This window comes from Aquarana catesbeiana, linkage group LG03 (genome assembly GCF_042186555.1).
Source record: "Aquarana catesbeiana isolate 2022-GZ linkage group LG03, ASM4218655v1, whole genome shotgun sequence".
Taxonomy (NCBI): Eukaryota; Metazoa; Chordata; class Amphibia; order Anura; family Ranidae; genus Aquarana; species Aquarana catesbeiana.
In genome coordinates, this window is record NC_133326.1 from 519,308,585 (window position 1) to 519,375,854 (window position 67,270).

Here is a 67,270-nt window from a genome sequence, read left to right on the forward strand (position 1 = left end):
CTTTATATATTCTTTAGAAAGTTCACATCATGTTACAGGTTATCTCTTCCTGTTCAGCACTGGGAGTGGATTACGGGCATACAGCCAAGACAGCTGATTGGAGGAAAGACACACACCCCCACTCCACATTGGCAAAGGAAGGAAGGAATGTGCCGAGCAGTACTCTGCTAATCTATTTATACCTACCTCCCACGATACAAACTTCAGGCTGCTTTTATCTCCTGTGTCGGAGAACTTGTCAGAAGTTTCAGGCTGATAACAGAGCTCTGGGACAGAAGAAACACACGGGACTCAGTGCTTTGGAGAGAGATAAGAAAACACTACAGATATATGTGTCCAGCTCAAGTTTCATGAATTGGGTTTACATCCACTTTAAGTTTGTAAGCTAACTTTGTGAAGATCTCCACACATTTAGGCTGGGTTCACACTATAGCGATGTCAGACATCGCATGTGATTCGCACCACATTGCTGTGCAGATCACATGCGATACTGTGTGATGCAAATTCAGCTATACAGTTTGTATGGCTGAATTTGCATCGTATTCAGACCAAAATGGTGCAGGACCCTTTTTTGGTCCGCACTGGAATTGGATCGCATGGGTGTTCACATCCAATTCTGGCACCATTTCACAGTTTGCACTGCGATCTGCGAACTGATCTGAGGGTGTCATTAACTTTGTATTGACACCTGCAGCGGTTCGCAGAGGGCAGTGTGAACCGCCGGCGATTCAGGTGCTATGCGGAAACCCGCACTGGATTTGTAGGGTTTCCCACATCGCACAAGTGTGAACCCAGCCTTGCTTCCTTCACAGAGCTTGCCTTCTGAAAAAAAGAGGTGCTGAGAGGCGGAGTTACAGGAAGCAGAGTCAGTACAGGAATCCCTGCAGGAATGTAGGGAATTCAGGAAGTTATGGAAAGAGGTGGCAGGCAGACAGGCAAAACTCACAACATGAAAGGAGTTTTTTCAAGTTAACTTACATTGGACTGTCAAAAATATCTATTGTTTGTATTGTTATTACATTGTTAGTGTTTTAAAATGAAAGTGTATGCTGTGACCATAGATTTCCCCTTCTTACATACTGTGTTGCCCGTGGTGCCAGATATGAGATCCCAGCTCTTTACCTGTGTGCCCAGAACAACCTTGAACTTCACTCTGAGAGATGCAGTCACAGAGGCTAAGCACTCGTAGCTGTTTATGTACAGCTACAAATTAAAAAGGAATTGCTGCGCCATTTCCTAACCTCAGATGTAAACCCCATACACCTCCTGTGTCTGAGTGGGCATGGAAAATGGATTCTATATGAAAAAACGCTGTCATTTAAGAATGCTTTCAGAAATAGAAGCGTTTAATAGTTTATTTTTATCAATTAAAAAAATAGAAAGTAAATGAACGGAAGAGAAATACAAATCAGCGTAAAGAAAAACAAGGAACCTTGGAAGCGATGGGTTGGCCCCCACAGAGCCCTGATCTCAACATCATCGAGTCTGGCTGGGATTATATGAAGAGACAGAAAGATATGAGACAGCCTACATCCAAAGATCAGTGGTTAGTTCTCCAAGATATTTGCAACAACCTACCTGCTGGGTGCCTTCAAAAAATGTGTGCAAGTGTACCTAGAAGTACTGATGCTGTGTTGAAGGCAAAGGGTGGTCACACCAAATATTGATTTGATTTAGATTTTTCTTATGTTTGCTCACTTTGCATTTTGTAAATTGATACAATTAAACAATTAAAATACAGTATCTCACAAAAGTGAGTACACCCCTCACATTTTTGTAAATATTTTATTATATCTTTTCATGTGACAACAATGAAGAAATGACACTTTGCTACAATGTAAAGTAGTGAGTGTACAGCTTGTTTAACAGTGTAAATTGGCTGTCCCCTCAAAATAACTCAACACACACAACGCCATTATTGTCTAAACCGCTGGCAACAAAAGTGAGTACACCCCTAAGTCAAAATGTCCAAAATGGGGCTGAAGTGTCAATATTTTGTGTGGCCACCATTATTTTCCAGCACAGGTTGCCACTGGAGTCCTCTTCCACTCCTCCATGATGACATCACGGAGCTGGTGGATGTTAGAGACCTTGCACTCCTCCACCTTCTGTTTGAGGATGCCCCACAGATGCTCAATAAGGTTTAGGTCTGGAGACATGCCTGGTCAGTCCATCACCTTTACCCCCAGTTTCTTTAGCAAGGCAGTGGTCGTCTTGGAGGTGTGTTTGGGGTTGTTATCATGTTGGAATACTGCCCTGCGGCCCAGTCTCTGAAGGGAGGGGATCATGCTCTGCTACAGTATGTCACAGTACATGTTGGCATTCATGGTTACCTCAATGAACTGTAGCTCCCCAGTGCCGGTGTTCTGACATATACTGTCCTCCTATCGGATAGTGTCCGCTCTGTACTGTGCAGGCGCAGCGCTTGCGCAGTACGGAGCAGAAGGAGATGCCGAAAATGCCCGAAGTTGATCAGCTGACCATCAGCTGTACACGGCGCTCGGGCACTTGTTAGCGATGGCTGTGTAAGAGGGCCCCTCGCGGGCTCGCTTCGCTCGCCACGCTTCGGGCACGGCCTCGCTGCGCTCGGCAACTATTATTCTCACTCTATGTCCACTTGGATAGTAGGGAATGAACCTGGACATAGGGTGAGAATAAAAGCGCAGACGCCGTGTACAGCTGATGATCAGCTGTTAAACTTCGGAGACTTTCGGCGTCTCGTTTGTCCTTCGTACTGCGCCTGCGCAGTACAGGGCGGACACTATATGATAGGGGACTGTATTTGACAAGACACCGGCATCACTCATGCAGCCACAGACCATGACGCTCCCACCACCATTCTTGACTGTAGACAAGACACACTTGTCTTTGTACTCCTCACCTGGTTGCCGCCACACACGCTTGACACCATCTGAACCAAATAAGTTTATCTTGGTCTCATCATACCACAGGACGTGGTTCCAGTAATCCATGTCCTTAGTCTGCTTGTCTTCAGCAAACTGTGGGCTTTCTTGTGCATGATCTTTAGAAGAGGCGTTCTTCTGGGATGACAGCCATGCAAACCAATTTGATGCAGTGTGCGGCGTATGGTCTGAGCACTGACAGGCTGACCCCCCACCTCTTCAACCTCTGCAGCAATGCTGGCAGCACTCATACGTCTATTTCCCAAAGACAACCTCTGGATATAACGCTGAGCATGTGCACTCAACTTCTTTGGTCGACCATGGTGAGGCCTGTTCTGAGTGGAACCTCTCCTGTTAAACCGCTGTATGGTCTTGGCCACCATGCTCAGTTTTAGGGTCTTGGCAATCTTCTTATAGCCTAGGCCAGTGATGGTGAACCTTGGCACCCCAGATGTTTTGGAACTACATTTCCCATGATGGTCATCTACTCTGCAGTGTAGTTGAGCATCATGGGAAATGTAGTTGCAAAAACATCTGGGGTGTCAAGGTTCGCCATCACTGGCCTAGGCCATCTTTACGTAGAGCAACAATTCTTTTTTTCATATCCTCAGAGAGTTCTTTGCCTTGAGGTGCCATGTTGAACTTCCAGTGACCAGTATGAGAGAGTGAGAGCGATAACACCAAATTTAACACACCTGCTCCCCATTCACACCTGAGACCTTGTAACACTAATGAGTCACATGACACCAGGGAGGGAAAATGGCTAACTGGGCCCAATCTGGACATTTTCACTTAGGGGTGTACTCACTTTTGTTGTCAGCAGTTTAGACATTAATGGGTGTGTTGAGTTATTTTGAGGGGACAGCAAATTTACACTGTTATACAAGTTGTACACTCACTACTTTACATTGTAGCAAACTGTAATTTCTTCAGTGTTGTCACATGAAAAGATATAATAAAATATTTACAAAAATTTGAGGGGTGTACTCACTTTTGTGAGATACTGTATATATTTTTGAAAGCACTTTTACTTTCTTCTTCTTATTATTATTATTATACAGGATTTATATAGCACTGACAGTTTACACAGCGCTTTACAACATGAGGGCAGAAAGAACAATTACAATACAATTTAATACAGTAGGAATCAGAGAGCCCTGCTCCTTAGAGCTTACAAGCTAAGAGGGAGCTTTACAGCATTTCTTCACACCTGCCTGAAACATTTGCACAGTACTGTATAGGTGACTTTCTTTTTTTTTTTTTTTTTTTTTTTTTAATGTTATGCTTTCTACAGTTTAATCTACAGATCCGTGCATTATACATTGTGTCATTATGACTCTGAAGTATGACTGCACATGTTCTCTTTTTTTACTGGTAAAACAGATTAAACATAAATAAAGGAAAAAAACAAGCAAAATTCTTCTTCTTGTACTAAAACCCCTGACCTACAAAACCTTTTCTCCACACTAAAATCTCTAACTTCTACAACCCTTTCACAGTGCTTGCCCAAGAGGATGATGATTGGAAGAGTTTTGATATGGGTAGGTCGGCCCTAAGAGCCCCCCGTGTACTGGGTGCCTGTTGCAATTGCAACATCTGTTGCATCTGTGCCTATGGTTTAGTTGCAATGTACCCTTACTAGGTATAAAATAATGTAGGCCTGCTGATTTTTATGAAAGTCAGCTCATCTCACCCAACCAATGAATCAATGAATAGACCATCAAGCCATCAAAGTCAGGGGCCACCTTTCAAAATAGATTCTATGATCTTTAAGACTATCTTATGGTATATACTGCAAACATAGCCCTTTTCTTATGTTTAACAAATGGAAACCAACATAAAAGTAAACCAGACATCAATTTTAGTCACAGTCTGTCTTATAATGCTACAACACAGGCTATTACTCAATAGTAGGTCATAGGCCTTTCAAAATGATAAAGAACTGAGACACAGACAAAAACTTCAAACCTGAAGTTTTTCAAATTTAATGAGTTCATTCACTTTCTTGGCACAATCCCAGCAGTGACAGATAGACAAAAGGTTATTGGCAGCCCTGCCCATTGTCTTATCTGATTTTCAGTCATTGAACTATCAGTCATGAAAAAAGTGCTGACTCTGCTTGCATTGTGCAAGCCAGTGTATTATTTTATTCTCAATTTTTTATCAGGTTTAGCTAAAAGTTTCCAGATAGTTATGATGTATTTCAATCAATCATACAGTATCTTTATATAGTAATAAGACAACAGATTGCAGCACCCAAAAGGTATAGCAATTTGCTATTTTGTTATTACTGGTTATTGTGGACAATTAGGCCTGCCTTGTTGACATGCACCACAATGTTGCCTGATTGTGCCCAATTGTTTCCACCACAATTGTGAGTTACATAATGTGGCAAACAGCCCCAGGATTTAGGACAGCAATTATTTTCTGCTCTCCTGAGGTAGTTTGTGTAGTAAATGGATCCAGAGGAAGTTGTGCCCTTGACGGGAGTCCAGGTTCTTGTGGATTCAGGGCTCTAGAGGCCAGGGAAAGAGTGGGCGATTCTCTGGCCAACAAACTGCACTGGTCCACTCCTGGGTGTCCTGTCCCAGATGAAGCCGCAGGTGGATTGCAATAAGGGAAGAAGAGCTGTGGGCTAAAACTTAGTAGGTGAGCTTTAACAGACTGGGCAGCTTGTGTTTAGCTGGAGGGGCTCTCTGTACTGGTGGAACATTTCTGTTATCATTGTGGCGTTGTGCTGAACATATCTCCAGTGCGGGAAGAAACTATCTGACTTTGCTGGATAACTAAAAATGCTTATGGCGTCACATCCCTGAAACCAACATCCAGTATTGTGCAGCAATTTTACTTTACTACGTAGATAGCAGACAAATTCCAAATTTATACAGCGCTGCTGGCAACTGAAACACAACTTATAATCAATGGCCTTGACAACCCAACCCTGATACAGGAATAAACATGCAGCAGTATAGCTAAAAGGTCAGAATCCCATTTCGGAAACACTAGAGACAATGATTCCTGCAAATGAGTAAAGGATGAGCTGTACAGTGTTATCATTTAGAGAAGGGGGTCTCCAAACTACGGCCCAGAGGGCAAATCCAGTGTCAGGGAAGGAGGACTGTGCTCAGGCATATATTTATGCACAAACGTAGAATTCCTGTTAGCCAGACCCATGCTTGTGCACTTGCATGCACGACACACACGTCAGCGCACACGCCCGCCACTAAGACATGCGCCAAGCAGGACACTGATGCACTAGGGCCATGCCTTATGGTCTAGAGCGTTTCCTGCATATCTGCTACCTGTTCCTGTACCTGATCACCAAGGTTGCCAACCTCTCGCAACTTTTTTTACTGACAGCACATGGAAAATGTACTAACAGAACACATTTTTTACTGACAACATGAAAAAAATTACATAACTAATATTAAAAACAGAAACAATATTTAAACAGTATAAACACAATCTGTAAACTCTGACAATAATTGGCCTGGTTTACATATAATAATTCAACACAGGATGACAAATTATCAGCTACCCTGCTGGGATACAGTTGAAAAACAAGTTCTGTAATGCATGCCAAAGAGAGCAATGGGCATAAAAATATTGCATCTAATAGTGGGAGTGGCCTTAAAGAGGATGATCAGACAGAACCTCTTCTGACCATCTACCTCTAAATAAACATAGTAGCTGCTTGGGTGAGTACACATTGCCATGGCCTTGATGCTTAGCTTCATTGTGCAGCAATTTTACTTCGGCATGTTAAATTTCACAGACAGCATCGCCTGTCAAACTTACCCTTTGAGCTCAATGCTTGGCTTGCAGTTGTGACACAGTATTTCAATGCAAAATTCCCATTGGACTGGAAAAAAAATACATTCAGGAGGTAGCAGTATCACCTCCTGCACAAACTGTGGGAGGGTCTTAAAGCGCCATTAAATACCAGAAGTGTGCATTAAGTACAGAGTGCAGGGTTCAGGTGTGCCCTAGATACAGAGTGCAGGGGTCAAGTGTGTGCTACAGAGTGCAGGGTTTGGGGTGCACTGCACTATTGCTGACACTGGTATGGACTGTAACTACCCTTCTGCTGCTGTTTTGCTTCTGATCTGCCTGCTAGTTACTGATCTGGCTTGCCTGGTTCTGCTCTGTGCCCTGAACTCATGGCTATCATCTGTTCACCTGCTTCCTGCCAAGTACCTGCTGTCTGTCTGCCAGTGACCTGCCAGCCTTCCATGTCTACTGCCCTGCATCCATGATCCAGCCTGCATATTGGTGCACACAGACAACTCATCCGCATCTATCCTCACAAGAAATGTCATTGGGACCGGGCTCTTATGCCTCCTCTTAACTTACCAAGGGTACTGAGCCAGAGGTGTAAGAGACCCTACCTCTCCACATTAGGCTTCTTTACCACATACATGACATCCAGCCTGCTAAAAGATTTCACCAAGTCCACAGCAACTTGTTTTGTATGTGATAGGGGGCTGTCATGTGAAGGTGGCTCTCAGGTTATATGGGGGCTTTGATGTGACAGGGAGACTCTGATGTGAAAGAGGGAGGATCTGATGGGGAAGGGGACTCTGATTTTCTGATGTGAAGGAAGTCTCTCGTGTTAAGAGGGTACTCTGCTGTAAAAGGGGAGCTTTAAAATTAAGGGGTGAAGGGGGGGGGGGTTCTGATGTGAAGTTATTTCTTGGAGTAGTGTCGTTAAATTTTATTAATTCATTTATAAAACTCATAACTATTTTTTTGCCCCATCAATGTTTGTAAAATATACGATCTGGTGCTCAAACTGAAGTGACTCCTGATTTAGAGAATTGCACATGCAGTGAGAAAAACAGAATTGACACATTGGACACTCTTGGCACTGGCCAATCTCCTGAAGCCAGGCCAGTACTTTATGAACTCCAATTTTACGTAAGGTTTAGCAGCTAAAATGAATCCCAGATAAAAATAGAAAACACGCAGCTACATATTATACTAAAAAAGTATGTACACCAATGTGCAAAAGTTTTATGCAAGTGTGAAAAAATGCTGTATATTAAGAAAGCTTTCAGAAATAGAAGTGTTTAATAGTTTTTTTTATCAATTAACAAAATGGAAAGTAAATGAACAGAAGAGAAATCCAAATCAAATCAGTATTTGGTGTGATCGCCCTTTGCCTTGAAAACAGCATCAATTCTTCTAGGTATACTTGCACATAGTTTTTGAAGGAACTCAGCAGGTAGCTTGTTCCAAACATCTTGAAGAACTAACCACAGATCTTCTGTGGGTGTAGGCTGTCCCAAATCCTTCAGTCTCTTCATGTAATCCCAGAGACAGGCTTGATAATGTTTGGGGGTCAAACCATCACTTCCAGGACTCCTTGTTCTTCTTTATGCTGAAGATAGTTCCAAATTACATTGGCTGTATATTTGGTGTCGTCCTGCTGTAGAATAAATTTGGGGACAATTACACGCATCCCTGATGGTATGATAAATAAGTATCTGCCTGTATTTCTCAATATCGAAAACATCATTGATCCTGACCAAATCTCCAACTCCATTTGCAGAAATGCAGCCCCAAACTTGCAAGGAACCTCCACCATGCTTCACTGTTGTCTCCAGACACTCATTAGTGTACCGCTCTCCAACCCTTTGGTGAACAAACTGCCTCCTGCTACAACCAAATATTTCAAATTTTGACTCATCAGTCCAACGCACCTGTTGCCAGTTCCTGTTTTCTTACATAGTCTCTTAGCCTTGTTTCTGTGTTTCAGTTCTGTGCTTTTGGCACTTCTGGACATCTTCCGATGTCAAAGGAAAGCAAGCATGATGTGTCTTTCATCTGTTGCATTAAGTTTCCTTGGCTGACCATTGGGTCTACAATCCCCGACAATACCTGTTTCTTTGTGCTTCTACAAAAGAGCTTGAACAGCACATCTTGAAACCCCCTTCTGCTTTGAAATCTTTGCCTGGGAGAGACTTTGCTGTTGCAGTATATCTACCTTGTGTCTTTTTGCTTTGCTCAGTCTTGCCATGGTGACACTGTGACCTGTGACACAAAACTGTCTTCCACAACCTCACCTTAGTAGCAGATTTTGGCTGTTCCTCACCCAGTTTTAGGCCTCCTACACAGCTGCTTCTTATTTGGTTAAAGTGGTAGTAAATTCTGTTCTACCACTTGTACCTACAGGCAAGCCTATAGTAAGGCTTACCTCTAGGTACTGTGAATATCTCCTAAATTTGCACAGTTTAGGAGATATTCAGAGTGCATGCAGCCCATTACATTACCAGCACATGCACTCTGAAGGTCCGGTATACAGTGGCGTGCCATAAACGGGGGCTCCCGCGTGCATGCAGCCACTCATATAGCTGGAGGACGCGAACCCAGAAGGAAGACCAGGGGAAGATGTCAGCCCTCTTAGCAGTGACAGTGTGGCGCTGGAGGGATTTGTTCTAAGGTAAGTCTCTCATAATGTGCTTTTTTGACCTTAATGCATCCTATGCATTAAGGTGAAAAAGCTTCTGACAGTGACTAGCCCCCCAGCCCCCCCCCCCTTTACTCACCTGAGCCCTTCGTTCCCTCAGTGGAGACGCGCTCTTCCTCTCTGCCCAGGGTTCTCAGCTTTTGAGTGGATAGATAGATAGCAGCGCAGCCATTGGCTCCCACTGCTGTCAATCAATCCAATGATGCGGGCTCTGGGGGTCGGGGCCGAGTCTGGCATTCTGTGTCTATAGACACAAATGCTGGACTCGGGAGCGTGCCCACAAGGTAACCCCCCAGTAGAGCGCATCTCCCGGGGAGTTTACCGATGCAGGGAGGAGACTCGAGAGCCGCCGGGGGACCCCAGAAGACAATGATCGGCCACTCTGTGCAAAACTAACTGCACAATGGAGGTAAGTATGATATGTTTGTTATTTTTTATGTATTTTTTAAACTAGGGTTTACAAACCCTTTAATGACTGTGTTTCAACCTACATATGGAATTGATAATCATTAGCTCCTTTGTGGTATAGTTGCTTAACCACTTAACAACCGCGCTATAGCTGAATGACGGCTACAGCGCGGCTCAATAACTCTGGGAGGGCGTACTATAACGTCCTCCCAGAATCACGCCCCGCGGGAGTATCCATGACCGCCGGGTCCGGCATTACGGATCACGGTAAATGGCCGCTGACAGCGGCCATTTACCACGTGATCGTTCTGACAAATGATGGAGCGATCACTTGTAAACAAACCGGCGTCATGTCTGGTTCCTCTCTCCCCTCTCTGTACCGATCGGTACAGTGTGATTGGAGAGGGGAGAGATCGGGTGCAGCAGCGCTGTGGGCTGGATCTGTAGTGCCCATAAAACTGCTCTGTGCTCATTGCTGCCTCATCAATCCATCCATGCTCAGCCATCCATACTCAGCAATACTCATCCATCCATCCATGCTCAGCCACCCCTCTGTCATACTCATTCATCCATCCATGCTCAGCCATGCCATCCATACTCAGCCATGCCATCCATACTTAGCCATCCATGCTCAGTCATGCCATCCATACTCAGCCATGCCATCCATACTCAGCCATCAATACTCAGCCATGCCATCCATACTCAACCATCTATACTCAGCCATGCCATCCATTTTCAACCATCCCATCCACCCCCTTCCATACTCAGCCATACCCAGCCATACTCAGCCATACTCAGCAATACCAAGCCATACTCAGCAATACCCAGCAATACTTAGCCATACTCAGCAATACCCAGCCATACTCAGCAATACCCAGCCATGCTCAGCCTTACTCAGCTATACCCAGCCATACCTAGAAATACCCAGCTATACCCAGCCATACTCAGCCCTATGTAGCAATACCCAGCCATACCCAGCAATACCCAGCCATACTCAGCAATACCCAGCCATACTCAGCCATACCCAGCAATAGTCAGCCATACCCAGCAAAACTCAGCCATACTACTCAGCCATACTCAGCCATACCCAGCCATACTCAGCCAAGCCTCATCCATGCAACATCCATGCCACTACAGTGCCCATCAGTGCCACTACAGTGCCCATCAGTGTCTCACAAAAGTGTAATAGGTAGTCAAATTAGATTTGACATTTATGCCTCTAGATCACCTCATGGTGCTCCCTGCATGTTGGACCTCTGTATTTGGCCAGGCTGCGGAAAAGTCTCCCACATGTGGTATCGCCGTACTCAGGAGGAGTAGGAGAATCTATTTTGGAGTGTAATTTTTGGTATGTACATGCTATGTGTTAGAAATATTGTATAAATGGACAACTTTGTGTAAAAAAAAATGCATTTTCATTTTCTTTCCACATTTTCCAAAAACTTGTAGAAAAAAATTATATGTTCAAAAGACTCAATATGCCTCATAGATTATACGTTGTGGTGTTTTCTTTCCAAAATGGGGTAATTTTTGGGGCTTTTCCACTGTCCTGGGCCTTCAAAAGTGCAAGAGGTAGTCAAGAAATTATATGTGTAATTTATGCTCCTAGAACGCCTGGAGGTGCTTCCTGAATGTTGGGCCTCTGTATGTGGCCAGGCTGTATAAAAGTGTCACTCATGTGGTATCGCCATACTCAAGAGAAGTAGTACAATGTGTTTTGGGGTGTAATTTGTGGTATGCATATGCTGTGTGTGAGGAATAACCTGCTAATATGACAATTTTGTGAAAAAAAATAAATCTTGATTTTGCAAAGAATTGTGGGAAAAAATTACAACTTAAAAAAATTCACCATGCCTCTTACTAAATACCTTGGAATGTCTACTTTCCAGAAAGGGGAAATTTGAGGGGTATGTGTACTTTCCTGGCTTGTTAGGATCTCAAGAAATGAGATAGACCGTCAGTACTACAGGTGTGATCAATTGTCAGAGATTGGCACCATAGCTTGTGGACTCTATAACTTTCACACAGACCAAATAATATACACCGATGTGGGTTATTTTTACCAAAGATATGTAGCAGTATAAATTTTGGCCAAAATTTATGACGAAAAATTACTAATTTGCAAAATGTTATAACAGAAACAAAGAAAAATTCATTTTTTTACAGAATTTTCGGTCTTTTTTCTTTTATAGCGCAAAAAAAAAAAAAGCGGTGATTAAATACCACCAAAAGAAAGCTCTATTTGGGTGAAAAAAAGGACAAAAATGTCATATTGGTACAATGTTACATGACTGAGTAATTGTCATTCAAAATGTGAGAGCACCGAAAGTTGAAAATTGGTCTGCTTAGGAAGGGGGTTTAAGTGCCCAGTGGGCAAGTGGTTAATCATGCACCCGACTCTAATCCTACAAAATGGTTTTGAAGCCAAAGGGTAGTCACACCAAATAATGATTTGATTTATATTTTTCTTTCTTCCGTTCGCTTACTTTGCATTTTGTAAATTGATAAAAATAAACAAATAAAATATATATTTTTGAAAGCATTCTTACTTTACAGCATTTCTTCACACCTGCCTAAAAGTTTGCACAGTATTGTACTTTTAAATACAACCAGCGTAGACAACTAAAACAATCTAAATATGAGTCCCCTGTATATCCCTATACAGTAGCGTTTAGACTGGACGAGAAAAAAAGCAGTATTATAAATAGGAATGGGCTTGGGTGTGTTCGGGTTCCCACCTGCCCGATCCCGCCAGGAAGCCGACACTGCACACGGCTAATCACAGGCAGTGAGACATTTCTAGGGCCACAGCTGCTCAGATTGAGAGATGTCTCACTGCCTGTGATTAGCCGTGTGCAGTGTCAGCTTCCAAGCGGGATCAGGCAGGTGGGATCCCGAACACGCCTGAGTCCATCCCTAATTCGGACCCAATCATACATTCTAGCGGGGCTCTTGTATGTGCTAATAGGGAGCATGCTAACAGGAGCAGTGATCAAAAGAGTGAGTGTGCTGCTTCACCTTTATTGTCCAATCAGCACACTTTAATGCCTCGTACACACGATCTGATATTCCGACAACAAAATTTCCTGGTCGGAAATTCCGAACGTCAAGAACGCGGTGACGTACAACACGTACAATGGCACTAGAAACAGGAAGTTCAATACCAAGTACACCACCCTTTGGGCTCCTTCCACTAATCTCGTGTTAGTAGAAGTTTGGTGACAGACGATTTGCGCTTTTCAGCCTCCTGCTTTTCCGATCGTTACTGCTCTTTGGTTTGTGCTTGTGGGTTCGTATTTCTATTACGTATTTGATTTTCAGTGCGTTCTTGTCCGCTCGTTTCTGATTTTCAGCTCCGGCCTTTCTGTTTTTCAGTGCTTTCTGTTAGTTCGTTCTGACCAGCCAACCATTTTCAAGCCATGAGGACCCTCACCCCGGACCAGAGGGTTTATAACTACCGTCTGGCCAGAGCCAGAAGAGTGGTGTAGAACATTTTCAGGATAATGGCCAGCCGGTTCCGCCTATTCCTTACGCCAAACAACATGGCGGAATATAAACTTAACCAGATAATCCTTGCATGCTTCATTCTACACAACTATTTAAGGAGAAATTCAATGAACTATGTGGTCTCAGTTGGGCCTGAGGCCGGACTTCAACAAGAAACCCTGACGGCGCTTGAAGCTGGCCGTCCTGGCTTGCCCCCCCAAAGCGCCCACAAAGTAAGACAGAAGTATGTTGAGTACTTAGCGGGTAGGGGGGCCATTGATATGCCAGAAACTGTTTAAGAAACATTTATCAACAATTTTTGAACTTAAACTGAAAGAAGATTTCCTTTGATTTACTGCCTGGGTTTCTTTTAGCTGTCTCCTAGGTTCTCCAATGGGCTTTTCTTTTTGGACATTTTCTTCAATAGTGCAAATGTAATTTATTGAATACAGGAGGTGACAATCTCTTCTTCAGCTAACTATTATTATGTTGTGGGTCTGCTACACACACCTTGTTTTTGTTGTTAATGTATGTAATGCATTACTGACAAAAATATTCATCATTTTCAGCACCATGAATGAATTTTGTGGAGTCATGAAAATGGCGTGATTGTGGCAAATTAGAAAGCACTGTGGGAGTTATTTAATAAAGGAAAATCCACTTTGCACTCCAACACTTAAAAGTGCACATGAAACTGCACTGAAACTGCACTTGTAGTGCAAAGTGGATTTGCCTTTAGTAAATAACCCCCATTGCCACTGCAAACACCAACTTACTACAAAAATTGCTACTGAGCATTGAAATAAGAAGCCACACATTGTTGAATAGAAAATATTTTACTCAAAGCACATTCACATGTGCATTAGCAAAGGGTTTTTGAACAAAACAAACATCTTTGGTGTATATTTTTTGTTTTTTCACATTGTAAAGATCCTTTTTTTGGTTAAACAGGCATGTTTCAAAGCATAACATACACAACTCAGGAACTTACAAAGTTCAACTTTGATAAAGTGAAGCCAATATCAGACATGAGTATGTCCAAAATGTGTTGATATTGCCTTCATCAAATGGGATGATGTCACCCCTGTAAAAGCCAAATTTTGAAGATGCACACAAATTGGGATTCAAACTGGGGATTTCCCACCTGATCCCATGCCTAATGTCAACATGTGCTAGCTCCCATCATGGGGGATCAATGGACGTGTTTTGGGGGTGCAACCCCTTCCTCTCACCTAACTGAGTTGGGAGGAAGGGGTTGCACCCACAAAACGCGTACATTGATATCTCCTGATGGCAGATAGCACATGTTGACACACTGTGTGCATTTTCAAAATTTGGCTTTTCAAATACTTTACAATTTTTTTTAAATTCAAAAATACACAATAAAACGGTACAATTTTGTTGTTTTTTATATTCTGCCTAAAACATCAATGATGTTCTTCATTTTTTTTTTTTGAACATCATTGATGTTTTCCTTTATATTTTCTAAATCACGATTGCACTCCATTCTGTCCCTGATGAGGATCTGTGCACTTTCACTGGTGAAATGAGATTCTTCTTCCACAACATCCACATCACCTTAAAGAAAAAAAACACACCATGTATTATAATTATGCAGGCATAGATCTCTTACCTGAAGCTGTGGTCTCAGACACTCACCTGTTGTGGTGACAATTTCGCCCAATTCATAAACCTCTCCCTCCTCATCCTCTGCTTGTGGTGGTTAGGAGGTGGAGGGTCCCTGGTGTCCTCAGATGTCCAGAGTCTTTTCTTCCCTATGTGAATAAAAAATAGGTATACTTAGCACACAGATATTGGAGGGCAGAAATAGGAATATGAAACATTGCTTGGAAGGGTCGTACAATTGTCTGTTTATTTCCTTTCTAAAGCTGGAATACTTCCCTTTTTTGTTAAAGTATCACACATGGAGACACTCCTATAGTATCCACTGGAGCACCTGTGTGGGACACCCTAAAAAGTTTGTTCTGGTGTCCCACACTAGTGCTCCTGTGTCCAGATGTGTAAACAGCTGCTGAGTGTCCTCTCCTTACACAGAATCAAGTTTACATTTCATTGTAGTTACAAACTCATCTACTGTAGACAACAAACTTATTTTAATACAAATAGACATGAACAAATGTAGTTAACCTATATCTGCCAAAAACATCTTAAAGTGGGCGAACGAATGATGTTTCCTACGACCGATTACTGTGCCCATGAACATGAAAGTAGCCATTTTAAAATGTACAACAGTAAACAAAAGCACGTGGGGCAGCACGAACGTTAAGAAAAAGAATAGGAACACACGACAAAATACTTACTTTTTTGCAGCACTCTCTTGATTCTTCTGTACTGATCCTGCTCCCTCAATTTGAGGTATTACCATCGTTTCCTCAGTTGATCCTTGGATCGCCGTACCCTAAAATTCCTGTGCAGACTCTTAACAACTGTAGGCATGATATTGGCCTTTCTCACATTTGGGTTTGGGCAAGGTCCATGCTTCCCATCATAGTCGGCCCTCTTCAAGATGTCCACCATCTCCACCATCTCTTCAAAGGACATATTTGAGGCCTTCAATCTCCTCCGGCATCGTGAGGTTCAGTGCTCCGGCCTTTCGTCGTTGCTGCTCTCCCCTACATGCACCTGTTGTCTCTCCGCCATGTGCTCTCCCACTGCGCCAAAAGAGAAGGGGCGGGAATAAACTACAAAGAACGTCAGGGGCGGGTGGAGTTTCTCGCATGCGTGGTGTATATAAAGCCTAACACTCGTGCGTTGTACATACGATCTGTGAGCAGAGGACGAAGTAACGGAAGTGACGATCATTATAACGAAGGTACAATTTTAAGTTGGTGCATCAGTGGCCTATACTGCTTATAGATTGAGGCCTATATTGGGTCAAGATTAGGAGAGTTTCGCCTGACATTAGGGTTTGTCTTGTGTTGTGTCTTGCAGAGAAAATGGATCTATTCCACGATGAGGACTTTATCCCCATATTCATTGATATGTACAGGGAGCTGCCCTGTCTGTTGCAGGTAAACCACCCCTTTTATAACAATAAACCAAAGAGGAAGGCAGCGCTGGATCAATTACTGGAATTTGTGAAGCCGGTGATCCCCACAGCAGAAATCCCCTATTTGAAGGTCCTAATTGGTGGCATGAGGAGCACTTATACTAGGGAGCGCAACGTCGAGGATTCCCTGAGATCAGGAGCTGCAGCAGATGACATTTTTGTACCCAGGCTGTGGTACTATGACAGACTGCATTTTCTGGCAGGCCAGACTGAACCCAGGCCAACACTCTCCAGTCTTCTTTCAAGGCTTCCTTCCCCTCCAGCTGAGGCTTACGACGACCAACCTGGGCCTTCCAGGCAGCAACACATGGAGGAGCCCAGCTTGAGTCAGGTATAGCATTCTTCAAAATATTTCTGTTTGTCAAATTAATGATGTTAGTTTTGATAACTAATTTCTGATTTCACAAAGTGTTTTTACATATCAATAGGCAGTAGTGGCCACAAATGATTGGGACAAGAATGAAAAATGCTGAGTCAGAATGATAGTCTTTTTTATTTATTAACATTCAATTTGCAACATTCATGAGCTGAAAATTGTGTGTGATTGATGAACCAAAAACTAAAACGATGTCCTTTTTCATACACAGGAAAGTCTCAGCCAGGATGAGGCTGTGGAAAGTTGCAGCCAGGAGGTGGCAGGGGTAAGTGGTAGCCAGGGGTTGGCCGGGCCCAGTAGCCTGCCTGAATCCCAGGTCCCCCCGGCCTTCCACAAAAAAGTGCCAGGAAGAGGAGTAACCTGAAGGAGGCAGCAACTGGCCTATTTCTGAAGGCTACTGCGGCCCTCAGAACCCCCCCCCCCCCCAGTGTTCAAGAGGACTACAGGACAGCCTACAAAATGCTGGAAATGGAGGAGGGCCAATGCCTCTTATGTGAGGAAGTTATGTTACAAGCCCTAAATAAGGGTTTGAGGGGCGAACTCACAAGCCAAAGCCACGTTTGTGAGTTCAACCATGGTCCTCCTCCTCCAGGTCTTCCTCCTCCTCCTCCACTGCCAGCCACAACTCCAACACCAAAGCCACAGCCTGGAAGGAAGCATCTAAGGAAGACAAGAGAGTGATGGCCTGGGTTCAGTCTGGCCTGGCAAAAGACGCAGGCTGTTGTATTACCACAGCCTGGGGACAGATATGTCATCTTCTGCTGTTCCTGATCTCTTGTAGTCCCGGACCGGATTGTGCTCACTATTATATGGACTCCTCAGGCCACCAATTTTGACTGGAAAATAATTGATGTGTGCCCTGGGGTACAAAGGCTTCGCAAATATCAGCAGTTTCTCCAGCGTTGCCTTCCTCTTTATTTTGTTATGACACAGAATAAATGGCTTTTGCTTTTTCACAAATACTTGGCTATGTGTTTTAGTTCAAAAAGGACAGTTTGTTTGTGAGTAGGCAGGTACATTTAAAAAATACAAGGTCAAATTATCAAGGGACACCAACCAACCTCCTTGAGGTAAAAAAATACAAGATAATAGTGGTGTTGTGGTAACTTGACACACACAACGAGAAATAATATTATGGAGAGCACTAGAAAAAAAATGCAGATCTTGATAAAAAAAAGAAAAAAAACAAAAACAGTATTATGGAGATGTGACGAAAAACAAAATTAATATTATTCATGAGATCACAAGAAATAATAAAGAAATCAGTTTGTGAGAACTCTTTGTGAAAATGAGCAGCAAAACAACTTCATTCTTCTAGCATTGTAAAGAAGAAGAGAATGCGCTGCATTAAACTATTTTAAAAATTGCAGCGTGACAAATGTGCTATCTCCATTACGAACGGTACTTTTACCAGACCGAACGCTTCCATCTCATAACTTATTCTGAGCATGCGTGGCACTTTGTGCGTTGGAATTATGTACACACGATTGAAATTTACGCAAATGGATCTTGTTGTCGGAAAATTTGAGAACCAGATCTCAAATTTTGTGCGACGGAAATTCCGATGGAAAATTTCTGATGGAGCCTACACACGGTCGGAATTTCCGACAAAAGCCTCCCATCGAACATTTTCCGTCGGAAAATCCGACTGTGTGTACGGGGCATTAGTGTGTTTTGGCCAGCATTCTTCACAAAGAAGAAATCCCCATGGATGGATGGGACTTGAATTGCAAACAATAAACATTTATTGATACAAGGTAAAATTCATGACACAATAGTACAATTTCAGTGATAAAAAAACATATGATTCCAATAACATGCTTAGAAGATACATATGTGAAAACATGATGTCTTAACTCCAGCTGACGCGTTTCAGGAAAACCTTTCATCGGGCGTGCAAAGGGGGCGATACATATAGAAATAGTATTCTAAGGATAAAGAACATAACATCAGAAAGTCCTTGCTCAAAGTATAAAACATGGTATGGTAAATTATATGGCGGTTAGTCCACAAAGTGTGAAGAACACCTACCACATAAGTAGATTGTGATGCAGGGAATCATAGAGCTCAAACTCTGTCAGTATCTGGTAGGGGGAGGACAGCAACACGGTGCCCAGAAGGAGGGGAAAGAGGGTCAAAAGTGCCATTAAAGTCCCATCCATTCATGGGGGTTTCTTATTTTTGTTGAATGTACCTGGTATGTGGGCAACATACACTCATTTCTTACACGGTGGATGCACCATTGCTATGACCAGCATTCTTGATCATGCTATAATGCTGCTTCAGTGGTGGTATAGGATTCAGCTGTGCTGTCTGGTAAGGGTCTCATTAAAACAGGCTGTACAGAATTACAAGTAGTTTGGAAGTCAAAACGGTTTCCATATATGTAGTTCAACTTGATATTTAACTGTTTACCTGTAGTTTAGCTTTATGAATTCTAGCTTATTTGGGAGTGCACACATATGTAATTTTGTTAGTAAAGGCCTGTCTATATAGGAAGAACAGCAAAGCTTAATCACCATGCCATGCAACTGCGTAGGAGGTATAAGTAATATACACTGGGGAGATATGGTTCCTCCATGTACATATGTCATCACAAACTATGCACAGAAAATAATGGTTTTGAAAGCATTAATGCATGGAGATAAGATATATTCAGCTGATTATATTTATTTCCCCACAGGTCAGTTACACCGATTTATCAGTGATTTATCAGATATAGATTACACAGTCATGAGATCTTGGATGATAATTTGGATGGGTGTGTAGGTCTGGTCTCATCTCTCTAGACTTATAAAAAGGAACCACCAAATGACCTGCACACACTGCTCTTCTCAATTCAAGACTCTTCGTAGTCCCTCTGTCTGGCAACAGCACCATGGCCTTCAATGGAAAATATGAGGTTGAGTCTCAGGAGAATTATGATGCCTTCATGAAGCTCATAGGTAAGCATAATCTTAATGGACATTTCTCAGAAAATGACATTTGTTATAAATAGGTGTTAAAGCAGCAAAGCCCAACATGGACATTTAAAACTATATTTAACCACTTGCCAATCGCAATACGTATATATTGGTTGTGGTTTTCAAGTGGTTTACTGATAGCTTTATCTATAACCCCCAGTATTCTTTTTCAGCCATCGGCTGGCTTTCTCATGAAAGTGGTGAGTGGTGAGAGCAGCACACGAGCTGATGGAAGGCTTTAAGGAAGCAGCGGGAGGGGACCCCCCAGCCGCTCGCCGGTGTTTCTTGGGCTTACAGTTTTTACTGACGTGCCTAAGAAACGATCCAACAGTGAGGCCGGCTCGTAACTGAGGCGATAAAAGACTAGATCCTCTTTGATCACCTATATGGCCTTAGAAGACCAGTGTGACATCATGACATCCAGGGTGGCAGAAAAAATTTTTATCTTTGTTTTTAGCAATGTTTTTTTTTTTATATTTTGTTTTTAAGTCGCATACGCAGGGATTTTTTTCAGTGGGAACTTGGTGGAACTCAGTTCCACCACCTCTGGCTCAGACCCTTTGGTGCCTGCTCACCACAATCACTTGTAAACACAGAAGTCTGGTTTCTGTGTTTACAAGTGACAGCTCTGCACTCTGTATGTAATGCAATCCTGGTATTTAATGCCCCTTTAAGACCTTCCTACTGTTTTCGTGAAATTTGACTGAACACACCCACTATTTGATGGGATTTGGAGGGTGTGTGTAGGGGGAGGGGTTTTGTGGGGTCGTGGTTAAGTTCCAGCACCTATTGTTTGAAAAAAAAGCCCTGTGCATATGCATATGTAAATGGTGTTCGGACCGCACATATGAGTTATCGCCACGGATGTTAGTGTGAGAGCAATAATTCTAGCGCTAGACCTCCTCTGTAACTCTAAACAGGTAGCCTGTAAAAATGTTTAAAGTGTTGCCTATGGAGATTTTTAAGTACCATCGTTTGTTACCATTCCATGTGTGCGCAATTTTAAAGCGTGACATGTTAGGTATCTATTTACTCAACATAACATCATCTTTCATATTTTACAGAAAAATCGGGTATATATAGTGTTTTGTTTTTTAATTTTCCCAAAAAATTGTGTTTGGAAAACCACTGAGCAAGTACCGTGTGACATAAAAAATTGCAAAGCTTGTCATTTTATTTCCTAGGGTGTCTGCTGAAAAAAAAAAAAAAATATATATATATATATATATATATATATATATATATATATATATATATATATATATAATGTTTTGGGGTTATAATTAATTTTCTAGCAAGAAACACTTATTTAAACTTCTAAACAAAAAGTTTCAGAAAAGGCTTGTTCTTTTATACATTTTATCATTGGCTTCCAACCACCCTATATGTTTCTACACTGTATTTTTAAAGTGCTAAAGTTCTTGTTTGTATTAACTAGGGTTACAAGTGTTAGAATGTGGTCATTACATAGCTCCCAACTGTCCCTGATTTGGAACAAATTTCCTCTGTCCCTCTTTCTTCCTCATGTGTCTCTCATTTCGGTTCTGATCTATAGAGTTGTATATAAAAAGTACTTTTTATCTTTCAAATAGTGTTTATCAGTGCTAAACTTTTATTTATTTTCTAAATTGTTGTATTTGTAAATTTCAAAAGCCAGTATAAAGGAACAGTAGTGGTTAAAAAAAAAAAAAACATTTTTGGGTTTAACCAACCTTTATTTTCGTATAATTCTCCTTTAAAGGGGTGTGGCAGGAGGTGTGTCCTATACCTACATACTTTTGCTAATAGGTGTCCCTCATTCCTATCTCAAAAAGTAGGGAGGTATGTCATTATAACATCTCGAGTGTCAGTCATTGTTCTGCCATGCTAAGGGTCTATGAGCCTTTTGGAAATGAATTATGAAAAATGGGCAAAGGAGCTCTGGCCTCTATAAAGGGTCATTAAAGCCCAGCTCCATCCAATATGTTTTTGTTTTGTATAGAATAGGGAAGAGTTGACACTCCTATCAGATTGTTATGGTGATCCCACTGGGGAGCTATATTGTCACTTCCCCTCCTCATGTTACCCATACAAGAAATCTGGAAGATGTTGTCACTAGGATTGGAAGGCATACATATTAATGTGATTTTTTTTTGTATGTGTCTCAGTTAGAGAAATTTTCCAACACTTCCTGTCCTGAGAGGATGTTTGGGTAAATCTCCCCAACAGGGACACAGATGGCAAAAAAACTTGACACCAGCTCTAATGCTACCTTTTTATTGTTGTCTGTGTCCCCAGTTAAAGAGATTCACCCTCTCTATTTGTCCTGTTTACCATTATCATTAAAAGTAAAAGAAAATCCCAAATTTTTGGTTTTCCCCAGAAAAGTAATAGAGGGGAAATCTTCCAATGGGGACACTAGTTCTGGTGACTTGGAGGTCCCCAAGGAATACCCTTAATTTGCAAGGATTTCCTCTCACTTCCTGCTTGGCTATGGGACAGGAAGTGACGGAAAATCTCTGTAATAGGACATAGAGGTCGGAAAACAAATCTGACAGAGGTTATAACCCTCCCTTGCTCTTTCCAAAATGAAAAAAAAAAATTTGCCTCTAGTTCTACTATAACGCTTATTTTTCAGTGAGTGCAATGATGTGGGTCACATGCCCTCTTACCTGTAACACTGAAGCTGAATACACACTATGGGGTTGATTTACTAAAGGCAAATAGGCTGTGCATGTTGCAAAGTGTAGTTGTACTCTGCAAGTGCAGTTGCTCCAGAGCTTAGTAAATGAGGAAAAGGTTCACTTTGCAAAGAATACCCAATCACGTGCAAGGAAAATAAAAAAAAGAGCTTTTTGCTTGCACATGATTGGAAATGAGCACATTTGCTTGCACATGAGCTTCTGCTCATTTACTAAGCTCTGGAGCAACTGCACTTGCATAATGCAACTGCACTTTGCAAAGTGCACAGTCTAGTTGCCTTTACTAAATCAACCCCTTTATGTTTCTTTTTCATTCAAAAGTTCAGCGGGCTGAACAAAAAGAAAAAAAACTGACAGATCGCTGTACTAACACAAGCGATGTTAGTGTGGTGATCTAAGGCAATAACCTTAAAGAGGAACTGCAGTCTGCTCACATAATTTTGTAATAGAAACATCTTTGTCATTCTGAAGCTTCCCTCCAACCACTTTGCATATTATTCTATATATACTGTGATTCTCTACTCGCCAAACATGCTGCAGAAACCTCCCAGAACTAAGTCTGGCTACATCCATTTTAACTGTGGTCAGCCTGTTCACTTCCTGGATTTACACAGACACACAGAGGCACACCTCCAGCTCTGCAGCTCTCATCCTCCCTCGCTTCCTTGCAAACTCTCAAGAGAGTGAGAGAGAGCTGTGCATGATGTCATAAGCCTAGGCTAATGACCAGACAAGAAACAGGAAGTGGGCTGTATAAGGTATTTACTGGCAGAAAAAAATGTTTTACTATCCAAATTTAAAACAATAAGGGCAGAAGATTTAATAGATGGAAAGTTGAAAAAATGACTGAAGGTCCACTTTAAAAAGAACTAGTCAGGAATGGGCATTTGGAAGAATCAAAATCTCCACTTTCCACATAGAATTAATGATGCGTAAACTTACATGGATAATGCTAAACTAAAAAAATGATTAGCGTCCTGCGAAACAAACAACCGCTCTTCGACAAAATATGGTCTCCCTGGCTTACCTTTTTGCAAGTTCCAGACACGAGGTACTGATTACAGAAATGGTAGGCGGTAGACACCCGGATGGACCTTCTATTTTCTCTTCTTCCTTCTTGTCTCCTCTCTGTCTTCTTTTCTTCCTTATTCCTCTTTGTTATGTCGGTCCTGTGACCGATACCTGTTCCCCCTCCCCTCTCTGCACCTATGATTTAGAAAGAATCAGCAGTGGGAAGTAGCGTTTCCCACTAATGTCCTCATTGGGTAGGGATAATGGAGAAAGTACCGTATTTATCGGCGTATAACACGCGCCCCAAGTTTAGGAGGGAATTTTAAGGAAAAAAATTTTTAGGAGGGAAGTTTAAGGAAAAAAACTTACATATAAATGCCCATCAATGCAACCTTATCAGTGTCCATCTGCAGCCTTGTCCAGTGTCATTGCAGCCTTGTCAGTGTCATTTGCAGCATTGTCCAGTGTCATTGCAGCCTTGTCAGTGTCATTTGCAGCCTTGTCCAGTGTCATTTGCAGCCTTGTCCAGTGTCATTTGCAGCCTTGTCAGTGTCATTGCAGCCTTGTCCAGTGTCATTGCAGCCTTGTCAGTGTCATTGCAGCCTTGTCCAGTTTAAATATGGCACCGCCGAGATACACAGAGCCGGATGTCCTGTGTATCTCGGCTCCTCTTGGCTCCTCTCGCAGTCCCGCCCAGTCCCGCCCTATGATGAACATAATACAGGTCCAATGGCAGGAATGGGCGTGACTGTGAGCGGGGTCGAGAGGAGCCGAGCGCCGCCGATATACACATAGCTGAGAGGAGCCGAGTGTATATCGACGGCGCTCGCTCCGCTCCCCTTACAATCAGCGGGAATCGGCGGGGATCGGCGGTGATCAGTGTATAACATGCACCCACGATTTTCCCCTGATTTTAAGGGGAAAAAAGTGCATGTTATACGCCGATAAATACTGTAATTGATGTTTATAATGCAATCCCATGCACTTTTTTCTGACATATATGCCATATTGGCTTCATAATATTGTTGTTTAAAGCCTTAGGGCCTAGAAATGTGCCTTAGACAGAACTGTGGATCTGACCCTGAAAAGGCTCTCAGGTCTACAGGTCTCTATTATACATCCACATTTTAAATGTTTGTTCCTTTGTTATTGGTATGCAACTATAGAAGATAGCAACATTAGATTATCTTTCTAGGTGCTCCTAGAACAGTTATTACCCCCTTACAACCTCCCTTCCTATATACGTCTTAATAGTTATATTGTTGAACAATCGGAGAGTGACATGGACTGTTTGCCACTCTCCTTTCTAATGTTAATTTTTTCCAATAAAAATAATTGAAACAGAATAAAGCCATCCAGTGGCGCGCTGTCACTGCTGAAGGTGCTTCCATCCTCACTCGGTTTTCCTTCTGGGTTCGGCTGTGTGCATGGCCAGAGCCGCAATGACATCACTCCCTTGCGTGTGTGTGGGAGATGGCGTTTACGGCACAGAACCGTGCCATTCCTTCAGAGCGCATGCGCCAGTGACATCACCGACTGCATGTAGAGTAAATATCTCCTACAGTACCTATAGGTAAGACTTTTTAAAAGTTGCTATTTTTCATCTGCAAAAAACAGTTTCCCTGCTATTCCAAAGGCTCCTGTGTATCATTCTGAACAAGTCCCAAATCCAGTTACTATGTGATACACAAGCCTCATAAAGTAAACAAAATCTTAATTTACCTTCCCTGACTGGGCAAAATCCCCCTTCATTTGTGTCTCACATGCGTCCCATCACAGACACTGCAGATCAGAATGGGAGGGTTTCAGCAACAGAAGCATTGCTGTCTATCCAGAAATCAGTGGGCAGGACTATAGGTGTGACCATGTGCTGATTGACAAGCTACAGACTTGTGAATCAGAAGTGACAGATCTTATAGCCATGCCCCTACAACTATTTATACTTCTGTGGTGAAAGCATCCACAAGCAACTCTGCTCACAGGGCCAGTTCACACCATAGAAACGCAGTCCAGATGCATTCCAGGTGTGTTTCTGCATGCGTGTTTTTGATGTGTTCCAGTGCGTTTTTGATGCATTTTTGGTGTGTTTTTGGTGTGTTTTTGATGCAGTCAAGTGCTTTTTTCCCCCTCTTTTTTAAATGACAAGTGTGTTGCAGTGCGTTTTTGGTGCATTTAGGTGCGTTCCAGTGCGTTTTTGATGCGTTTTACAGCGTTCCAGTACAGTCCAGTGCAGAAAATAAGCAGCATGTTCTACTTTTTTTCTGGAACTGGAACGCACTGGAACTACCATCAATGGTGTGAACTATGCCACTGAAAACCATATAACCTACTTTCCATGCATTTTTGATGCAGAAAAAAAACATACTGGACTGCATGTGGTGTGAACTGGACCTTAAAGTGTTGCTAAACCCAGGACCCTGCATTCACTATATCTGGTCTCCCACAGTACACAAAACATACACATGGAATAGTTTTAATAAATATAAACTGCTAAATACCTTTTTTCATCAGCAGTATATAGCAGTCTTGTGACTTCTATCAGTGTCTGTTTAAGCTTGTAGGAGGAGTTTTCATTCTCCCCTGAACTTGTGTCTGGACATTGCTGATTGGCCTTGTGCTGATCACATGCACTCTTCCAAGAAGAAAAAAAACTCTCTAGCAATACAAACCAAACTGAGCATGTGCAGCCTGACTCCTAATGCTCTGTTCTATCAAGAAATTAGTTGGAGTCAGTTAAAGAAGGGGAGGATCTGTGCATACAGGTTCACACAGCCTTTTTACACAATGCAGAGGATTAACCCCTTAGGTTCCACAGTGAGTATAACAAGCATGCTTTACTAAATATACAGACGGATTTTACTGTTGTGGGTTTAGTAACACTTTAATTCAGTAGCAGTGCGGCTCTGTTGCTACCCCATCGCAGAAAGCTGCATTGTGTTGATTTTACTGGTGGGATCAACAGGTATTTTTGGAATTTTGCAGGGGTCTAAGAGAAAACAAAAAGTGTAGATGCATTTAAAATTAAGTGCTGCAGTATGTATTTTTAATGAAGGCCATAGTTCTACTTTAAATGGTCAGTCCTTATGCTCTGTTTCCACCTACCTTTGAGGGTTCCTACCCACTTTCAACTAAACATATACCAAAACCAAACTTACACAGTGTACAATGGGCTGGCTATTAGGTGTGAAGAGCACAGGGTTGACATCTGGAGTGCATTGCTCCCCCTTCAATTAGCTACTTCATTTACACTTTAGGTTTGGAGATCTCACTACCAGAAAATATCAGCAATATAAGAAACACTAAGGGGCTTTAACACTCATGCCTTCACTTTTCTATGTTTCTACAATTTTCCTTTTCTATTTTATTCCCTTAAGTTATATATTTTTTTCATTATTACAGGTATCCCTGATGAGAAAATTGAAAAAGGGAGGGACTTCAAGTACACTACCGAAATAGTCCAGAATGGCAATGAGATCACATGGTCACAGCTCTACCCCGGGCATACTGCAACCAACAAGTTTGTCATTGGCCAAGAGTCTGAGATTGAAACACTGAATGGAAAGAAGTTCAAGGTATTGATGTAGTCATCTAAACATGCAGTCTTTTAATAGCCTAGGCATTTAAGTAGAATGTGTAGTGGTTTTGTATGTAATTTCTTTTTAGATTGTAATCAAGACTAAAAAAAAAAAAAAGTAAAACTGTTTCCATTTAAGTCAGGTAAAGATGGAATATAGCATGTTAATATTATGCTGTTTGAGGCTATGTTCACACTGATCTGACACGAAAGTCATATGACTTCTGATCCGACTTTGCCCTATGACTTCATGTCTGAATTCCAAGCGACTTAAATAAACGTGTCATGAGGGGGCGGGGTCTCCATATGACATCCCGGATGGCCACGCTCCGTGGCTATATAAGAAATGACAGACACCAGACTTGACAAAACAGCATAAGCCATTGTTGGAGGAAGACTGAGTAAGAAGTCATCAGTGGCAGGAGAAAAACATTCTTCATTTTTTACAAAGTACTTTTCCAAAACCATCTCTTGTTTTTTGTAACACTACACTTTTTTTTGTGTTGAATGGGTACTCATTCACATGGGGGGGCAGGATCTGGGGACCCTCTGATAAGCCCTCTGCCCGTAGATCTCCACAACCACCGGCCAGGGCTGTCGGGAAGAGGCCCTTGTCCCCATCAACATGGGAATAAGGTTCCCCCCCGCCCCAAAGCACCCCCCCCCATGTTAAGGGCATGTGGTCTGGTATAGTCGAGGAGGGGGGGAGCACTCTCACCCCCCCCCTTTCCTGATCTGCCGAGCTGCATGCTTAGATAAGGGTCTGGTATGGATCCTCAGAGCACAAGTTGCATGCCACAAGTCAGATCAGTTAGGATGGTGATCCAACTTGGATAGAACTTACATTCAAATCAATGGGCTGAAATTGTGCCCAAGTCAGGCCAAAGAAGTGCAGGGAGCATTTTCAATGTCGGACCAGTTAAGACGGCTCTCATAGAGAACCATTGATTTTGACATGTCATCTGACTTGTGCTCTGGAAGTCACATGACATGTCGGACCAGTGTGAACCGGCCCTCAATCTCACCAGAAGATGAAGTTTGGGTTTCCATATCACATATTTGGTTGTGCAGACAGAAGCCCTTTTTTTTTACAAAACTCAATGAGTCCTTGGACCAGTGACTCCTTTATCATATATCCCAATATAAGAGCAAAAGTGGTGATGCACATACCCACGCACCAAAGGTCACAGGGCTAAAACCAAACTTTTATTAGGATTTCTTTAAAAAAAAATTTTTATACTGGGCGCTTTTACCCCCTTCCTGCCCAGGCCAATTTTCAGCTTTCAGCGCTGTCGCAATTTTGAATGGCAATTGCGCGGTCATGCAACACTGTACCCAAACTAGATTTTTATAATTTTGTTCACACAAATAGAGCTTTCTTTTGGTGGTACTTAATCACCACTGGGTTTTTTTTTTGCTAAATAAACAAAAAAAAACCTGAAAATTTTGAAAAAAAAATTTTTCTTCGTTTCTTTTTAATATTTTGCAAATAAATAATTGTTCTTCATAAATTTACTCCAAAATGTATTCTGCTACATTTCTTTGGTGAAAATAACCCAAATCAGTGTATATTATTTAGTCTGTAGGAAAGTTATAGAGTCCACAAACTATGGCATAAATATCTGAAAAATGATCAGTCCTAATGTACTGATGGACTATAAAAATTTCACAATTTTTCTTTTACATACTGTCATCAGTGCAGTACAGCATTATCATACAACTGGTGTGGCGGTAACCAGGGACACTGACTGGTGACAGTACGAAAAAATAAACTGTTATAATAAAAAAATATATATATATTTTATTACATTTTTTTTCTTTTATTTACATTTTTTTTAACAAAATGTGATCAAATTGATCAATCACAGCTAGCAGCATGAAAGGAAGCCATCCATTGGGTACAACTGTCACGTGGCCTGCTGTGATTCGTTCACATGATACCAGCAGCAAGCTGATACTCTGATCAGTCATCGGCTGTGTCCCATGGCACTTCCTGACAGGACTTCAAATGACAGTTAGGATGGGAAAGCACCCACCCAGCTGTCATGTGTCTATAGTCTGGGCAGGAAGTGGTTAAAAAAACTGTATGGTTTACCTTCCAACTAGACAATGACCCAAAGCACAAAACAAAAATGACCACACAGTGATTGAAAGAGAAAAATGTGAACATCCTTGCATGGCTTAGTCAGAGCCCAGACTTAAACCCCATTGAAAATCTGTGGAATAACTTGAATACTGCAGTCCACAAATGGTCACTGACTCACCATTAAATTTAACTGAATTTCAGCAGTTCTGCAAAGAAGAATGGGCAAATATTTGCAAAGTCTAGATGTACAAACTTAGTAGAGACATATCCCAACAGACTAAGCCTGGGTTCACATTGGTACGATTTGCTATTGCCGGCAATTGCACCGTCCAAATCAGTGCGGCCCCAGACTTTGCAGCACCGCTCCGATTCCCAAAAGTAGTCCCTGTACTACTTTTGTCGACTTCGGGGGGCATTTTGTATAGACATCTGTGCAGGAACCCGCACAGATGTCTGTCAAATCGCCCCCGAAGTCGGACTGCATTGCCGGGTTGAAATTGTGCGAGTTGAACTCGCACGATTTCTAACCCGCAGCAATGTGAACCTAGGCTAAAGGCTGAAATTAAAGCAAACGGCGGTTCAACAAAATTCTGACACAAGGGAGGATCCTTTTTCCAACTCATTGATTCTGTTTTTGATTTTTTTCTGAAATGTTGGTGTTATATCTTTCACTTGAATGTTTTTAGTTACACTGAGTAAATACAACTGGATAAAACAAAAACTGTAACTGTCTTCATTTCATGCTGCAAAGCAACAAAATGTGATTATTTTAAAGGGGCGCGGTTATTTTCTATACCCACTGTAACTCTTTACTAAGCATTAGTATGCATTGAACCTTTTCTCTTAAAGTATATGAACAATAGAGAAGGTGAATCTGCCCAGCTGGGGTACAGCAATAATGATAAAAAAAAAAAAAAAAACGAACAAGCGTTTTTTATAATTCAACATTCTATCCAAGCATTTAAAAAAAGTTGGATACACTAAATACATGCTTGCTGCCTTGTGTGTCAGGGAACACTTGAAAATGCAGGAAAATGCTTAAAATCCTAACAACCCTTCTAACTTATGGTAGACGTCAGTTGTAAAATGAGCATATATCTTATTAATACAAAAAAAGGAATAGTAAAAATTTAGAATTTTTCTTCTTGCAGACCACTGTTCGCTTGGAAGGAGGAAAGCTTGTAGTGGATTTTCCCAAATACCATCATACCTCTGAGATCGTTGGTGGAAAACTAGTAGAGGTGAGAATTATTTATATGGTATTTTTAGGTCTACACGTGCACAATTCCCCATGTCCTGAGAACAAATAGATTTGCAGTATTGAAATAGCAATGTGCACAACAGGGTGCTACGAATTCTCAGACCCTGTGATACTGAATAATTAGCCCTGGAGTTAAATTCAAGCTACTGAAACTGATGCTGCTAAATCTGGTCTCAGCATCCAATCTTTAGTGACCTCTTTGAATAAGTTAGCTTCAAAGAGGACTATTCAGATCTATTCAGCTTCAGGACTTTAAACAGGGCAAACAATCTCACTACATCAGCTTAAAGACCACCTCTGTGCGAATTTTGATTACCACTCCCCCCTCCCCCCATTTTCCATTCTTATCACCACACCCTCTTTAAAAAAAAAAAAACCCAAAAGCCATTCCAACCTTCCAAAGCAAGATGTTGAGACATTTAGAATGTTTTTTATATTTCTGCAGTGATTGGCTAGATGGAAGTGGGGTATTATGACTGATCACAGCACAGGCTGAACGCCGCCAGCATGTGCTCTCCGTGCCCCCTACCTGGAAGTGCTGGATTACATACTAGATACGTGATCCAGCGCAGGAGAGCTGCTCTGCTGCCATACCCCTACATGAGGCAGTCGGCAGGTGGTTAAAAGGAGCAATCATCACTGCTTGTAATCTAAAACATGTCATTCACAGATAATTCATATAATATTATACCACTGCATCACTCCACATAGAAGTACAAAACAATGATATTTTGCAATTGCTACTGTAAGTTTCAAACAAAAGCGACCCAATGCATTTTGAGAAGATGTCCTTTGTGAGGTGTCCTATGGTATAATGGGATGTAGCTGTAACAGCCACGTGAAATAAAAGTTGCAGATCAATGCCTCCATTGGGTACATATGGAACAATACCAGACCAACTGTTTAAGAGAGGATCACAAGTGTTGCAAAGAGCACCAACGGTGGGACACCTTTGCAGCTCCTTCAATTTTCCAACAATGTTATCACTTCTCCCAGCATATCGGTCTGGTAGTGTTTGACGTGTACCCAATGGAAGCATTGATCTGCAACTTTTATTTCACATGGCTGTTATAGCTTTGTGTCCTTAAATGATAATAAACACCATAAGCACTCCTGAAGAACACTTCTATTCAAAACACATTGGGTCGCTTCCATATGAAACTCACAGTACCAATTATAAGATATCATTGTTTTTGTTTTGTACCTCTATGTGGAGTGAAGCAGTGGCATAACATTGTATGAATTATCTGTAAAATACATGTTTTAGATTCTTTTTACAAATAGCCATGATTGTTCTTTTTAAACTGCTTTTTTAGACAAATTATGATTTTTAGACAAATGTTACAACTTTGAATTTTGTGACTTATATGTGCCTTCAAAGTCCCTAGCCAATCTTTGTTGTTTTTACTGTCGTAAGACCAGGGCTGGCTGGATAGAGTTCTGAGAATTTTTGGTATTATTCCTTTGGTGTATGTAGTATCTCAGAGAATGTCAGATGGTTGACATGTGAAATTCTAAAAAGGTCACTACATTGTGCGCATTGGTCTTTGCCTTGATAATATACCTTGAATATCTGTAATGTGTGTGTGCATGACGTCAGCCCTAATATGCTTTTATTATTTTTTTTTCCAGATCTCAGTGAGTGATGGTGTCTCCTTTAAAAGAATAAGTAAGAAGGTGGCATAATATCTCTGTATACTTGCTTTGATATTTCTACCCAATAAACATTGGTTGCATATTAACAGTTTGTCCACTTTGTTTTTCTTTTGCTGAACTGTATCATACAGTTAAAGTAACTCTCTCCTGCTGCCAGTGCCACTGAATAGCACTCAGTTCTAGAGGAATCCTCTCATCCTGTGGTTTCATAGTGCATCATCAGCTTTTAATAAAATAATACCTGGTGAACCTGCCATGGAGATACAGTATCTCACAAAAGTGAGTACACCCCTCACATTTTTGTAAATATTTTATTATATCTTTTCATGTGACAACACTGAAGAAATGACACTTTGCTACAATGTAACGTAGTGAGTGTACAGCTTGTATAACAGCGTAAATTTGCTGTCCCCTCAAAATAACTCAACACACAGCCATTCATTTCTAAAAACGCTGACAACAAAAGTGAGTTATAGAGTATGCACAAGAAAGCCAGCAAGCAGTTTGTTGAAGACAAGCAGACTAAGGAGGATTGCTGGAACCACGTCCTGTGGTCTGATAAGACCAAGATAACTTATTTTATTCAGATGGTGTCAAGCATGTATGGTGGCAACCAGGTGAGGAGTACAAAGACAAGTGTGTCTTGCCTACAGTCAAGCATGGTGGTGGGAGTGTCATGGTCTGGGGCTGCATGAGTGCTGCCGGCACTGGGGAGCTACAGTTCATTGAGGGAACCATGAATACCAACATGTACTGTGACATACTGAAGCAGAGCATGATTCCCTCCCTTCAGAGACTGGGCCGCAGGGCAGTATTCCAACATAATAATGACCACAAACACACCTCCAAGATGACCACTGCCTTGCAAAAGAAGCTGAGGGTAAAGGTGATGGACTGGCCAAGCATGTCTTCAGACCTAAACCCTATTGAGCATCTGTGGGGCATCCTCAAATGGAAGGTGGAGGAGCGCAAGGTCTCTAACATCCACCAGCTCCGTGATGTCGTCATGGAGGGGTGGAAGAGGACTCCAGTGGCAACCTGTGAAGCTCTGGTGAACTCCATGCCCAAGAGGTTTAAGGCAGTGCTGGAAAATAATGACACTTTGGGCCCAATTTGGACATTTTCACTTAGGGGTGTACTCACTTTTGTTGCCAGCAGTTTAGACATTAATGGCTGTGTGTTGAGTTATTTTGAGGGGACAGCAAATTTACACTGTTATACAAGCTGTACACTAATTGTAGCAAAGTGTCATTTCTTCAGTGTTGTCACATGAAAAGATATAATAAAATATTTACAAAAATGTGAGGGGTGCACTCACTTTTGTGAGATACTGTACCTACCTTGTTCAGGTACTTCTTGTTATATGGTGGCACTGCTCTGTTCCTGCCTCATAATTGTGCTCCTGTGTTGTCACCATAGGCATGCACAGGGGATGTGCCAGGTGTGCCTGTGCACACCCTATCACTCTTTGCGGTGCTGATTCCCCCTAATGACCAGGCATGCACCCATGTTACCCTCCCCATAGTACGATACGATATAGACTGCAATTGGGCGTCTGAACACACATGACCCAGACATGATCCACTGTTGTCACCATTAGGGAATGTGACTTGAGAAATACCATGTATCCACTGCTGGAAAACTGCAAAGAAGCTGCAGAAGATCAGACAGGAGCACTGAGAATAATATGTATTTTATTTGTAAAATGCTCAACTATTTATTATACACTGTCAAATGAAATGGCATTCAGTTTGGGTTTACATCTATTTTAAAGGAGAGCTGTCAAAAATGTATTCTCTTGAATGTGCTACCAACTTGGCTGCTTTAACTTTAACACCTAATACGTATTCAGATCTGGAGTTGTGGTTTCACTTGCTGCATACTTGTTCTGATTCAGGTAGCGTTCAAGTCAGAGATAGCCAGGCATCTACAATTTATAATAGGAGGTCCACCATGGCAGTTTTCTTACTTCTACCATGATAAGCTTTCATTAAGGCACATCTTCTTATTAGTTGTACAAGCTAATGCTAGATGTGTTAATAATGTGAAAAGTATCACAGCAACTGCAGCCATAACACAGCCACCCATTCCTTTCCTGGACAAATGACAATCTAGCATGTCAGATTTTTTTTTATTAAGGTTATCTAAACCCAAGAACTTGTTCATGCTAGTGCTTTGGTATGTAGATAGATAAATAGATACATGGATGGATAGATAGGTAGGTAGGTAGATGGATGGATATATGGATAGGTAGGTAGGTAGGTGGATGGATAGATAGATAGATAGATAGATAGATAGATAGATAGATAGATAGATAGATAGATAGATAGATAGATAGATAGATAGATAGATAGATAGATAGATAGATAGATAGATAGATAGATAGATAGATAGATAGATAGATAGATAGATAGATAGATAGATAGATAGACAGACAGATAGAATCAGACTTTTGGCCGCCCTCCTCCTCTATGATTCACCCTCTCTTCGCTTCTTATGTCTGACATTTATTACAGGCAGTAAAAGATCAGACATCCAGGGTTATGCAAGTCAGCCTTCCCTTTTGCTTGATAAGATTTAAAGATTAATAGGACAAGAACTCTGAGCCTGCTGCTGAGTTAAGTATGATGTGTAATGTCCAACCTATAATGTGTCTGCACACTAGACACAGGGGATTCCCAGCTTCACAAATGGTAAAAGCCTTTGTTTTAACGCAAAGGCACACAAAGAAATCAGTGATACTGGCGCTTGAAGTAAATAGAAACCTCATTGCTGCTGATCTCCTGCATCCTCTTTCAACTTCAACAATGGTTTAGTGACATTTCTCAGGGCAGGTTTCCCGATGGTGAAAACAGTGGAGTCGGGTATGCTCAACAATTCACCGGTAGTCTATATTGTTAATCCCATTTAACAGAGTGGCAACAGAGGAGCACTATTAGGAGACGGGGACAGAGCATTGTCAACATATGCCAAAAAGTACCTAAAAGTACCCATGGGTTGCAGCAAAGAAAATCGCTTGATTCCGCTCAATGCAACCATGGGTTGCAGGGAAGAAAATTGATTCCCTCATCAACACAGACAGTGTGGAACAGGGGAATCCCTCCCGTAGAGCTATAGTGTTCTACCGTTTGGGGAAGCCGTCCCCGCCAGGAGAACACAGTGATTATTGCTATCGGCTATAACAACCACTAGCAATAATCACATGTAAAAACAAGTAGGCTGCTTGTATCCAAGTTGATCAACTTGAGTAAATTCAGCTTGCTCATACATGGTTCGAATCTCGGATGGTCACTGCTGAACTGGCTGAGATTCGAACTATTATGGATGGCTTAAGATGCACAAAAACCAGATCCAGGATTCCAAAGGGCCTGCATTACAGTAAACATTTATGTTACACACTGCATTTCATACAGTATACAATCTAGTGCAGATTCTACACTAACCATGTATTGTATGTGTATGGTGAATATAGATCAATAGCATAACTCCTGTAGTACAATTGAACTTTATACCAGAAAATACTCTCTATCAAAAGCCTGTGTGCCAGGATGACAACACATTATTACAACGGACAGGGACAGAAGGTTGTCACCCTATAACAAAAATTATTTAAACAAGAATCTTCTTGAATGGATCACCAGGTATTATATCAATAAAAGCTGCAGATCTCATGGATCCCAATGTTGCAGTCATGTCCCTCTCCTCCTGACCAATCATAACATAGCTCCACACCTCACTTTGTGAATGATCAGGAGGAGAGGTAGGTGGAAACACCACCTCATCTCTGGGGTCTATGAGACTAGCAGTGCTTACATCTGATGGGACGAGTACAGAGGGAACAGTACTTACCTTGAGATGTGAAAGAGTAGATTAGGCTCATGTAGAATAATTTGTGCATGACAGGGGGTTGAGAATGAGGCAATGGAATATATAACTGAATGAATCCTGGTACTTTAATGTGCCCGTGGTTAGGCTTTTGTATACACTACGTAATGCAAGCAATATTCCCTCCAACATTATGGTGCCATCCTTTAAAAAGCATGCTCCCTTTCATGATCTTCCATAATGTTACAGTTGGATTGATTTACTAAAACTGGAGCATGCAGAATCTGGTGCAGCTGTGCATGGTAGCCAATCAGCTTCTAACTTCAGCTTGTTCAATTAAGCTTTGACAAAAAATCTGGAAGCTGATTGGTTTTAAGCAGAGCTGCACCAGATTTTGCACTCTCCAGTTTTAGTAAACCAACCCTACTGTCTTTAATGAAATAACAATTGAAGGCCAACAACAGCAAAACCTTTATTTATGGTTTTGGAGAAAAATAAAAACTTTCATCAGAGTTTATTTGCTGCCTGTGACCCCTTTGGGGATAGTTCTTATAGCCCCCCCTGACGCAGTTAAAAGAAATGAGAGGAATGGGTGTAATGGCTAAAGGAAGACATATACGAATAGAAACCCAAGAGGGGGTTCTAACCCTTTCCTCCTGTACAGAAAAAACACTGTTTTTGTTGTAGTCTCTGTCCCCACTGGAGAGATTTCCCATCACTTCCTGTCGATGTGTAGTAAAGACAGGAAGTAAAAGGAAATTGTCCTAGTAGGGAACATAGCATTAAATGAACTGACAGATTTTCTAAACCTCATTCCTCAACATCCCTCCCCCCCCTTACACACATACTTTTTAAGCTATAAAGTGTTGTGGGGCTTTAAAAATTATTTAAGCAGCTCATAGATGAGCCCGTTTTTTTCCACTCAACCCACGGGTGAAACAAAAAAACTGACCAGATTCCCACATCCATACACTCAATGTGGCTGGGGGAACCCTCCCCACTGAGATATTGTATTCTGACAGCGAGGAGACTTCTGCCATCAGAATACACTGATCAGTTTTGCAGGCTATAGCCTGCAGTGCTGATCAAGCAGAGAAAATTCTATAGGGCGGTTGTGCAGAAGGTGACCGGTAGAGCAACTTCTGTACAACCACAGAGCCCAGATTCCGATCAAAATTCGACCGGTCCCTGTTGAACCGGCCAAATTTCGATCCACATATGGCCAGCTTAAGAAGAGTCAGATATGTAGATAATATTTTCTGGGTTTTAGATCAAAAAGTTAACAAGGGTCATCTAACATCTAATTATCTTTAACACCAACCTGACTTAAATGGGACCTTTTTTATTTTATATGCATGCACATAAAGTAAACTTATTGTGAAAAGCCTTATTGATGTGTGATAATGGTTTAACGTACACATGTGATGTAAGAGATATAAAGATTGCCAATACCAACCTAATTCTAATAATGCGAGTTGCCTGGCATTTATGCTTCAGTATTTTGCATCAATGACCCAGAACATGTATGTAGTTAAGATAGGAAATCGTTGCCTGAGTACTTGTTCCAGGTCAGTGACTCAAGAAAGCTAGAGGGTCAGTGTGACTGCAAATCAACAATCATTTTTAGAGTGTTCAGAAATGATGGCCTCCATGTTTCCCTCCACATTTACTGAAAATGTTACTTCTATGTATAGTATGTACTTATATATATCCATGGGATGACCATATTTGTTACATATGTGGGCATATAATTTCTGTGCAAACATATTAGCCTTTGACAGTAAATAGAAACAAATGCCTTACCCGATATAACAAATATCTGACAACTAATAAGTCATCTGATAGATGAAGATTCCGCGATAATGGTGAAAAATTGACTTGTGGCATAAGAACAAAAGAAAGAAGCCTTCCTGAACAAAGGTCCAACGTTGACCATTTTTGTGTATGGGCCTGGTAACAGACTACTGCTAATGCACTCATTTATGTGATAATAATAAAATTATAAACTGCAACGAGGGAAAAAAAAAAATCTGCACTTTATTTTATTGCTTTACAGCTTACTCAACTTGGTTTTACCTGCAGGTCAAAAACACCGGCTTATCACAAGATGCTAGAGATATAAGCAGATCTTAATAAGATAAACTGCAGGGAGGTGTCACAAAGCGTAGAGTATAAAAATGGAAGCCAGCAGCCTATTTGTACTTCCTTCTGAAGCATTTTCTAGGCTCCCTGCTCCCTCTCTACAACAGCAACATCACCATGGCCTTTACTGGAAAATACGAGGTGGAATCCCAGGAGAACTATGACACTTTCATGACACTTATTGGTGCGTATTACAATTTCCCGAATTCTTCTAAGTCATTAAGGCCAAAACATACTGCTTCTATTTTAAAGTAACCCTGTCATTTAAAAGTAAAATTAGGCTACCTAATTCTTCTGCAATTTTTTTTTTATAATTCTGCAACTCTTCCTGATGGCTCCTGTTTTGATGGCCACAAAACAAACAATTGCTAAAGTAAGGATTTCTAGCTCACTCACATTAGCTGAAGATAAAGCCAGACTTGACTGGGAATTTTCAAATCAAAAAACTTACAGCTAAAATCCATGCTTAAGCTAAAAAAAAAAAAAAAAAAAATGATTGGAAATCATAGGTCACTTGTTGTTTGCCATCTAATTTTGATCAATTTTTATACTCTTTTTTTGGGGGGGCATTTGGTCCCATCTATGAGGATCTCCTACCTGATTTTCCCTTTCCTTGGCCCTGCTTCCTTGCTACCTTATTACCTTCTCGCATTTAACAGAACCACCTAATGGTGATATCTTATGTACAGCACTGTTCTGTTGCGGTGCTTTCATCATGGATGCTAGTGGTGAAATATTACCGTGCTTTGTAAACCCTTCAATTTACTGTTGTAATTCTTGAAAACTATTATTATAGAAATATACTGAAGGATTAAAAAAAAAGCAGTACTTTTCAGTCCCATGGGTTGTTCAAACCACTCCCCCCCCTGGCTGCTATGTCATTACTGAGTCCTAAAGTGACATAGCAGCCAGTGGGTAAAACCATGGTGAGCAGTGGAGGTAGTGGCATCTGACACACCCACCCAAAAGTCAGATACGAGCGGTGATCATAGCTCTGTAATAGAGTAAAGATTAGAGTCAATGGGGTTGATTTACTAAAGGCAAATAGAATTTTGCACTTTGCAAAAGCAGCTGCTCCAGAGCTTAGTAAATGAGGTAAATTTTCACTTTGCAAAGAATACCCAATCATGTGCAAGGAAAATAAAAAAAATTTTGCTTGCACGTGATTGGATGATGGAAGTCAGCAGAGCTTCTGCTCATTTACTAAGCTCTGCAGTAATTTCTCATACAAAGTGAAATTGCACTTTGCACAGTGCACGGTCTGTTTGCCTTTAGTAAATCAACCCCACTGTACCACTGCTGAGTATTACTCATCTGCTTTTACAGGGTGCATGTAGTTCATTTTTTTTTATACAGCGACAGGGCCACTTTAAGAATGGTCCAAGTGTGTGCAAATATAGTGTCGTGCTTTTCTAAAATGTAAAGAGAACCTGTCACTGGGCTTATGTAAGCCCTTATCTGAATCCTAAATTGTTATAGCAATGCAGACTTAGGTCTCTTGCACATTGGCTAGCTAGAGCTGAGCTAGGTCAATGTAAATTCCAGTGTCTTTCCCCTGTCCGGAAAGTCCTGGTGCTGAATTCAATAGACGTGAATGAATACTGGTTTCAGACACACACTGGTGCTTGCATAAACATAGGTAGTGCATACGGGCACATGCATAAAATGGCCTCTGGCACACAGGTATCTGATCTTGTGCAGTGTAAATTGCACTGTACTTTCCCAGCCTGGAAAGTACAGGTGCTGCATACAACCCCCAATAAACATAAATGGCTGTGAAAGGCTGTACTTGGGTATACGCTGGTACTTTTGAAAATGTTCTATTTTTTGCATACACCAACATGCTATACTTATGTTTATGCAAGCACAAGCCTATACTCAAGCACAGCAGTACACAGTCATTCATGTCTATGGGTGGCTGTACGCAGTACCTGAAATTCCAAGACTGGGGAAGTAGGCCAGAATTTACTTTGTACAGGCTCAGACGCCCTTGTGCAAGAAAAGATTTGTACCCTCCCTTACATAACTTTACTTACATTGTCTGAGACTGACTCTTGAGTCTTGAAGTTAAAGTATAACTAAAGGCATAACTTTTTTTCGTTTTGGATAGAGCATAGAAGGAATAGAACAGTTCATGGGCGTCTGCAGGTAGGGGCAGGGGGAATAGTCAAGAAGGTGTTGCAGTTGCCAGCTGCAGTGGCCGCCGCTGACTTTTTCTGAGTCAGCAGGCTGCTCTCTGTTCTGACACATCTGATGTCCCTCCATCGGCTGTTCTGCTGCTCCTCTTCAGTGATTGGCTGCCTGCCTGTGTACGTGTTGTGTAGATCCGGCCGGCGCCGCCCACTCAGTGCAGTCTGTGGCCGAGTCGCTGAGTGCTACGCTGCCAGTGCCTACTCATCATCACATCACAGGAATTCCTAACCTGAAGTGAGTGGCATATACAGTTGCAAGCAACAGAAGAAGAACCACGGGTAACAGCATTAGGAGGAGCATTTTGATTTTATATATTGCTGGAAAGTTGGACAGCTATTACTGGAAAGATATGTCTGTGTATGTTAAGAGATAATTTATCTTCTTCACTTTGTATAGGCTGTTTCAATCAAGATCAAAATATGGCCACAACAGATGTATTGCAATACATTGCAATAGAAAAACATTTACATTCTCTAGGCTATATGTATATAGGCATGGACTGGGGGTACATCTGGCCTGATATATGTGTTATATAAGAGATAATTCAGCGTCACTTTGTATTGGAAATTACTCAGGCCAGGCATACCATGCCCCATGCCCATATAAATATAGCCTAGAGAATGTACATCTTTTTATATTGCATGGGTGACCTTAAAATGATGCCCCCCCCCGAAAAAAGTTCTGCGGACGCCCATGGAACAGTTGTCAAGTTTTCATTGCTGTCTGTGTCCCCAGGAGAGGGAAACCCACCCAGTCTATTTTTCCTGATGACCACCACTGCTGATAGTAAAATGAAAAGAAAATCTCGCATAATCCCACATTTTGAGTTGTCACTATAACAGAAATAGAGGGAAAATCTGGTTCTGGTAACCCTGGTGATAATCAAGGATTTCCATCACTTTAGAGGGATTTAGTCACTTCCTGATATGACTATGGAATTAGAAGTGAAGGAAAATAGGCCCAATTGGGCACAGATAGAAATGAGGAAACTGACAGGGGTTATAACCCTCTCCTACTCTAGCCAAAATGTCAAAAATGTTGCTTTAGTTTTACTTTAAGGGGTATGAGAATCTCAGAATCCCGACAGAAGCTGCTGATGACCTCTAGGTTCTGAAAGTTTAGAACAATCTCCAAAAAATCCAAATCAATGGCACATCTAGAAACTGAAGGGCCTGTGAGGTCATGGTGTTGACTGGGCAGCAACTGTCAGACTGACTATAAACCTACACAACTTGATTTTTCAGTAAGCCCAGTAGTGACTGTTTTTCTTTAAAGTATTTTTAAAGGTAATAGAAAGCATTTTGACATTACATTCAAAACATACATTTGACATATACATTAAAATTGCCCACTTAAATTAAACATTGGAAACATGGAAACTTTTTTCTTTAGGAACCTCCAGGTTCCTATCTGTCATGCTCATCCTGTGGTTTGACTCCTCAGGGAGATCTTGACCTAGAACAAGCATGCAGATGAGCCCTTCCTATTTCTATAGCTTATTCCAAGTCAGTGACTTACTAAATGGTGAAGCCTTGGGATGAGACTGATAGTCAGTGAATTAAGGGATCATGTAGATGGGAGTTGCTTTCTACGTTTGACAAGCATTTGAAAGGCACGTCAAATGCAGGTCACAAAATCCCCATTGACTTTAAGAAAGTAGTGTAGAGGACAGCTCAGAGGTTGCAGTTAAGTTGCTTTGCATTGTGTTTCTGTGGATGTGACAAATCCTGTTGACAAATCCTGTGGTGCATTTGAATTGCAGGCAAAACAGGTAAACCGGCCATTTCTTCATGAACCCTAACAGTGTTGACAATGACAGCTGCCACAATTCCATTGTGACATACACTATATTGTTAAAAGTATTGGGACGCTGACCTTTATATGCACATAAACTTTAATTGCATCCCAGTCTTAGTCCGTAGGGTTCAATACCCTTTGCAGCTATAACAGGTTCAACTCTTCTGAGAAGGCTGTCCACAAGGTCTAAGTGTCCACAAGGTCTAAGTGTTTTTATGGGAATGTTTGACCATTCTTCCAGAAGCACATTTATGAGGTCAGGCACTGATGTGGACGAGAAGGCCTGGCTCGCAGTCTCTGCTCTAATTCATCCCAATTTTATAGAAAGCACTATATATATTGCACAGAGAAAGTGAACTACTGCACATCATTTACATGATGGGGGGGTTGATTTTTTTTTTTTTTTAATGATAAAGAAAATGTTAGCAGGATTTATATATCAATGATTCGTAAATCGATGAACCAGAACCTAGATTGGCCTAAGCAGCCAAACAAATCTATTTAGGTCTCTTATCAGTATACTCACTGCTTGCACATTTAGCGGAAGGCAACCATACTTTCATTTTTTTTTTTAGTAGTCTGGACTTCAGCTTTAATTCAGCTTTACTGAATCTATACTCTAAATTTCAGCTCTGAACATTCTGGAAATATTCTTATTAACCTGGTTAAAAAAAAAACTATTGCATAATGAAATTTGTTAATCATCACAGTAAGCATATACGATGAGGACAATCATATGCTCAGTTATCAGCTTGCATAAAAGTATTAGTGGCTGCTTAATACTCCATTCATGCTTTATCATTTTTTATTAATTATTTCCAGTCTTTTAATGGTTGTCTGGAACAATGTAATAAAATATTAACTTTTTTTTTTTGTCTAGGCATCCCTGCTGAACAAATTGAGAAAGGTAGAAACTTCAAGTACACTACAGAGGTAGTCCAGAATGGTAATGACTTCACTTGGTCACAAATTTATCCAGGATTCACCCTGACTAACAAATTCACTGTTGGCCAAGAAAGTGAGATGGAGACCATGGCTGGCAAGAAGTTTAAGGTGCAGAATCCCATTACTCTTCAATATGCTAATTATTGTTGGAGCACACAAAATGTTTGCATGGATAACAGATGAACTTAAAGCTAAGCTCCAGACACAAAAACATACATTTAAATATATTCTTCAAAAATGATTACAATCCACTTTGCGGTCACCAATTGCCTTTGTAAACCCAATTATTACTGTGATGTAAAATTAGAAGTGACATTTTATGAGCTCTATGTAACCTATGTAGAGAGCAGTGCAGTGGGAGGAGCCTAGCATGTCCCACCCATTAGAGGCTGACTGCAGAAAGCTACAGGAGGGGGCAGATGCAAGAGCAGTCACCTGGAACAAGGAAACAGAGCAGCAGTGACTGGTCTGAAACTCCTGTAAAGTTGCTAGGTTTCACATTGGATACTTTACATATACAAAGCACACCAAGATTAACGTAAGATCACTTGCGCCACTTGTATTTAAACAATATTTGCTTGTTCTGCAGTTCAGCTTTAAAGTACACAGTATCTCACAAAAGTGAGTAAACCCCTCACATTTTTGTAAATATTTTATTATATCTTTTCATGTGACAACACTGGAGAAATTATACTTTGCTACAATGTAAAGTAGTGAGTGTACAGCTTGTATAACAGTGTAAATTTGCTGTCCCCTCAAAATAACTCATCACACAGCCATTAATGTCTAAACTGCTGGCAACACAAGTGACTACACCCCTAAGTGAAAATGTCCAAATTGGGACCAAAGTGTCAATTTTTTGTGTGGCCACTATTCTTTTCCAGCACTGCCTTAACCCTCTTGGGCATGGAGTTTACCAGAGCTTCACAGGTTGCCACTGGAGTCCTCTTCCCCTCCTCCATGATGACATCACGTAACTGGTGGATGTTAGAGACCTTGTGCTCCTCCACCTTCCATTTGAGGATGCCCCACAGATGCTCAATAGGGTTTAGGTCTGGAGACATGCTTGGCCAGTCCATCACCTTTACCCTCAGCTTCTTTTGCAAGGCAGTGGTCATCTTGGAGGTGTGTTTGGGGTCATTATCGTGTTGGAGTACTGCCCTGTGGCCCAGTCTCCGAAGGGAGGGGATCATGCTCTGCTTCAGTATGTCACAGTACATGCTGGCATTCATGGTTCCCTCAATGAACTGTAGCTCCCCAGTGCCGGCAGCACTCATGCAGCCCCAGACCAGACACTCCCAACCAACAAGCTTGACTGTAGGCAAGACACACTTGTCTTTGTACTCCTCACCTGGTTGCTGTCACACACATTGACACATCTGAACCAAATAAGTTTATATTTGTATCATCAGACCACAGGACATGGTTCCAGTAATCCATGTCCTTAGTCTGCTTGTCTTTAGCAAACTGTTTGCTGGCTTTCTTGTGCATCATCTTTAGAAGAGGCTTCCTTCTGGGATGACAGCCATGCAGACCAATTTGATGCAGTGTGCAGCGTATGGTCTGAGCACTGACAGGCTGACCCCACACCCCTTCAACCTCTGGAACAATGCTGGCAGCACTAATACATCTATTTCCCAACGACAACGTCTGGATATAACGCTGAGCATGTGCACTCAACCTCTTTGGTTGACCATGGCGAGGCCTGTTCTGAGTGGAACCTGTCCTGTTAAACTGCTGTATGGTCTTGGCCACCATGCTGCAGCTCATTTTCAGGGTCTTGGCAATCTTATTATAGCCTAGGCCATCTTTATGCAGAGCAACAATTCTTTTTTTCAGATCCTCAGAGAGTTCTTTGCCATGAGGTGCCATGTTGAACTTCCAGTGACCAGTATGAGAGAGTGAGTGCGATAACACCAAATTTAACACATCTGCTCCCCATTCACACCTGAGATATTGTAACACTAACAAGTCACATGACACTGGGGAGGGAAAATAGCTAATTGGGCCCAATTTGGACATTTTCACTTAGGGATGTACTCACTTGTGTTGCCAGCAGTTTAGACATTACTGGCTGAGTGTTGAGTTATTTTGAGGGGACAGCAAATTTACACTGCTATACAAGCTGTACACTCACTACTTTACATTGTAGCAAAGTGTCATTTCTTTAGTGTTGTCACGTGAAAAGATATAATAAAATATTTACAAAAATGTGAGGGGTGTACTCACTTTTGTGAGATACTGTATGTAAACACTAACATTGAACTCCTCATATTTGCTTCCTTTGATTTGATAAATATACCATTAAAAGTATTTTCTTATATCTTTTTGATAAGTAAAAAAAAAAAAAAAAACCTGTTGATCCTGCCAGAATGCTATGGCTGATCTGTTCCCTGGGCACTCTGCAGTTTTATCTTCTCCCATTTGTTGTAGAGATGAAGGGAGGGTTAGTTCTGTAGTCTTAACCAATTGTAACCAATTCTATTTCAGACCACCGTCCGACAGGAGGGTGGAAAACTGGTTGTGGATTTTCCTAAATATCATCACACTACGGAGATTGTTGGAGGAAAATTGGTGGAGGTAAGACTAGACAAGACATCATATTATTTTTTGGGTTGTTCTTTTCATTACTGCCTATGTGGAACACAGGGGTCGATTTACTAAAGGCAAATAGACTGTGTACTTTGAAAAGTGCAGTTGCACTCTGCAAGAGCAGTTGCTCCAGAGCTTAGTAAATAAGCAGAAGCTCTGCTGACTTTCATCATCCAATCATGTGCAAGCAAAAATGCTGTTTTTTAAATTTTCCTTGCACACGATTGGGTATTCTTTGCAAAGTGAAGCTTTACCTCATTTACTAAGCCCTGGAGCAACTGCACTTGCAGGGTGCAAGTGCATAGTCTGCTTGCCTTTAGTAAAGCAACCACACAGTAAAGCCTATTTGAAACAGAAGATATCTACATTTCTCAATTCCATCAAATCCCCAAAATAAGAGTTTTATTCCTCATTTTAAGATAGTGGGAAGGGTCGTATATATCATTGCTTTGAGCCCATGTGCCAACTGTACGTGCAGAATAGCTGGTGCACAGCACAGTTTATTATTATAGAGCTATTTATTCAAAACTGCACACAGATATACAAAACACATCAAAGGAGGACAGCCTGTGCAGTGTGTGCGGTTTTGCAATGGTCATTAAGGGATGGGTGGTTTTACTGACCAACATTGGGAGGTAAGGGAACCCAAAATGGTCAAGGCATCTGTGGCTAGGGTTTGCAAGGTTGCCTATTAGGAAAGGGGAGTAGATTCAAAATAAGATCACTACATCAAAGGATCAGTATAAAGCCAGGAGTGGATGGGTTCAATGTTTAGTTGTCTAGATCTCTAAATCTAATGATCATTTTGACAAGCAGCTTTGACATAAGCATTCAAGTATTTTTTGTATTCCTAACTTCTGTACCTGAAGGCACTGTGGATCAATTCATCTTTGAAAACTTTGGGAGTATTTTACTTTAAACCACTCACCACTCACTGGTAGCTAAGTTGCAGAGTCACTGCTGAGAAAGGGAGAATGTTGAAAGAAGGACTTAGACAACATAAGTGCTTCTGCTGTGATTTTAAAGATGAATTGCTCCACAGTGCCTGCAGCTACAGATCAGTTAAAGTGATTGTAAAGGTTTGTTGTAAAAAAAACAAACAAAAAAAACAAACATGTTATATTTACCACCTCTGTGCAGTTGGTTTTGCAAAGAGCAGCCCAGATCCTCCTTTTTTCAAGTCCCTCTTTGCTGCTCCTGGCCCATCCCTCCTATCAGGTGCCCCATAGCCAGCAGCTTCCTATGAAGGCACTGGAGCCAAGTCACAGCTCTGTGTGTCCATTCAGACAAGGAGCCTGAACCCGGCCCGCTCTCTCTATCCCCTGATTGGCTGTCTGACTTTGAATGATAGCCGTGGGAGCCAATGGCGCTGCTTCTGTGTCTCAGCCAATCAGGAGGAGTGTCCCGGGCGGCTTAGACATTTGTGGACATCGCTGGAGAGAGATGGGGCTCAGGTAAGTAATTAGGGGGGTGGCTGCTGCACACAGAAAGCTTTTTATCTTAATTCATAGAAGTGGCAGCTGGTGCTCAAAATTTTTTTGGGGGCGCAAACAAACTGAAAAATTCTGAAAAAAAAAAATTAATTGTAGCCACTGTGCCATCAAACGCAGCCACTGTGCCATCGAATGCAGCCACTGTGCCCATAAAACGCAGCCACTGTGCCATCAAATGCAGCCACTGTGCCATGAAACGCAGCCACTGTGCCCATCAATTGCAGCCACTGTGCCATGAAACGCAGCCACTGTGCCCATTAAATGCAGCCACTGTGCCCATCAAACACTGCCACTGTGCCTTTAAACGCTGCCACTGTGCCCATAAAGCGCTGCCACTGTGCCATCAAATGCTGCCACTTTGCCATCAAATGCTGCCACTGTGCTATCAAATGCAGCCGCTGTGCCATCAAACGCAGCCACTGTGCCATCAAACGCTGCCACTGTGCCCATCAAACGATGTCACTGTGCCATCAAATGCAGCCATTGTGCCCATGAAATGCTGCCACTGTGCTCACCAAATGCAGCCACTGTGTCCATCAAATGCTGCCACTGTGCCCATCAAATGCTGCCACTGTTCCATCAATTGCTGCCACTGTGACCCCCCCACCCACCGTTTGCCCAGCACTTACCCTGTCTTGGTGAGGCAGCGGGTGATGGCGAGCGGTGTCCTCCATGCGTCCCCTCCCATTCTCTCCTCCTGATAGGCGTCCAATCACAGCGCCTGTCGTGTCAGCCAATCAGGTGACGGGTAACAGACCCGAGTAGCTGACTGGCGGAGAGGTGGTTCAGTGTTAGGAAAGCGAATATTCATTCATTCGCTGTTCTAACACACCTGGGTGAACTGCGAGCTCCAAGTATGGCGCTCGTAGGTCACTTTTTTGATGCCTATTAGAGCCTATGGCTCTAATCAGGTGCTTCAAAAACACCCCCCGCCGCTGTAATTCAGGCGCCCGGCACCCAAAAAAGGGGCGCCTGAATAGGGGGTGGCAGCGGCGGCCATGGATAGATTCATGTTTTGCATGAATCTATCCATTGGTCATAGAGGGGGTGGCTGGAGAGAGGGGGCGGTGCCCGTGTGCCCCCCTTATGGACGCACAGCCACTGATGCCTTTACAACCCCTTTAGTCTTGTTTCAAAGATAATTCACTGCTTTTTAAGCATGTGTAAATAAATGTCCCAAGCCTGGCTACAGGATCACTTAACGTTAGAACTAAAGGCAGAACATTTTTTTCCTTTTGAAAGGGGTGTTTACAACCCCTGTCATTTTTAATTAGTTAATTAAAGACCACATAGAAAAGTATGTGCTAGATAACAATATTTTAGCCAATAGTCAGCATAAATTCAATAAAGACCAAACTTGTCAAACAAATGCACTGTTTAATTGGGAAACTACTTGGCAGATGAGGTTTAACCTTTTCGCTGCCAGAGCCGTTTTTGCATTTATTGCACACATGTCTAAAAAATAATTTTCGGCCTGAAGAGTACATAATACCTCCAAAAATTATATATTTTCTAAAAGCAGACACCCTAGAGAATTAAATAGTGGTAGTTCCAATTTTTTATCATCACACGTTATCACAGCAAAGTGAAAAACACACTAAATAGAATTTTAGGGCAAACAAACACAATAAACTACCCACATTTTTGGTAAAATATATAAAGGCGAGGTTGCATCGAGTAAATAGATACCCAACATGTCCAACCTTAAATTTGTGTGCACCTGTGAAATGCTTCAAAACCCCCCTATAAGAATCAGTTTAGCCTTACGGAGTAGGTCTTGTGTTAGAATTATTGCTCTCCCTCTGCCCCTCCGGCGTGCACGGCAATGTGTAATATGTGTATTGCAATCAATGTTTTTTGCACATAGGTGCCCCCGATGCTTGCGTTTACATTATTATGTGCGTATATGTGGGGGTGGGGGGTAAAACATTTTTTTGAGGGGTTTTTATGTGCTTGGGTGTAACTTTATTTTTTTGCAAAAAAAAACACAAAACATTTTCTTTTATTTTTTTTTATTTACATAGGGGACAAAAAGTCCCCCATCATACACCCTAGGAGGAGAACAGCTGGGGAGTCAATGGTGGAGAAGGATCTGGGTGTTCTGGTGGAGAACACTTAAATATAGCATGCAATGGCAAGCTGCAGTTTCCAAAGCAAGCAAAATACTTTCTTGTAATAAAAGAGGTATAGACTCCAGAAAGAAAGACATAATTTTGCCCCTGTACTGGAATATGCAGTTCAGTTTTAGGCACCAGTTCACAAAAAGGATATCAGAGAACTGTGATCCAGGGAATACCATATTGCCTCCTGGGGGATCAGGAAGAATTTATTTTTTTGCTTGGGCAAATAGGATCTATTTTTCTTTTTTTTTTCTTAATTGGTTGAACCAGATTGACTTTTTTCAACCTGACTAACTATGCAACTAATAAAATAATTAAATAAACCCTGCCTTCACACACGCACACGCACACACACGTGCACAATTATGATGCATGTTTTTACATAAACAGTGAACAGGTGACACATATTTGGTATTGCTGTGCATGCCAGAATAAGAGGAATATTTCTAGGGACAATGTTTAGGTTAAAGTCTTAGATTGTAGGCTCTAACGAGCAGGGCTCTCTGATCCCTACTGTATTAACCTATATTGTAATTGTACTGTTTGCCCTTATGTTGTAAATCGCTGCGTAAACTGTCAGCACTATATAAATCGAGACTATATTAATAAAAATAATATCAAAGTGGTTATAAAAGTAAGATTTCTTCCTAAAAAAAAAAGGGGTCATAAAAGAGCCAGGCTGTGTGCTTCCACAGACACACAAAGCACGGCTCTGTCACATCCCCTGCTCTCTCCTCACAGGACTTGGCTGACAGCAGCGGGAGACGGGTTCCTGCTGCTTTCAGTGTGTCCTGTGAGGAAAGGGAGAGAAAGCAGCACTGCTGCAGCCGGGCACAGCACTGGATCAAGAGAGGACTCGATAGTTGGACATTTTTTTACCTTAATGCAAGGAATGCATTAAGGTGACATTTTTTTTTTTACTTTAGAATCCCTTTAATTCTGAACTAATGACCTATAAAGGCTTTTAAAAGTCACCTGTGGACAATTTTGAGTATCAAAGTGTCTTGCCATTTCACAGGCACACGCACATTTGACATATTTGGTATCTTTTTATATATATATTTGGTACCTCTATTTTTACTAAGAAACAGTTGCGCAAATAAAGCACACTAAATTTTTTATTTCATTCTACAGTCTTACTGTTTCAGAAACTATACTGTATAATGTTTTAGGCCTGAAATGCATGTTTTAACACACTTGCAAAAAATGAAAGAAGTGCTCCAGATACAACATTTTTTTCATTATATGCTCCTTTCTAGTTTGGTACTGGTAAGGTTTATGAAAAATTTTATTTTAAAATATCTACATTGAAGTTTATTGTAAAGAAACTGGGTTTCCAAATAACATTTTATTAAAAATAGTATGCTAGTTTAAATTAAAAGAACAGCAATGTATACTGTATGTTGTACCTTTAAATTAAGAGTTAAAAAAAATGAATGATTCATATTCTGAGTTATCCCTTTAGTAAATCAGCCCCATGGCACCCCTGGAAAGCACTATGTACTTGGGATTCCTGCCTTACGCTTCTTTACTTATATCTTGCAGACCTCAGCAGCTGGAGGAATCACATTTGTACGGACCAGCAAGAAGGTGGCATAAAGCAGAAAGCCCAGGATGGATGCCAAAGCAGTTTTTTAGAAACAAATAAACTTCAATTTCCTAGTTATCGACTCATGCGTTTCTTTTGAAAGGAATAATCCATGAGGACCCCTTCACATTTGTCTGTTCGTTTATGCTATAAATATAATAATGGTAGTCATAAAGTGGTTAAAGTTGAGTTGCCCTTTAAGATGTAACTCCAGCCAGCCAAAATAAGTTTTGATTGGAGTTTTTTAGGCCTCATTCACACAGATGTATCTATCCGTACACTTGTGCAAAGTACTAACTTTGCTTGCACAGGATGCATAGGTGTTCCATGTATCATCGTGCACACAGTCCCATTGATGTCTATTGGGACACAGCGGCTGAACTGGCACAGCCACTGGTCCCAATCTGACAGCTGTGTGGGTGTGTGCCCCCATACACAGACAGTAGGGACATACACAGATGTCAAATTGAGAGCAACAGCTGTGTTCATGCTGCCACTGCATCCTAATAGACATCAGTGGTACTGCCTACATGGAGATGCATGGTACACCTGTGCTTCCTTGTGTGGGTAAACATACCCCTTATACGGGACAACTTTGATTTGATTCACTGTGTGAATGAGGCATAAAGCCCCTTTCCCCCTTGTAAATAGGGCTGTTAGCGATTACATGCGGGAGACCCAGCAGGGTTTCCCAGAGATTAGCTGCCAATGGAAGCCCCATTGGAAGCAATGGGAGGTGGACAGCTCTCATAGCTATTCACGGCTGCCCGTTTGCAGTTGCTCATGGATTGATTACCTGCGAATGATTGGCTCTGGACACAAACAGGTAATTACTGATGCTGGGTCTCTTGCATGGAAATCCTTAATGAAACACTTGTTGAGAGTTTCAGAACAGGTCCTCTTAAAATATCATGGACAAATATCAAGGTTTTCTTGCGTCGCTCCCCCCAAAAAAATTCTGCACCAGAGACATATTGCAGCTATTGGTGTGTAAATAATAATCCAATAATAATCCAGATTTCATAATAAGACTGGTGGATAGAATCCATTTCTGTATTACAAATACAAAGAGATGAAAGATGTGATCCTCTGGCTCTTCCTCAACTGGCCTTTACTGGAAAAGGCTTCTTCTCTTCCCAAATATGCACATTACCATCTGCCTGCAGCTTATTAAATGCCACTAAGCTGCCCTTGGAGTGACTGTCCCTCCGCCGCAGGACACTGTAATATCAATGACCCTATAATATAGTCATTAACATGCCATTCTGTTGGCAAAGGCAGTTACAGTAGTGGAGAGAGAACAGTCTACTGATACAGAATAGGGAATATTATAATATCCAGTTATACCAAGATGGGCACAGAAAAATGCTGTACTGAATACAAAATAGAGATTTTTTTTTTGTTTGTACGATGATCCTAACCAGCTTCTTTCTGTCCTCAATACTATTCAATAGGCAGGTAGGCTGCTAAAACTTAAACACATGCTTAAAGAAGAATTCCAGGTATTGCATTTTTTATATAGTCACATTGGTCCAACTAGGACCAATGTAACTATGAATATATTATACCTGTGGGATCCCTCTAGAAGCTGGAAATCACCATAGTAGACACTGCTATACTAGTGACCCCCTCTACCTTCCGAATCCCAATGCAAGCGGCCGTCCTGTTACATTGAGAACACAGGAGGTTGCCTGTCCAGCATGGACACTATTCAGAAAATGCTAGTCAATGAATTCAAAGTGTTCTCTGTTTGCATGAGGTAGAGAGTGTGACATTACCACCCCGCCTCTCCACCTGGTCCAATTGGAGAACACTTTGCATTAATTCAGAAAATGCTAGGAATTCTCTGAATAGCGCTGTTGCCAAGCGGGTGACTGCCACGCTGCAGGGCTCTGCCACTGCCGCCTGCGGAACCCTGTCACTGCCGGCTGCAGGGCTCTGTCACTGCTGGCTGAGGCCTCTTTCACTTCCGGCTGCAGGGCTCTGTCACTGCCAGCTGTGGGGCTCTCTCCTGTCAATGCCCACTATGTTGGCTTCTGCTGATGTCAGCTGTCTGGCTCTGCCACCTATCACTGTCAGAAATGTGAATCCTGTCAGAGAAGAGCCTATTGTTGGAGCTGCAGGCAGTTGTAGGGGTGGGATCAGCATCTTTGGTGGGGCGGCTGGTGTAATCTGGAGCCCAGGAAAAATTAGATCTCCCATGCCGGTATTTCTGATCTGAGGTCTATGAATTTGGGGGGGGGGGGGGGATTGTGCACTACAACCCCCCAAGATTAGTCTGCCCAGTAGAACCCCCCAGGTCAGTCAGACTAACCTGGGGAAGAGGGGGATTGTAGGATTGTACTGGCCACAGACTTACCTGGGAGGGAGGGATTATACTGGGGTACAGACAACCCTGGGGGGGGGGATTGTCCTGGGCACAGACTAACCTAGGGGGCTGCATTGGGGGACAGACTAACAGGGGGGTGGAATTTTACTGGTCAACAGACTAAATCCAGGGGAGGATTGTACTGGGGACAGGCATGATAGCGGGGCATGGTTCAACAAAAGGCTGCCAGTGGTATAATAGTAAGTGTTCTTGGTGGCCCAGTGGTATAGAGGTAAGGGAACTGGGTGGCCCAGTGGCATAGAGGTAAAGGAGCTGGGTGATACAATGGTATAGAGGTAAGGGTTTGGGGTGGCTGGTGGGAGGGATTCCTCTATCCACCTAATTTGTGTGGATAGAGGAATCTCCTAGTTTTTTTCCTGTTCAGCCCACTGGCGCACCAATTTAAGCATATTTTATGGGTACAAGAAGGCTTTTGTTTTATTTAGCCACATCCCTTTGACAGTGACAGGGAAGGGAGGTGGAGAGGGGCAAGTATCAAGGGTGTAATAGGATATGTTCTGGAGTCACGCTTTGAGAGGGGAGAGAACTTGTGCTCGAGGGGGGATTGGATTTCAAATTCCCCACCCAACCTTCATGCATAAGTCCTCTCCCCTCCCAAGGGCACCCCCCCTCAGTACATATCTGACCCCTCCAGCACAATTCTGCACCCCCCCTCAGTATGTATCTACCCCCCCAGCACAATTCCACTCCCTTCCCGAAAGTGCCCCCCAAAAACATAATAGCCCCCACCCCATATTCTAGCAAAGTCATCTACCCTCCCGAAGCACCTCCCCCAGCACAAGTCAGCTTCTCTCCCAAAGCACCCCCAGTATGTATCTGACCCCCCCAGCAAAGTCCTCTCCCCTCCTAAAGCACCCCCCAGTATATATATACGCCACTCTACTCCACATTTTAGCACAAGTCCTCTACCTCCCAAAGCTACCCCCCCTCCAGCACATGCCTGGAGCTTGGGTTTTCTTTAACCATGCCCCTTAAGTACCTTCCACTGCAAAGCTTGGCCACAACCACTTTTCTTGCTGCGGTGCGCTTTGCACGTTGCAGGCTGCTACCTCCCTCACATTTCCCTCATTCTCAAGTTTGAAAGTTGGGAGGTATGCATGTATATCTGCTGTATTCAGCTTTATATATTCTTTAGAAAGTTCAGATCTTCTTAGGAGATTTTGTTCCTGTTCAGCACTGCAATGGAGCACGGGTATACAGCCAAGAGACAGCTGATTGGAGGAAAGGCACACACCCCCTCTCCTCATAGGTAGAGACTTTCAGAGCTGTTTGGTGAATAGTTCAGCTTTCTGCTAATCTATTTCTAGCATCTTCCCCAACACAAAACTCCGGCTGCTTTTATCTCAGTTGACTGAGTCAGAAGTTATCATGCTGATAAAAGAAGAATGGAGCAGGAGACAGCCACCAGACATAGTGATTTGAAGAGAGATAAGAAAACACTGCAGCTATATGTGCCCAGCTCACATTTCATGAATCGGATTTACATCCACTTTAATGCAGTGCCACTCAAAGCACCAATGGCATGTTGCCAATGGCGGTAAGCTTCATGTTGATATTTTTAGCGTAATAACCAGAAAATTACAATAATTTCTAACCTATTAAGTTTTTTTTAGTGTAGACAATTGTTGTTTGTGCCTGACTTTGCGCATGTCATTTTTTGTAAACTGCATTTTTTTGAAAGGAGCATCTCCTTGTGGGAAAGTTTCAGAGACAATTTTTAAACATAGTGCAAAGGATATTGATATGAGTTCACTTATGGCAATCAAAATGAAAATAGCCAGAGATTCAGGAGTCCTTGTATCCACTCCATATTGGTTGGTGTCAGAAATTACACAGGTTTAGTTATTTCTACCCCTTTCTCAAGTGATAGCGGTCAAGCTTTTTCGATTGGCTTCTCTGGTCAAAGCATTCGTATTGAGAGGAGGTTACATCCCCCCCCTTAGAAAAGCCAGGTATCCCCTGAAGGCTCCAGCGGTAAAACAAAGCTGTGGGGGCAAAGCAACAATCAGTGTCAGAAGTGGGTGACTGATTTTCAAGAGAATCTGTCACTTTTTTTTAAAATTTAAATCATTTTTATTGTTTTTCCAAAATATACAGGTACAAAAATGAATAAGACATTTAATATGCGCTTGTTACCATAGGCCAGCAAAACACCAACCGAAGGCTCACATTTTTATCATCATACCTTTTTAATTTATAACCTTTATCCCTCCCACCACCCCCCACCCCCTACCCTTAGGCTCTATCCGAGTAAATCTACAATACCAATCTGCAATATTCTAAAATACAGTTGAAAGATATTTCAGCAACTACACTTTACCATGCTCCTCCTTTCCCATGTACCGTTTCCCATCTTTCCTTTCTGCCCACCTTACAGGATCCCCAGGTCATTGCTCGAACCCTGAAACCATGGTTCCCACATATTCCTAAACTTCCTGTAGGCTCCTCTTCTAATACAAATTGTCCTCTCTGTTCTCACCAGTACATTTATTGTTCTAACCCAGTCCTCCGGGGTAGGGGGGTTCATTGACATCCAGGACTGTGCTATCAGTTTCCTCGCCTCATAGAGGCATCTCACCACTGCTGTTACTTTAAGCCTATTTCCCATGTTCTGATTAATTAGACAAGCACACAGATCTTAGCCTCCGATTCCAGTCTTATCCCAAACCTGGTTTCAATAACCTTCAGGATCTCAGACCAGTATCTGGCTAATTTCGGGCATCTCCACATTATGTGTATGAGATCGCCTGTCTCAAGACATCTGGGACATTTATCATCTAATCTACGACCGAACCTGAACAACTTCTTTGGGGTATAGTAAGCTCTGTGCACCAGCAAGAGGTGGGAGGCCCTCTGCGACGGAGAAACCGACACCAGAGGACCCAACACCAATATCCTCTTCCACTGGTCATCGGTCAACTCCCCCACATCCGCCTCCCACCCCTCCCTGGCCCGCCCAAGCACACAAATATTTGTCATTCTAGTCATCAGTTGTCCATAGATCACTGAAATCATACCCTTAAGGTTAGATGTTGATACCACTCTATTAAGGAGAGGGGTCTGGCACCATTCCAAGTTCCTAGCCTTAAATTGTTTATCCAGGGCATGCCTAAGCTGGAGATAGTAATAGAATGTTTCCTTTGGGATACCAAATTCTCTTCTTAGGTCCATAAAGGACTTAAGAATCTTATCCTTAAACAATTGGGCCAGCCAAACCAAACCACACTCTTCCCACCACTTATTTTTTCCAACAAATTTTAGTTCCTTCAATTGCTCATTATTCCATATAGGTGAGAACTCCGTGAAGCCCCCATATCCCAATTCTGCCTTCACTGCACGCCAGGTTTTCACAACCAGCTTATATGTTGGTAGCACGCAGCAAATAGACTCGGCCTCTAGTGCCCCTGCTAAGGATTTATGTGGGTTACCTGACAACATAATATCCCTACTATTATTCACCTCCCCCCTATTTTCACACCCTCCCAGATGTTGCATCTGTGCAGCCAAAAAGTACTTATATGGATGAGGAACCGCCAGCCCCCCCTCACTAGTGGGACGTTGTAATATCTGTAGGCTGATCCTGGTCTGACCCTTTTTCCATATTAACTCTCGGAAAAGTGAGTTTATTTTAACAAACCACTCTCTACTTATCCACTCCGGGGAGTTATGCAGTATGTACATTAACTGTGGCATCCAGATCATCTTGATCAGGTTTATCCGGCCTGCTACCGACAAAGGGAGCCGACACCAAATATCCTTCTTCCTTTTAAATCTTTCTAACAGTGGAAAAAGATTATCCCTAATAAACTGATTAGGGGTACTAGATAGCACTATACCCAAATATTTAAACTTTTCCACTATTTTAATCCGAGGTACTTCCTGGGGGAGCAAGCCACTGATTTGATCAATCGGGAGGAGTATCGTCTTCTCCCAGTTGACCATCAGCCCCGATATCCTCCCGAATCCTTCTACCAACTGCATTACTTTTACTAGCGAGGGGCCTGTGTCCCCCAGAAATATCAGGACGTCGTCGGCAAATAGAGCTATTTTTTCCTCTCCCCCTTTCCTCTTAAATCCCTGCAGACCGGAAGCATTTCTTACGACTTCCGCAAGAGGCTCCATTGCCAGGGCGAACAGCAGGGGCGAGAGCGGGCATCCCTGCCTAGTTCCCCTCCCAATGGATATTCTCCGCGAAAATGCGTTATTGATCTTTAATCTGGCATTAGGGTGCTGATAAAGTATTTTAAGCCAATTGATAAATAGCGGGCCAACACCGTACCTCTCCAGAACCCACCATAGATATCCCCATTCCAGAGTGTCAAATGCCCTGGCAATATCCAAAGACAAGACAGCTCTGGAACCTATGTTCTCTACCTGGGTCTGAAAGTTCAGATATGTCCTTCTGATGTTTTTGCTAGTAGCTCTATTCTGAATGAATCCAGACTGATCTGGGTACACCAGTGTAGCAATACACTTATTTAATCTAGTTGCCAGGACTTTTGCCAAAATCTTAACATCAGACCCCAGCAGAGAGATCGGTCTATATGAAGATGTATCTACTAGATCTTTCCCTTCCTTCTGGATTAGTACTATGGTTGCTTCGGACATCGAGGTCGGCAAGCTACCAACAGCCGCCGACCAATTCAGCGTTTTCAGAAGCTCCGGGACCCGCACCTCCCCGTAATGTTTATAAATTTCAGCTGGAAGTCCATCTGGACCCGGAGCTTTCTGATTGGGCTTATCTGATATAGCTTTCCACATTTCCTCGGATGTTATAGGGGCTTCCAGACTAATCCTATCTACCGCCGAAAGAGACGGGAGCTTAATTCCTTCCAAAAATTTTTCTATCTCACCCCTTTCTACACAGTGTCGTGACCTGTATAAGTCATTGTAGTATTTAAAAAACATTTCCCTTATTACCCCGGGGTCTGATGAGATCTCCCCCTCCGGCGTCTTAATTAGGGGAATTGTTGAGGAAGGGGTATTAGTGCTGGTCAGTTTGGCCAACATCCGACCCACACTCTCCCCCTCCCCAAAGTTCCTCTGCCTCTGGAAGAGTTTCCTATTTTCTGCAGCTCTAATACTTTCCATTTTATATTCCTGTTGCTTCCTTACCCAATACTCTGGATTTTCCGGACTTGGATCTGCCACATATTTTCTCTCTGACACTAAAACCTCTTCTCTAATAACCTCCCCCCTTGCCCTTGTTTGCTTCTTCACTTTTGATATCTGTTGAATCAGAAGCCCTCTAAGGTACGCTTTTAAGGAGTCCCAAACCACCCCTTCCGATACAGAGCCAGCATTGTGTTCAATAAACTCTCTTAACCTTGCTTTCATTTCCTCCCCATTCCCTATTACCTCCAACCATATTGGATTTAATGCCCATATCTTCTGGCTATCACAGTCCTGCACCCCTATTTTTACTATCAGCGGTGAGTGATCCGACACCCCTCTTGGACGGTATTCAATTTTTTTTATTAAAGACTGGATTTCCTGGTTACCAATGGCCAAGTCAATGCGGGAGAGGGTGTGGTGAGACCCTGAGAAACAAGAGTATTGTTGTACATTAGGGAAGCGGGTTCTCCATAGGTCGCACCACCCCATCTCCTCGAGAAACTGAGCCAATCGACCCTCAGACACCCCGCTCGTATCCTGCCCAGGAGGAAACCTATCTAGCCTGTTATTCAGCACGGTATTAAAGTCCCCCACTACAATAACAGGCACCCCTTCTTTATCTTCCATGTACCCTATCAGTTGTAACAAGACATCCATCCTGAATGGAGGAGGAATATACAGATTTACTATGACAAAAGGCCTGCCCTCAATCAAGCAATACAAAAAAATAAAACAACCCAACTTGTCGATACTGACATCCCTGCAGGAAAACGTCAACCCTCTCTTGACCAAAATACTGACTCCTCTTGAATAGGAGGAGTACACCGAGTGGTAATGTGTCTGAAATTTTTTATTTCTAAATTGTAATTTAGTCTCATCTGTTAAATGCGTTTCCTGCAGGCATATCAGATCAGTGCCACAAGATTCCAATTCCGAAAATACAGTGGCCTTTTTAATGGGATCACTCATCCCTCTTATATTCCAGGAGCTTATACCAAATATTTTACACTGCATAGTACAACTAATCTAAATAACGGAAAAAACAAAAATACCAGTAGAGACGAGACCGGGAAAAGACTGATTCCCTACTTAGTAGTGTAAACAGCAGTGCCGAGGGAGGAAGCTGCCCTAGTACCACACTATTATATATTGAAAAGAAAAAAAAAAACAACAAAGGAAATAACCCTCCTCTATTATAGACAAACCATTCTACCACCAGTGTCCTTCCTCCCGACAATCCCTTAACACCCTGCTTCAATTCAACAATAATCCCAAACATATACATCAGTGTTACTTGTATAAAACTTTTATAAGAAAGGGGGCACTGGTCGGAAGTAAACGGAGATTCCTCCCGTTTCCCCCACCCATCCCCCAACCCCATTCAATATTATTCTCACTCTTATCTTTGTGCATTTTATGTGTACAATCTTATTTACTTTCAACTTCTAATAACTGTGCTCCATAATTTTTCACCCTTACTACATTTGAGCCCTTCTTCCCACCCCATTGCCACCTTGGCCAGCCCTAGGGACTATCCTTGTGACCTTATTATCTCCTTCAACCATATCCATCCAATCCCCTACCCCCCACCCTAAGTGATCATCATTTATCCTAACTATCACTCCCTTCCCACCCCCTCCCCTCCCTTCTCCCATCCCCTGAGACCCCATTATCATAGTGGTCCAAAAAACCACCAACCACAATCCTAATCTTACACCCAACATCAGCTACACCAAATCCACACACTCCCTCCCGGTCCCTGCTGAGGAAGGAAAAAAAAAAAAAAACCCCCGCAGTTCCCATACACTATCTGCTTTTATCTCTAAAGGTTCTTCTTGTACTCTTCAAGCCATTCCATGGCCCCACGAGCTGAATCAAAAAACTGGGTTGACCCTGAGGCCACAACTCATAACCGTGCTGGATATAAAAGTGCGTATGGTATGTTAAAGTTCCGTAAAGCTCGTTTAATATCCAAAAAGCCTGCTCTTCTTCTTTGCAAATCTGGAGAATAGTCCGGGTAGAACGATATTCTAACCCCATTAAAGAAAATGTCCCCTTTTTCTCTTGCTTTCTGTAGCACCTTCATCTTATCTTTTAAACTAAAAAACCTCATTATCAATGGCCTAGATCGATCTCCTGAGTATTTAGGGTTGGTAGGTACTCTGTGTGCCGTCTCAACAGAAAAAAGGTGGGAGAAAGCCTCAGCCCCAAAAACCTCCCTAAGCCATTTCTCCATAAATTCTTCGGGGCAAGAGCCCTCGCATTTCTCCGGGATACCCAATACTCTTATATTTTGTCTTCGAGACCTGTTCTCCCAATCATCCAATCTAGATTTAATAGTCTCCAACTGGGCTTGCATTTTTTTTAAAGTCCTGCTGCATTGGGAATACCATATCTTCTGCTTGGCTAACCCTTTCTTCCAGGCCATTAATTCTCTCCACTACTTTCTGATTCTCTTGCCTAGTACTGCTGACTTCTTCTTTAAGGCCTCTTAATTCCCCACACATCTCGTTCAGCGAGCTACTACAGGCGTTTATTGCACCCATTACTTCATTTAGGGTAGGCTCCTGGTGACCGACTATATTCGAATTATGGGTATTGTCCATGGTCGCCCCCAAATGGTCCTTCTCAGGGCTTTTCTTATTCAGTGCTCTCGGGGTAGCTATTGTATTATCCACTACCTTCCCCAGACTCCTTCTATCTCCAGGCCATCCTACCGGCCCCTTCCCTGGGGGCACTTGATTGCTCTTACCCGGTGTCTGTGAGGGGGTATGGGCAAATTTTTCTAGTTTTGCTGCAGCTGCCGAAACACTTTGGCTCCCTTTCTCTTTAACTGAGCGGGCTGGCTGTGTAGATGAATTCTCTTGAGCCATTTGGTGCAGTTCATCTCCCTTTTTCCTAGTCATCATGGGCTTTAGTTATCTGATAAGCTAACTTGATTTGACTAGGCAGGAGACAGGAGAAAGTGCGTTCAACAGCCCCCCCTTTACTTAATAAGTCCAAGCTTTAGGGATGACAAAAATAGCCCCCCTCTTTTCACTTTATAGTGATGACCACAGCACACTAGTATTTCCGGGGAAAAAATAAAGTCTTCTAATATTTAAAAGAGAGTTTTTTTTTTTTTTATTTCTACCTCTTTCAGTTTGCTCCTATTCCGTCCCAGGAGCTGCACAGATCCGACAGCCGTCCGGAGCTTCTCCTCCTCGCCCCCGCCGTTTGTTACCACAGTGCGCGTGCCCGACATGCTCGCTGTGGTTCTCTCCTTCCTCCGTCTCCGGGCCTCCCACTCCGATCCGACTCTCGCGATGCCTGCACAGCGTCACAGGGCTCAGACGCTGGGACACTGCCGGGCACTTTCTCCTCCGCACGGAAGCACTGCAGGATCACCCGGCCGTCTCCACCGCCCAGTAAGCCAAGCACCTCCGCACAGAAGCCAGGATCACCCCCAGGTAGAATCCAATAGTAAAAGTGTCTGTGTTAGCCTAAGGCAGGATCAGTCCAGCAATATCACACTATTGCCACATCCTAGCTTTGCAGCAGAGACCGGGAGGAAAGCACACGCACCACCACTCACTCCCGCATCCGGTCACGCCCCCAGAGAATCTGTCACTTACTCTCTCTTTAAAATGAAGCTTTCAATAACGTAAATGTTGTTGTACAGCTACAACAAGTTCAATCCAGCTGCAATTAAAAATGTAGCCACCCTGCCCTACGCAGGAGTGTCTATTTAAATTTAGAGTAGCTAGGCTCGTAATAGTGTAGGTCGGAGGATACAATAACCCGAGTTATGAACATTTATATCCCCATGGCCAACCACTAGGAGGTTTATTGCCATTGGTGCAGGCTGGCAGAACATGTTAGTATTCAGAAGTGGCCTTGGGAAGTTTGTCTTCTCCTTGGTCTCTTGGGGACACAGTTGTATGTCTGATCCTTTTAGGCCTGCTGTCTGAAGAGGGGATCATGTGATTGGACAGAAGGCCCAAAATGCTGAGTAAGGGGGATTGAAGCACCATGGAGGAACTTCAGCCTAATTTGGGGTACTCGGGAAGCTGGTAGCTAAACTATTCAGATTTTTTAAGTTAGCAGCTGAATTTACAGATGATGGGTTGTCTTAAAGTGACTCTAAAGGTTGCCATTTTTAAAATAACAAACATGTATACTTACCTGCTCTGTGCAATAGTTTTGCACAGACCAACCCTGATCCTCTTCTTTTTGGGTCCTATGCCAGTGGCCCTGGCTCCTTCCCCCTGCCTAGTGCCCCCACTAGCAAGCCTCTTGCTATGGGGGCACTCAAGCAGGCTCTCCTCCAAGCTGCGCTCCTGTAAATGGACACTTTCTCCTTATTGCCTCACTGGCTATGATTGACAGCCAATGGCTCCCGCTGCTGTGTGAGCCAATGAGGAGAGAGAAACCTGGGAGAGCCCCTGCTCTCATACACAATGCTGGATCGAGATGGGGCTTAGGTAAGTATAATAGGGGCTGCACCCGGAAGGTTTTTTACCTTAATGCATAATATGTATTAAGGTAAAAAACTTTCTGCCTAGTAATGGGCAAATGGTTCGGCCCAAACTTGAGTTTGGGTCGAACATTGGCTGTTTGCGCATTCGACGAACACCAAAAATATTGGGGTGTTCAACTGTTTGTTCGGCCCACCGAACGACCACAATGCACTGCACCGCCACACAGTGCATTGGAAGCCCTGATTGGCTGAATCATGTTACTGTACGTGATTTCGCCAATCAGCGGGACCGGCGGCCTTGGTGGATCACCCATCTGCCTGTGTAAACAAGGCAAATGGCGGATTGTCTTTTCCTTCAGTGTGACACTGCCCCACACAGTTAGTAAGCACCTCCCTAGGGAACATTTAACCTTTTGATTGCCCCTGGTGTTATGTTCCCTGCCAGTGCCATTTATACAGTAATCAGTGCATTTTTATAGCACCGATCACTGTATTGGTATCACAGGACCCCAACAAGTGTCACTCAGACTTGTCCGCCACAATAGAAAAGGAAATGGGGTAAAGTTACCCCAGGGACTTTTAAGGTGCTTAAATATTAAAGTAGGTGAAGTAAAGAAGTATGTATGCAGAATCTGACCATACAGCCTGTCGGTGGCCCTTCTGTGGAAAGGGGAGGCTGTGTCTCTCTCTCCCCTTCACTGCATGCCCGCTCACACGCTGATTCAGCATACCTTCTACAACTTCCATTTCTTGTCTATGAATTGCCAACAAGTGGTCAGTGCTAAGTCTCTCCTCAGGGAGACCCTAAGTGGTTGTTTTATACATTTTTTCATTTTTGTAATTAGGCTTTAATAGCCTCCAACAAGCTACTCTTGATTCAACCGAAGCAAGGTTATATTTACACTTAACCCTCTGTGACCAACAATATGGGAGGTCCAGGCAGAAGAGACTTATCCTATTCTGTGAATGCTATTCATCGCGTTCATTAATCTACAATAATTGTTTTATCTTCATTTATCAATTGGCTTGTATACCACATATCTACCAGAACTCCTGATGAAGCTCATAAATTGAGCGAAACATGTCGAGTGGTATTCAATTAGTGTTTTTTCTTATTGTCTTTGTAAAGCCTGTTATGGATATTGAGAGACCTGTTTTTAACTTTTGATAATATGTATTAAACAGAACTAAATAAACTTTTGTACGGTCAGATTCTGCATACATACTTCTTTACTTCACCTACTTTAATATTTAATAAGCACCTTAAAAGTCCCTGGGGTAACTTTACCCCATTCCCTTTTCTTTTGTGTATTTTCTTATGGGATGTGGTGCCAATGGTTGACTGTCCTTGTCCTCTCTAGATTATTGTCCGCCACAATGTTGCAGTCCCGCTAAAAATCGCAGATCGCCTTTAATGCAGTATATTTCAGTGCGTTGATGCATGTTTACTGTAGTATATTGCAGTGCGTTAGTGCACTTTTAATGCAGTATATTTCAGCGTGTTATTACACGTTTACTGCAGTATATTGCCGTGCGTTAGTGCACGATTAACACAGTATATTTCAGTGCGTTATTACAGGTTTACCGCAGTATATTGCAGTGCGTTACTGTACGTTTGATGCAGTATATTTCAGTGCATTATTGCAAGTTTACTGCAGTATATTGCAGTGCATTAGTGCACGTTTAACGTAGTATATTTCTGTGCGTTGGTGCACGTTTACCACAGTGTATTGCAGTGCATTAGTGCACATTTAACGCAGTATATTTCAGTGCGTTGGTGCGCGTTTACTGCAGTATACTGCAGTGCATTAGTGCACGTAATATATTTCAATGCATTATTGCAGGTTTACCGCTGTATATTGCAGTGCATTACTGCATGTTTAACACAGTATATTTCAGTGCGTTATTGCAGGTTCACTGCAGTATATTGCAGTGTGTTAGTGCATGTTTAGCGTAGTATTTTTCAGTGCGTTATTGCACGTGCAATGCTGTATATTGCAGTGCAGTATATTTGAGTGCATTAGTGCACATTTACCGCAGTATATTGCAGTGCATCATTGCAGTTTTACTGCAGTATATTGTAATGTGTCAGTGGAATGTGTCCGTGTAGTGAGTACTCATGTTAAATTGCACCAAACACCACTTTCTATAGATTAAAGGGCATCCACGTATACATTTCCACATCTTTATTACATTTTGTTAATAAGCCCCCTCACTCCCCCACCCCCCATTATGTATGGGAGGCCAACAAGGGGAGGCAGACGTTCCCATGGCACTGTGAGGGGGCCAGCAACATCTCTGTCCACAGGCAAAGGTAGCCGTGGTCCGTACTCAGACAGGGCATATTTTACACTGTTTAGTGATGTTGCCAGTTCTATCCAGCCACAGCATGCAGAGGATGCGGTGGACTGACTTACTAAACCATCCTCCTCATCCTCCCTCACCCAAGCAGAGACTAGTGCGCAGTCAACCGCAGCTTCCAGAGTAGCTTTTTCTGCCACCTTGTCCACAGCTATTCCTGCCATAGCCCCAGCATCAGGCATGGAGGAGTCAGCTGAGTTATTTGAACACAGCGCTAGCCACTTACACCTTGATGGTTCACAGGCATTATTTCATTCAGATCTTTTTTCTGAGGTTAAGGAAGGTAGGAACATAAGCCTACAGAGAGGGGAGAACACTGGTAAACAAACTGGCAGTCATGTTCCCCAAGCCACAGTGTATTGCCAAGTTGGGTCCAGTGGTGATGAGGATGGAGGGGGCGATGATGATGATGAGGTCACTGATGCGACTTGGGTGCCCAATAGAGCAGAGGAGGAAAGTGAGGGTGAGGCACAATCCCAACGAGTTAGCCTTTATGGAAGAGTAGAGAACAGCCACCCTATTCCACCAGATTGCGCCCACTTCCCACAGCTCGGCTGTTTGTGCCTTTTTTAGCACATGTGCAACTGATCGCACTGTTGCAATTTGCAAACTTTGCCTCACGTAGATCAAGCGTGGCAAAAACACCAGCCATTTGGGTACCACATGCTTGACAAGGCATTTAAATTCCGACCACTCAGCCTGTTGGCAAGAGCACCTGAAAGTTAAATAAAAGGGATGCAATTCAGCTCCTCCTCACTCCTCACCTTTCCGGTCTACCCCCGCTATCCCTCATGACCTCTTAGCAGGCTCCTCTGACAGGGATGATGGTATAGCGAAGGATGTCACCGGACCTTGCAGCTTGTCTGCCAGAAGCACTGTAGACTATAGCAGGCAAATTTCCCTGCCCCATTTGCTTCAGGGAAAAAAAAATACAGTCACTGCCATGCACATGCCCAGGGTCTAAATTCAAGCTTGTCAAAGCTGCTGGCTTTACAACTCCTGCCTTTCCATCTGGTGGAGTCTGCCCCATTCCTCCATACAGGTATTGATGATGATGCAAGATTTGTCAGCTCCTCCCCCTCCTCCATGCCCCCCTAAGCGTTCAAGAGGCTTTTCAATGAATCAGGATAAAAGGTGCCATGCAGTGCTTCAGCTGCGTCTGTGTAGGGCACAGGAGTCACACTGGAGCAGAGATTCTTGCAGCTCTGCAGGGGCAGACCCAGAGGTGGTTCACGCCAGATGGAGCCAGGAATGGTGGTGTGCGATAATGACACAAACCACCTGTCCAAGACAGGGAAAGTTGACACATGCCATGCCACATTCTTAATTTGGTGGTGCAGCATTTCTTAAATAGGTACCCAGGGTTGGAAGATCTGCTAAAGCAGGCCAGAGAAGTCTGTAGTCATACACGGTCAGTGCTCGGTTGGCTGAAATTCAGCGGGAATTCCACCTGCCCGTAAACCGCTTGATTTGTGACATGCCCACCAGGTGGAACTCAACTTTGGCAATGCTGCAGCAGCTACACATGCAGCAGAGGGCTGTCAAAGGGTGCCTGTGTGAGTATGGCACTACGACAGGCTCAGGCCAGCTCGTCTTTTTTTCCCCACGCCATGGCTGCTGAAAAGGATGCATGCACTGTACTGTCACCATTTGAGGAGGCGACAAGGATGGTAAACCGTGACAATGCATGCATCAGTGACACAATCCCTGTTGTGTTTCTGCTGGAGCAGACTCTGCGTGGCATTATGGACAGAACACTCGGGGCAGAGCAGCGGGAGGAAGAGGACTTCCTTTCCTCTCAAGGCCCACTTTATGTAGACACTATTCTTGGGACGCCACACAACACACAAGAGGAGAGGGAGGAAGAGGATTCTGGCAGTTTTGGAGGCATTGAAGCAGAGGAAGACACACGTTAACCCTTAACAAATGGTTTTCTATCCCCAGAACCCTTGGGAGTAGTACGTGGCTGGGAGGAGGCAGTTCCAGATACTTTAATCCTCAGTAACCTTGCGGTGCATGGTCTCCCTTATTCTTCAAAGCCTGGGAAAGGACCCCAAGAATAAGTGGCATCAAGGAGAAGGATCACTATTGGATGGCAACCCTCCTTAACCACCACTACAAGGAGGAAGTCTTGGAACTCATCTGTCCCCACAGAGGGAGCAGAAGATGATATCTCTTGAGGACACCTTAAAGACGAGTTTATGTAACACCTTTCCTCTGGTAGGTTGCAGTCTTGTGGAAAACATAGTTTTGAGGCTTCTTTTGGTGAGAGGAGCGGTGGAGGGATCCACCTCAGTGATGGATTTA

The 67,270-nt window shown here is 42.6% G+C and overlaps 2 protein-coding genes across 2 annotated transcripts; both read left to right on the top strand.

Moving 5' to 3' along the window:
- Positions 1-6,523: 6,523 nt before the first annotated feature.
- LOC141134615 (gastrotropin-like) lies at positions 6,524-32,019 on the top strand. The gene is made up of 5 exons (XM_073624078.1): positions 6,524-6,601; positions 19,396-19,657; positions 26,767-26,939; positions 30,179-30,268; positions 31,921-32,019. The coding sequence occupies exons 2-5, from the start codon at positions 19,591-19,593 to the stop codon at positions 31,972-31,974; spliced, it is 384 nt and encodes a 127-aa protein (XP_073480179.1). The 5' UTR covers positions 6,524-6,601; positions 19,396-19,590; the 3' UTR covers positions 31,975-32,019.
- A 5,925-nt stretch (positions 32,020-37,944) lies between these two features.
- Positions 37,945-50,715, top strand: LOC141134616 (gastrotropin-like). Its single transcript, XM_073624080.1, has 4 exons — positions 37,945-38,095; positions 42,782-42,954; positions 45,337-45,426; positions 50,597-50,715. The coding sequence occupies exons 1-4, from the start codon at positions 38,029-38,031 to the stop codon at positions 50,648-50,650; spliced, it is 384 nt and encodes a 127-aa protein (XP_073480181.1). The 5' UTR covers positions 37,945-38,028; the 3' UTR covers positions 50,651-50,715.
- The last annotated feature ends 16,555 nt before the right edge of the window (positions 50,716-67,270 follow it).

What these genes read in the sequence shown, in the direction of transcription:
- LOC141134615 (XM_073624078.1), top strand. Translation starts at nt 19,591, where the DNA reads ATGGCCTTCAATGGAAAATATGAGGTTGAGTCTCAGGAGAATTATGAT. An exon ending in TGAATGGAAAGAAGTTCAAG is followed by an intron (nt 26,940 to 30,178) that starts GTATTGATGTAG and finishes TTCTTCTTGCAG; the next exon opens with ACCACTGTTCGCTTGGAAGG. An exon ending in TTGGTGGAAAACTAGTAGAG is followed by an intron (nt 30,269 to 31,920) that starts GTGAGAATTATT and finishes TTTTTTTTCCAG; the next exon opens with ATCTCAGTGAGTGATGGTGT.
- LOC141134616 (XM_073624080.1), top strand. Translation starts at nt 38,029, where the DNA reads ATGGCCTTTACTGGAAAATACGAGGTGGAATCCCAGGAGAACTATGAC. An exon ending in CACTTTCATGACACTTATTG is followed by an intron (nt 38,096 to 42,781) that starts GTGCGTATTACA and finishes TTTTTTGTCTAG; the next exon opens with GCATCCCTGCTGAACAAATT. An exon ending in TTGGAGGAAAATTGGTGGAG is followed by an intron (nt 45,427 to 50,596) that starts GTAAGACTAGAC and finishes TATATCTTGCAG; the next exon opens with ACCTCAGCAGCTGGAGGAAT.